The sequence below is a fragment of the Ranitomeya imitator genome, chromosome 1, assembly GCF_032444005.1.
Source record: "Ranitomeya imitator isolate aRanImi1 chromosome 1, aRanImi1.pri, whole genome shotgun sequence".
NCBI lineage: Eukaryota > Metazoa > Chordata > Amphibia > Anura > Dendrobatidae > Ranitomeya > Ranitomeya imitator.
Window position 1 is genome coordinate 1,227,264,042 of NC_091282.1, and position 72,089 is coordinate 1,227,336,130.

The following is a 72,089-nucleotide window of genomic DNA, read 5'->3' on the forward strand; positions in this document are numbered from 1 at the left end:
AGAGGGAGGTGCTGGTCCTGCAGAGTCAGTGTAATTGTGAATAGGTAGATGCTGGTCCTGCAGAGTCAGTGTAATTGTGAATAGGTAGATGCTGGTCCTGCAGAGTCAGTGTAACTGCGAATAAGAAGGTTCTGATCCTGCAGTCAGTGTAATTGTGAATAGGGAGGTGCTGGTCCTGGAGTCAGTGTGATTGTGAAGAGGTAGATGCTGGTCCTGCAGTCACTGTAACTGCGAATAGGAAGGTTCTGATCCTGCAGTCAGTGTTATTGTGAATAGGGAGGTGCTGGTCCTGCAGAGTCAGAGTAACTGCGAATAGGAAGGTTCTGATTCTGCAGTCAGTGTAATTGTGAAAAGGGAGGTGCTTGTCCTGGAGCCAGTGTGATTGTGAAGAGGTAGATGCTGGTCCTGCAGCGTCACTGTAACTGCGAAGAGGAAGGTTCTGATCCTGCAGAGTCAGTGTAATTGTGAATAGAAAGGTGCTGGTCCTGGAGTCAGTGTGATTGTGAAGAGGTAGATGCTGGTCCTGCAGAGTCAGTGTAACTGCGAATAGGAAGGTTCTGATCCTGCAGTCAGTGTTATTGTGAATAGGGAGGTGCTGGTCCTGGAGTCAGTGTGATTGTGAAGAGGTAGATGCTGGTCCTGCAGAGTAATTGTGAATAGGGAGGTGCTGGTCCTGCAGAGTCAGTGTAATTGTGAATAGGGAGGTGCTGGTCCTGCAGAGTCAGTGTAATTGTGAATAGGTAGATGCTAGTCCTGCAGAGTCAATCTAATTGTGAATAGGTAGATGTTGGTCCTGCAGAGTCAGTGTAATTGTGAATAGGGAGGTGCTGGTCCTGCAGAGTCAGTGTAATTGTGAATAGGTAGATGCTAGTCCTGCAGAGTCAATCTAATTGTGAATAGGTAGATGTTGGTCCTGCAGAGTCAGTGTAACTGCGAATAGGAAGGTTCTGATCCTGCAGAGTCAGTGTAATTGTGAATAGGGAGGTGCTGGTCCTGGAGTCAGTGTGATTGTGAAGAGGTAGATGCTGGTCCTGCAGAGTCAGTGTAACTGTGAATAGGAAGGTTCTGATCCTGCAGTCAGTGTAATTGTGAATAGGTAGATGCTGGTCCTGCAGAGTCAGTGTAACTGCAAATAGGGAGTCCTGGAGTCAGTGTGACCGATTTGATTCATCACACAGCTTAATTCCCCTCTATACTAATTTTGCACCTACAGAAATTTTGTGAAACCAAGGCTTGTGTGTCACAGAAAGTATGCTTCCTAGCTTGTTCGTTTTCTTTGTTCAGTTCCTTGTATTAGTCCAATATTACTCCCATCCAAGCTTAAAAAGTGTGACACTGCAGCGTGTCGTTACATACACTGTTACTTTTCGTTTGAAATCACTTAAACACATGTGAAAGGCTGTGTTCACGTTAAAGAGCTCAAAAAGGCTTAAACACAGTCCTAGGAAGCTCGAGTGTTACACATATCTTCAGAGCAACTAGAGGCGTTCCGTATTGAGGTTTGTTTTTTTTTAGAAAATTTATCTGAGGACAGATCCGGACTTCACCCCTCGCTGGAGGGAAAGTACTATAGACCTCAGAGGGGTAAAGTGGGTTGAGGGTGTTCCTCCATTGTACGTGAACATTCATCCCTTCAGCTGGTGGCCATTCCCAAACATATGATTTCACAAATATAGACACATATGGATATATGTTGAATAGCTGCTATGTGTCAGGAGTCATGACAGAGGGAGAAGGAAAAGCCGTTACGCACATCTTCAATGCCTTCCAGCGATGCAACTCACGTGGTCTCGTTTAGTCCTACAGTGATGTCACATCCATAATTTATAGACCTCTGCAACTAATCACTGTCCATAAGGTTCAATCCTGCCAAAATGTAACCCCTGAGGACAGAACATCATCGGTGTAGGACCAGCAAATACCACCAGAGGAAATTACTGGAGCACTGTGAGATAAAATGACTTATTTTAAATTCTATTTACTGTTTATACACGACTATAAGCCGAGGCACCTAATTTTACCAGAAAAAATTGGGAAAACGTATTAATTCGAGAATAAGCCTGGTATGCATTGTTCCCTTATCACCATCCTGGTATACATGGGCCCCCTCATCCCCATCTTGGTATACATAGGGATTAGGTGGCCATCTTGGTACGCACGGCTTCCTCATCCCCATCCTGGTACGCACGGCTTCCTCATCCCCATCCTGGTACGCACGACCCCCTCATCCCCATCCTGGTACGCACGGCTTCCTCATCCCCATCCTGGTACGCACGGCTTCCTCATCCCCATCCTGGTACGCACGGCCCCCTCATCCCCATCTTGGTACGCACGGCCCCCTCATCCCCATCCTGGTACGCACGGCCCCCTCATCCCCATCCTGGTACGCACGGCCCCCTCATCCCCATCCTGGTACGCACGACCCCCTCATCCCCATCCTGGTACGCACGACCCCCTCATCCCCATCCTGGTACGCACGGCCCCCTCATCCCCATCCTGGTATGCACACTCATCCCTATCCTGGTACGCACGGCCCCCTCATCCCCATCCTGGTACGCACGGCCCCCTCATCCCCATCCTGGTACGCACGGCCCCCTCATCCCCATCCTGGTACGCACGGCCCCCTCATCCCCATCCTGGTACGCACGGCCCCCTCACCCCCATCCTGGTATGCACAGACTCATCCCTATCCTGGTATGCACGGCCCCCTCATCCCCATCCTGGTACGCACGGCCCCCTATCAGAAAAGCATTAAAAAAAAACCAAACACATTCTACTTACCGTCCCTGCGCTCCCTCGCAGCATCTTGTTCCGATGCCAGGAGCTGCAGCAACCGGGCAATCATGTGTCTTCGCTACTTAAAGGGAACCAGTCACCAGGAATACGAGTTATGGCCACCACCTTTCAGGGCCTATATACATAATTCTATAATGCTGTATATTGGCCCCCTCCCGACCTGTAAGAGAAGAAAAATAACTTATTATACTCACCTGAGGAGCGGTGTGGTCCAATGGGTGTTGCTGGTCTTGGCCTCCCATCTTCTTGCGATCGCCGTCCTCCTGCTTGCTTCATGTGGATGACGCGCCCCTATGTCATCCAATCTCCTCGGCATCGTGCTCCTGCCAAGCTTTCTTCTCTGCTCTGCAGTGCACAGGCTCTGTGAAAGGTCAAAGAGCCCCGGCGCCTGCATACTGCAGTACTTTGCTCTTCCCTCAACAGGTCAAAGTACGCCTGCGCCGGAGCGCAGTGCCGAGGAGATTGTGTGGATGACGTAGGGACAAGTCATCCACACAAACCAAGGAGAGCATCACAAGAAGGGAGGCGCCGGACCAAGACTAGCGACGCCCATCGGACCACCCCGCAGGTAAGTATGTTATTTTTCTTCTCGTACAGGTCAGGCCGGGTGCAGATCTATAGCATTATAGAACGTGTTTATCAGCCCTGAAAGGTAGTGGCTTTACTTCATATTGCCAAAACTGGTGACAGGTTCCCTTTAAGGGAATGAATATTCACTTCCCTCCACACCCATGGGAGTGGAGAGAAGTGTAAATCCATTTCTGTTAAGCAGCAGGCACACATGACCGCCCGGCTGAGACTGTGCATGCTATTACAGAGAAATATTCACTGCCAGGGCAGTGAATAATCATTTCTCTTTAGCTGCGGGCACAGGCATTAGTCGCAGCAGCCGGCTCCTATCTCCAGTGACACGCTGTCGCTCCCCCACCATCTTCTGGGACAATGAGTATAAGCTGAGGGGGTATTTTCAGCACAAAATAATATGCTGAAAAACCCGGCTTATACTAGAGTATATATGGCAAATTCTGGACCGCCCCTTTAATAAAAGCTCATACCTGATGGACAGGGAATAGTGTCATTATTACTGGTTGTCTGGGGCAGTAATTATTAAGTTCTCAATTGCAACCATATATCATTCGCTTCATAATTGGGCAATTTTTCATTTCCTTTACTTCCCACCCCCCTTCTTCTAAGAACCATGTCTTTTTTTTAATCGCTGTATCACACCTTTTTTTTGCGGAACAAGGTTGCAGTGTTGAATAATTCCATTCATTTTACTATAGAATGTGCCAGAAAATAGGAAAAAAAAATCAAGTGTGATGAAATGATTGCAAAAAAAAAATGCAATTAAAAAAAGGTGAAAAAAAAAAAAAAAAAATTGGCATGTGTTTATTTTCTTAGCCACTTAGTTTTTGGTGAGGGCAGGCTTTTCACGTGGCGAGCAGTCACTTTCACCTCTGCCGTTTTTAGATACATACAGTGGGTGAAATAAGTATTTTAACACGTCACCAATTTTCTAATATATTCCTAAAGGTGCTACTAACATGAAACTAGATATCCATAGAACTTTATGAACACCAACTGTCATCTCAGTACTAGGGAAAATGTATTCGGCTAAGGCTACGTTCACATTTGCGTTGTGTGGGGCTGAGTCAGCGACGCAACGCACAACGCAAACAAGAACGCATGCAAAACGCATAGTTTTGCGACGCATGCGTCCTTTTTTTGCCGGATTTTGGACCCAAAAAAATGCATCTTGCTGCGTCCTCTGCGCCCTAATGCTTGCGGCAAAAAAGACGTATGCATCGCAAAACACGTGCAAACGCATGTCCATGCACCCCCATGTTAAATATAGGGGAGCATGCGTCACCGCGGCTGCCCCGACGCAGCCCGGCAGAACGCAAATATGAACGTAGCCCAAGACAGATTGGTGCAGACAAGATTCTATAAAGGGAGCAGCTCTGCCTCTAACTCCTCACTCCACTCTCCATAGAATCTTATCAGCACCAACTGTCCTCTGGAGGGAGGGGCTCTGCCTCTAGCTCCTCCCTCCACTCCATAGAATCTTATCAACACCAACTGTCACCTGTGGAGGGAGGGGCTCTGCCTCTAGCTCCTCCCTCAATAGAATCTTATCAGCACCGTCATCTGGAGTGGCTCTGCCTCTAGCTCCTCCCACCATAGAATTTTAGCACCAACTGTCACCTGTGGAGGGAGGGGCTCTGCCTCTAGCTCCTCCCTCCACTCTGTAGAATCTTATCAGCACCAATTGTCATCTGTGGAGGGAGGGGCTCTGCCTTTAGCTCCTCTCTCCACAGGATCTTCGCACCAACTGTCCTCTGTGGAGGGAGGGGCTCTGCCTACAGCTCTTCCCTCTAATCTTAGCGTCAACTGTGGAGGGAGGGGCTCTGCCTCTAGCTCCTCCCTCCACCAACTGTCACCTGTGGAGGGAGGGGCTCTGCCTCTAGCTCCTCCCTCCACTCTCCATAGAATCTTATCAGCACCAATTGTCATCTGTGGAGGGAGGGGCTCTGCCTTTAGCTCCTCTCTCCACAGGATCTTCGCACCAACTGTCCTCTGTGGAGGGAGGGGCTCTGCCTACAGCTCTTCCCTCTAATCTTAGCGTCAACTGTGGAGGGAGGGGCTCTGCCTCTAGCTCCTCCCTCCACCAACTGTCACCTGTGGAGGGAGGGGCTCTGCCTCTAGCTCCTCCCTCCACTCTCAATAGAATCTCAGCAGCACCAACTGTCCTCTCTGCTCTCAGGTAATGGGAAAATCCACCTTCACTGAATACAGAATTTATCCAAGACTTGAGAATGAAATATCAGTCCTGGAGAACAGAGAAGTGGATTTCTTTGATGAGATATCAGACATTTGCTTATTTTCCTGTGTATTAATGACTTATGAAATAAAAACAATGCATACACTTCTAGCCTCAGCATTCACCAGCAGCTGGCGGCTGAGCCCGCATCATACACCCTATGTGACCGGAGGACGAGCACTACTTGTTCAGGAAAGGGTGCCCGTTATGTACCGAATATCTGCGCTCCTTTATTCCTGGAGAGCGCGGAGATTCTGCTGGATAAACTCGTGGCTTATCTCAGTGTGCACAGAGCCCGAGAACCCAATCCAGATCTATAGGTCATGGAAAGCAAAATCTATTTATAAAAATTAGGAAAGAGGATGGGTCGGAAGGAACCAGCGAGGGGGCAGCTAGCGAGAGGGCCCGTTGCTGGCGAGATTGGTCGATGTTACAGGATTTAAAGAGGACATTGGTTATAAAGCAAGATAACTTTACGCAGTGCCACTCTTGGCGAGTCCTGGGATCGCATGTAGATTGCCGTGACTGCCAGAGGCGGGCGTCAGTGGTTTTCATTTTATAGGGAGCGCTGCACTGATTTAGCAGATCATTGTTGGCTTCTGAACATCATATCACCCAACATCTATTTTTGTCATTTTATTAGTTAATTTAAGAGGGAACCAGTCATCAGATTTTTCCCATTTTATCCAAACACACCACAATTCTCAAACTTTTCCATCACTTCCTTACAACTCCTCTCTCGCTCCACTGCAGTCACACACATGAAAAGACCCGTCCTGGTAATGACTGCCGGGTGGTCCAGAGGGCACTGCTCTTTGTGCCCACAAACACTGCCCCCTCCGCCTGCGGTTGACGTCATCGCTCTCAGCGTCGGGCACATCTTACGCGGGCACAGACTAATTCCTACCTTACGCTGGTCCCCCGACATCTGCCCGGCTCCGTGGAGGACATCTCAGTTAGCGTTTACCCTTAATAGTGTGCATCTCCTGCAGTTGCAAAACTAAAACTCCCACCATACACAGCCAGATACAGGTTGTCCGGGCATGATGGGAGCTGTGGTTTTGCATCGACTGGAGAGTTGACGAAGGGGTCAACCATGTCAGAGCAGAAAAGTGTTTGAATGCACAAAGTCGGTGGCCGAGAACGGTCTGAAGATGCGATCGTAGGGAACAGAGAAAAACGAGGAGCCGGGAAAGTGCAGGCAGACAGTTATAGGGTCTTTGCTTGGCCAAGATGCCAATATGGCAGGTCAAAAAGTAAAATACTATGAGTCTATGGCACAAAGGGCCAAGTGAAAAATGTAGGCATTGTACAAGATGCTAACGCCAGATGAAGCCTCTGCACTTGTGGTAAAGTTTTATCTCAGTCTTTTGCCATGAGGGAATGCTGGGGATTGTAGTTGCTCGAGGACAGAAGCGCTTGATAATTCATGGACCCTTTAGAACATTTCCGCATTATTTGGACCCAAGACTACAAGGATTTTCCTACAATTCATAAAAGTAGGGATAAAAAAAAACAAATCAATAAAAAAAAAAAACGGTCATCACTTATATGTGGACAATGATCTAATACCACACAAAGTGAACCATCTGGTGTCTTCAATCAATGGGATGACAATCAGGTGTGAGTGGGCGACCCGTTTAATTTAAGAACAGAGGAACTGTCAATGTGACATTAAGAAAACGAAGTGTATGATGGCACAAACGAGATTTCTGAGAACATTGGAAGAGTTGTTGATGCTCCTGAGGCTGTAAGAGGTTACGCCGTATCTCTGAAGGGTTTTGCCTCCACCAATCCACAGGCAGATTGTGTACAGATGGAGGAAATTCATGACTACTAACCTCCCCAGGAGGGATCGGCCAAGAAAGATCACCCCACCTTTAAAAGACCATGAGTTTATAAAGGAACCCAAGGTAAAAGCTCAGCAACTAAAGGCCTCTCACAAGAGCTAATGTTTTTGATTCCATCTCAGGAGGACAATGAACAATAATGAGTATCACAGGATTGCAAGGAGAAAGACACTGCTCAAAAAAAAACATAGCTGCCAGTCTGCAAATTACCAAACACCACCCGAACAAGCCAGAAGATACGGAGAGCTCCCTCTGTGTTTGGGACAGAAGGGACCAAAATAAAATATTGTTCAGGTAAACATGAAAGTCAATGAGATAAAGACAATCACAACATAAAACCTCCCTACATCGGTGACACACGATGGCGGCTGTATGGTTTTTCTGCATCTGGGCAAGTACAGCCACCATCAATGCTGGAACAATTCTGAATTATGCCAGTTGTTCCTTCAGAGAGGACGAGGACTAGAACTCTAGCGCCACCTACTGAAAGCAGCGATCCTAAAAAAAGTCATTATTGACTTGGGATAAAAGCCAAACCAGAGTCTCAATTTGCAGACATGGTGTTTCAGGGTGTTGCCCATCATCAGTGCTAAGTATGATTTGACTGGGTGAGAGGATCCGGACTGAGGTCTAAGAGATGACTTTTCTCCTTGTGGAGCGTGATAAGCCAAGGCTGGCATACGTCTGCTCACTCTGACATGCCAGGGTTGGCATTGTCCACAAGGAGAAAAAGCCCATCGACCCGAGTTACAGGGCTGTGGAGTCGGTAAGCCAAACCTTCAACTCCGACTCCTCAATTTCCATGACACCGGCTCAGACTCCAAGACTACCTCATACCAGGGCTGTGGAGTCGGTAAGCCAAACCTTCAACTCCGACTCCTCAATTTCCATGACACTGACTCCAAGACTACCTCATACCAGGGCTGTGGAGTCGGTAAGCCAAACCTTCAACTCCGACTCCTCAAGTTCCATGACACTGGCTGACTCCAACACTACCTCATACCAGGGCTATGGAGTCGGTAAGCCAAACCTTCAACTCCGACTCCTCAATTTCCATGACACTGGCTGACTGCAACACTACCTCATACCAGGGCTGTGGAGTCGGTAAGCCAAACCTTCAACTCCGACTCCTCAATTTCCATGTCACCGGCTGACTCCAACACTACCTCATACCAGGGCTGTGGAGTCGGTAAGCCAAACCTTCAACTCCGACTCCTCAATTTCCATGACACTGACTCCAACACTACCTCATACCAGGGCTGTGGAGTCGGTAAGCCAAACCTTCAACTCCGACTCCTCAATTTCCATGACACCGGCTGACTCCAACACTACTTCATACCAGGGCTGTGGAGTCGGTAAGCCAAACCTTCAACTACGACTCCTCAATTTCCATGACACCGGCTCTGACTCCAACTCCACCACAATGGACTCCGACTCCACAGTCCTGCCGAGTTATGCCAGAAAATTTTAACAAGAAAATGTCAAGACGTCTACTCGTGAGCTCAATCTTAGGAGGAACAAGACAACTACCTAAAACCACAAGATGTCCTACAAATAAATAGAGGTAACATTTTGGAATGGCCGAGTCACAGTAAGGACCTCAATCCTAAGAAATGTTGTCGAAGCAGCTGAAGAGAGCAGTCCGTGGGAAAAAAACACCGGTGAAGCTGTTTTGTAGAGAGGAGCGGGCTAAAATTCCACTAAGCCAATGTGCAGGACTGATCAGCACAATTGCTGCACAAAGGTTCACTTACTTTTAACACTCCCAGACAAGTGATATTTGAGCACTTTTCTGATATTTTCGTCGAATTTTGGCAGAAATGTGGAAAGTTCCGAAGAGTTCAGAAACTTTCAGACACCGCTGCGCGTGAAGGTGGACGCAGGCGACAGTCCTAATGCACACTAGGAAGCGCTGCAGCCCCCAACACCAAGCACACAGACACGTACAATGATCAGGCGGCTTTATTTTTGTTTTCTTCTGTCTGCGGCCTTTCCGTATCACGTGATAAGACAATGGGAGCCAGAGGCAGTGATCGAAGACGGTAGCTTATTGGTGTCTCTGAGCGGCTCTGTGCAGTACAATCATTGCGGATAGACGGCAGGGGGCAGAGACGGCCCCTGGATCGGAGGTTTTCGGACACCCCTGTCCATGGTCTAGATTACCAGTGATATCGCAGTCTGGATCATGGAAAGCTCAGACCTGCATCGTCTTGTAAGGAGGCGAGGCCAACCAGATGGCAGAGGGGTCTCCATCTCCGAGAGCATGGCACAGCCATGCCGGTGGGGGGGATGGCGGGCCCCTCGCACGAGAGCGGCCCTGTAACATCATTGAGAATCAGGCAAGACGCATAGCTTAGTGTTTTCTGAGAAATCACGGCTGGCGATGAGGAGGCAGAGCGGCGGTCGGTGGGGAGGGCGGACGACGGACAATGTCCACATTGCAAGCAGCTGAAGCAGAGAGAAATGTGGCCCCCGGGAAAGGGGCCGCCAAACACTGAACCCAAAAAAAAAAAAACACGTCAGGTACACCTGTTATCCTGAGAGACACTGGGAAAAAAAAACCTAAACAAAAAAAAAACCCTCTTGCACCTCGAGCTGATGTAAATGGCACTGAAATGAACGCCCCCCCACCCCGAATACAACCGGAGTAGCCACCGTCACACCGGCGCGGGGCCAATGTGCCTCCGATATTGGCGGGTCGGAGAGGCAGGGACAGACGGCAAGTAGACGCTGCAGAATCTTCTGTCGATCCGGTGTTTCCATGAAGGTTGCACCCACCTTTACAGAAGGGACGAAAAAATAACCAAGAACCTGAAGTCCGACAAGTAGCCCACCACAACCAGATGCTGTGTGGGGGGAGGGGATGGAGACGCCTGGAGGACGGCCCCCGAGGAGAAGGTGCTCGAGTCACAGTGTCGAGCCGCCCCGATAATCCACCTCCCCCACGGGGAATTTTTTTTTATATTTTTTTGTGCAGCTTTGTCCTGAAGATTAAGGAAAACAGTCTTTTTTGTCTTTTTTTTCTGTTTTGATTTTAAAAATTGAATGTAAATGTTCAATACTTCACTCCGGGGACAAACTCCTTCGCATCGGGGTTCAAGTTACTTTTGCTCTGATAGAAAGAAAGAAAATAAAAATATATAAAAATAAATATAAGACATAAATAAAGAAATAAATAAATATACACACACACAATACATGGAAGCTGTACAGCATTCACCACAGCCGAATAGTGAGCGCAGCTCTGGGGTATAATACAGGATGTAACTCAGGATCAGTAATGTAATGTATGTACACAGTGACTGCACCAGCAGAATAGTGAGTGCAGCTCTGGAGTATAATACAGGATGTAACTCAGGATCAGTAATGTAATGTATGTACACAGTGACTGCACCAGCAGAATAGTGAGTGCAGCTCTGGAGTATAATACAGGATGTAACTCAGGATCAGTAATGTAATGTATGTACACAGTTACTACACCAGCAGAATAGTGAGTGCAGCTCTGGGGTATAATACAGGATGTAACTCAGGATCAGTAATGTAATGTATGTACACAGTGACTACACCAGCAGAATAGTGAGTGCAGCTCTGGGGTATAATACAGGATGTAACTCAGTATCAGTAATGTAATGTATGTACACAGTGACTGCACCAGCAGAATAGTGAGTGCAGCTCTGGAGTATAATACAGGAGGTAACTCAGGATCAGTAATGTAATGTATGTACACAGTGACTGCACCAGCAGAATAGTGAGTGCAGCTCTGGAGTATAATACAGGAGGTAACTCAGGATCAGTAATGTAATGTATGTACACAGTGACTACACCAGCAGAATAGTGAGTGCAGCTCTGGAGTATAATACAGGATGTAACTCAGGATCAGTAATGTAATGTATGTACACAGTGACTACACCAGCAGAATAGTGAGTGCAGCTCTGGAGTATAATACAGGATGTAACTCAGGATCAGTAATGTAATGTATGTACACAGTGACTACACCAGCAGAATAGTGAGTGCAGCTCTGGGGTATAATACAGGATGTAACTCAGGATCAGTAATGTAATGTATGTACACAGTGACTGCACCAGCAGAATAGTGAGTGCAGCTCTGGAGTATAATACAGGATGTAACTCAGAATCAGTAATGTAATGTATGTACACAGTGACTGCACCAGCAGAATAGTGAGTGCAGCTCTGGAGTATAATACAGGATGTAACTCAGGATCAGTAATGTAATGTATGTACACAGTGACTGCACCAGCAGAATAGTGAGTGCAGCTCTGGGGTATAATACAGGATGTAACTCCGTATCAGTAATGTAATGTATGTACACAGTGACTATACCAGCAGAATAGTGAGTGCAGCTCTGGGGTATAATACAGGATGTAACTCAGGATCAGTAATGTAATGTATGCACACAGTGACTGCACCAGCAGAATAGTGAGTGCAGCTCTGGAGTATAATACAGGATGTAACTCAGGATCAGTAATGTAATGTATGTACACAGTGACTGCACCAGCAGAATAGTGAGTACAGGTCTGGAGTATAATACAGGATGTAACTCAGGATCAGTAATGTAATGTATGTACACAGTGACTGCACCAGCAGAATAGTGAGTGCAGCTCTGGAGTATAATACAGGAGATAGCTCAGGATCAGTAATGTAATGTATGTACACAGTGACTGCACCAGCAGAATAGTGAGTGCAGCTCTGGAGTATAATACAGGATGTAACTCAGGATCAGTAATGTAATGTATGTACACAGTGACTACACCAGCAGAATAGTGAGTGCAGCTCTGGAGTATAATACAGGATGTAACTCAGGATCAGTAATGTAATGTATGTACACAGTGACTGCACCAGCAGAATAGTGAGTGCAGCTCTGGGGTATAATACAGGATGTAACTCCGTATCAGTAATGTAATGTATGTACACAGTGACTATACCAGCAGAATAGTGAGTGCAGCTCTGGGGTATAATACAGGATGTAACTCAGGATCAGTAATGTAATGTATGCACACAGTGACTGCACCAGCAGAATAGTGAGTGCAGCTCTGGAGTATAATACAGGATGTAACTCAGGATCAGTAATGTAATGTATGTACACAGTGACTGCACCAGCAGAATAGTGAGTACAGGTCTGGAGTATAATACAGGATGTAACTCAGGATCAGTAATGTAATGTATGTACACAGTGACTGCACCAGCAGAATAGTGAGTGCAGCTCTGGAGTATAATACAGGAGATAGCTCAGGATCAGTAATGTAATGTATGTACACAGTGACTGCACCAGCAGAATAGTGAGTGCAGCTCTGGAGTATAATACAGGATGTAACTCAGGATCAGTAATGTAATGTATGTACACAGTGACTACACCAGCAGAATAGTGAGTGCAGCTCTGGAGTATAATACAGGATGTAACTCAGGATCAGTAATGTAATGTATGTACACAGTGACTGCACCAGCAGAATAGTGAGTGCAGCTCTGGAGTATAATACAGGAGATAGCTCAGGATCAGTAATGTAATGTATGTACACAGTGACTGCACCAGCAGAATAGTGAGTGCAGCTCTGGGGTATAATACAGGAGATAGCTCAGGATCAGTAATATAATGTATGTACACAGTGACTGCACCAGCAGAATAGTGAGTGCAGCTCTGGGGTAATGTTGATGCCATTGATATTACACAGTTGTGATGCCTCCTGGTGCTTTTTATGAGACTGTACAGATGGGTAGAAGGGCAGCATATGAAAATGTGATAACATGCCAATGTAAATAGTAAAATGTCTTTTTGTTGCGGAGTCTTTGAGAAAAGGATGTGTGCCCCGCGATGTGCCCCTCAGACTAGGGTCAGTTTGCGTCGTACCCCTTGTGCCAGGTTACCCTGACGGCATGGAGTGCAGCACTCACCAGAATGTCCTCCGAACTGTGAATGTCGTTGACTGTGAGACCATTTAACTGCTGCTGCAACTGCCCCACTCCCTGCGGCAAATCGCGCGACGGGATGAACCAGTCCTGATCCTCCTCGTCCAACATCTCCTGGAAGCAGCGGTCCAGAAACTCCTGCTCCTGTAATTCTTCCTCCACCTAAAGGGTAAGACAGGGTGATGGAGCATGTGCCGAATCCGGGGGGATCCTGTGCAGCGCGGCCCACCTCCCCCAGTGCTGCTGTGGAGGGGGATCCTGACAACTTGTGCTGCTGATGTGACCGCCAGCTATAATACTGCAGATGGCTCAGCAGCTAGTCAGCGCCTGCCGGACTGTCCAGCCACCAACCGAGGCGCCGACCAATGTAAAGGGAAGCCGTCATCAGGGTGGGGCTGCCCAAACCTCCAGTCCGGCTACTCAGTCATTCACACAGAGTCTGGGGACAGGGACTGCAGCTGTGGGCAGCCTGGTCTGAGCTGGGGCATACACACACACATGGCTCTGCTACGTGGCCCCAGACACACACACCCGGCTCTGCTACGTGGCCCCAGACACACACACCCGGCTCTGCTACGTGCCTCCAGACACACACACACCCGGCTCTGCTACGTGCCCCCAGACACACACACACACCCGGCTCTGCTACGTGCCCCCAGACACACACACACGGCTCTGCTACGTGGCCCCAGACACACACACCCGGCTCTGCTACGTGCCCCCAGACACACACACATGGCTCTGCTACGTGGCCCCAGACACACACACCCGGCTCTGCTACGTGCCCCCAGACACACACACACCCGGCTCTGCTACGTGCCCCCAGACACACACACCCGGCTCTGCTACGTGCCCCCAGACACACACACCCGGCTCTGCTACGTGCCCCCAGACACACACACACCCGGCTCTGCTACGTGCCCCCAGACACACACACACCCGGCTCTGCTACGTGCCCCCAGACACACACACACCCGGCTCTGCTACGTGCCCCCAGACACACACACACCCGGCTCTGCTACGTGCCCCCAGACACACACACACCCGGCTCTGCTACGTGCCCCCAGACACACACACACCCGGCTCTGCTACGTGCCCCCAGACACACACACACCCGGCTCTGCTACGTGCCCCCAGACACACACACACCCGGCTCTGCTACGTGCCCCCAGACACACACACACCCGGCTCTGCTACGTGCCCCCAGACACACACACACCCGGCTCTGCTACGTGCCCCCAGACACACACACACCCGGCTCTGCTACGTGCCCCCAGACACACACACACCCGGCTCTGCTACGTGCCCCCAGACACACACACACCCGGCTCTGCTACGTGCCCCCAGACACACACACACACACACACGGCTCTGCTACGTGCCCCCAGACACACACACCCGGCTCTGCTACGTGCCCCCAGACAGACACACACACCCGGCTCTGCTACGTGCCCCCAGACAGACACACACACCCGGCTCTGCTACGTGCCCCCAGACACACACACACCCGGCTCTGCTACGTGCCCCCAGACACACACACACCCGGCTCTGCTACGTGCCCCCAGACACACACACACCCGGCTCTGCTACGTGCCCCCAGACACACACACACCCGGCTCTGCTACGTGCCCCCAGACACACACACACCCGGCTCTGCTACGTGCCCCCAGACACACACACACCCGGCTCTGCTACGTGCCCCCAGACACACACACACCCGGCTCTGCTACGTGCCCCCAGACACACACACACACGGCTCTGCTACGTGCCCCCAGACACACACACCCGGCTCTGCTACGTGCCCCCAGACACACACACACGGCTCTGCTACGTGCCCCCAGACACACACACCCGGCTCTGCTACGTGCCCCCAGACACACACACACCCGGCTCTGCTACGTGCCCCCAGACACACACACACCCGGCTCTGCTACGTGCCCCCAGACACACACACACCCGGCTCTGCTACGTGCCCCCAGACACACACACACGGCTCTGCTACGTGCCCCCAGACACACACACCCGGCTCTGCTACGTGCCCCCAGACAGACACACACACCCGGCTCTGCTACGTGCCCCCAGACACACACACACCCGGCTCTGCTACGTGCCCCCAGACACACACACACCCGGCTCTGCTACGTGCCCCCAGACACACACACCCGGCTCTGCTACGTGCCCCCAGACACACACACACCCGGCTCTGCTACATACCCCAGACACACACACACACACGGCTCTGCTCCGTGCCCCCAGACACACACGGCTCTGCTACGTGCCCCCAGACACACACACACACGGCTCTGCTACGTGCCCCCAGACACACGGCTCTGCTACGTGCCCCCAGACACACACACGGCTCTGCTACGTGCCCTCAGACACACACACACGGCTCTGCTCCGTGCCCCCAGACACACACACACACACACAGCTCTGCTCCGTGCCCCCAGACACACACACACACACACGGCTCTGCTACGTGCCCCCAGACACACACACACCCGGCTCTGCTCCGTGCCCCCAGACACACACACACACACGGCTCTGCTACGTGCCCCCAGACACACACACACGGCTCTGCTACGTGCCCCCAGACACACGGCTCTGCTACGTGCCCCCAGACACACACACACACGGCTCTGCTACGTGCCCCCAGACACACACACACGGCTCTGCTACGTGCCCCCAGACACACACACACACGGCCCTGCTACGTGCCCCCAGACACACGGCTCTGCTACGTGCCCCCAGACACACACACGCGGCTCTGCTACGTGCCCCCAGACACACGCGGCTCTGCTACGTGCCCCCAGACACACACGGCTCTGCTACGTGCCCCCAGACACACACGGCTCTGCTACGTGCCCCCAGACACACACACACGCGGCTCTGCTACGTGCCCCCAGACACACACACGGCTCTGCTACGTGCCCCCAGACACACGCGGCTCTGCTACGTGCCCCCACACACACGGCTCTGCTACGTGCCCCCAGACACACACACGGCTCTGCTACGTGCCCCCAGACACACACACGGCTCTGCTACGTGCCCCCAGACACACACACACACAGCTCTGCTCCGTGCCCCCAGCCACACACGGCTTTGCTACTTGCCCCCAGACACACACACACGCGGCTCTGCTACGTGCCCCCAGACACACACGCGGCTCTGCTACGTGCCCCCAGACACACACACCCGGCTCTGCTACGTGCCCCCAGACACACACGGCTCTGCTACGTGCCCCCAGACACACGCGGCTCTGCTACTTGCCCCCACACACACGGCTCTGCTACGTGCCCCCCCACACACACACACACGGCTCTGCTACGTGCCCCCAGACACACACACCCGGCTCTGCTACGTGCCCCCAGACACACGCGGCTCTGCTACGTGCCCCCAGACACACGCGGCTCTGCTACTTGCCCCCACACACACGGCTCTGCTACGTGCCCCCACACACGGCTCTGCTACGTGCCCCCACACACACACACACGGCTCTGCTACGTGCCCCCAGACACACACACGGCTCTGCTACGTGCCCCCAGACACACACGGCTCTGCTACGTGCCCCCAGACACACACACGGCTCTGCTCCAGGGCCCCAGACACACACGGCTCTGCTACATGGCCACACACACAGCTCTGCTCCATGGCCCCAGACACAAACACATACACGCGGCTCTGCTACGTGCCCCCAGACACACACACACGCGGCTCTGCTACGTGCCCCCAGACACACACACACACGCGGCTCTGCTACGTGCCCCCAGACACACACGCGCGCGCGGCTCTGCTACGTGCCCACAGACACACACGCGGCTCTGCAAAGTGCCCCCACACACACAGCTCTGCTCCATGGCCCCAGACACAAACACGGCTCTGCTCCATGGCCCCACACACACACACGGCTCTGCTCCATGGCCCCACACACACACACGGCTCTGCTCCATGGCCCCAGACACACACACGGCTCTGCTACGTGCCCCCAGACACACACACGCGGCTCTGCTACGTGCCCCCAGACACACACACGGCTCTGCTCCATGGCCCCAGACACACACACGCGGCTCTGCTACGTGCCCCCAGACACACACACACGCTGCTCTGCTACGTGCCCCCAGACACACACGCGCGCGCGGCTCTGCTACGTGCCCACAGACACACACGCGGCTCTGCAAAGTGCCCCCACACACACAGCTCTGCTCCATGGCCCCAGACACAAACACGGCTCTGCTCCATGGCCCCACACACACACACGGCTCTGCTCCATGGCCCCACACACACACACGGCTCTGCTCCATGGCCCCAGACACACACACGGCTCTGCTACGTGCCCCCAGACACACACACGCGGCTCTGCTACGTGCCCCCAGACACACACACACGCTGCTCTGCTACGTGCCCCCAGACACACACGCGCGCGCGGCTCTGCTACGTGCCCACAGACACACACGCGGCTCTGCAAAGTGCCCCCACACACACAGCTCTGCTCCATGGCCCCAGACACAAACACGGCTCTGCTCCATGGCCCCACACACACACACGGCTCTGCTCCATGGCCCCACACACACACGCGGCTCTGCTACGTGCCCCCAGACACACACACGGCTCTGCTACGTGCCCCCAGACACACACACACGCGGCTCTGCTACGTGCCCCCAGACACACACACACACGCGGCTCTGCTACGTGCCCCCAGACACACACGCGCGCGCGGCTCTGCTACGTGCCCACAGACACACACGCGGCTCTGCAAAGTGCCCCCACACACACAGCTCTGCTCCATGGCCCCAGACACAAACACGGCTCTGCTCCATGGCCCCACACACACACACGGCTCTGCTCCATGGCCCCACACACACACACGGCTCTGCTCCATGGCCCCAGACACACACACGGCTCTGCTACGTGCCCCCAGACACACACACGCGGCTCTGCTACGTGCCCCCAGACACACACACGGCTCTGCTCCATGGCCCCAGACACACACACGCGGCTCTGCTACGTGCCCCCAGACACACACACACGCTGCTCTGCTACGTGCCCCCAGACACACACGCGCGCGCGGCTCTGCTACGTGCCCACAGACACACACGCGGCTCTGCAAAGTGCCCCCACACACACAGCTCTGCTCCATGGCCCCAGACACAAACACGGCTCTGCTCCATGGCCCCACACACACACACGGCTCTGCTCCATGGCCCCACACACACACACGGCTCTGCTCCATGGCCCCACACACACACGGCTCTGCTCCATGGCCCCAGACACACACACGGCTCTGCTACGTGCCCCCAGACACACACACGCGGCTCTGCTACGTGCCCCCAGACACACACACGGCTCTGCTCCATGGCCCCAGACACACACACACACGGCTCTGCTACGTGCCCCCAGACACACACACACGCGGCTCTGCTACGTGCCCCCAGACACACACACACGCGGCTCTGCTACGTGCCCCCAGACACACACACACGCGGCTCTGCTACAGGAACATTTCCTTACACACATGACCACATCTTGTAGTTCCTGATTGTGACCTCCATGGAGACCGCAGGAGATAAGAAGCTGCAGGACCTTTCACTCGATGACCTGAAGCCCCTTGAGGTCCTGTGGTCACCAGACCCGAAAGGTCCTAGAATTACTGGTGCAGAAGGTCCTGTAGCCTCCGCTCCTGCTCTGCAGCGATCACATAGATCTGTGCCCAGTGTTGGACTGCGCTGCCAAGAACCCACCAATAATCTCCAGGACCCCTCTTCTCAGCTACATACAAGGTGACATTGTCATCATTCACAATATTCTATAACAATGATCTGGGCAGATTGAGGAATACGATGCCGCCACTGTCTGTGCACAGTGATTCAGGTATATAGTGCCAAGTACTGCTCACACGATGGTGGCCCACCAGATTCCCATGCTCTCCTGTCCGCCCCCCATGCTTTACACTGTAGTTCTCTCTGAATGGCGGTCACATACCTGTCTGTTGAAATCCTCCTCATTTTCCATCCACATGTATTCTGCAAACGGGTTGTTCTCGTTCTCGTCGTGCCCGTTCACCACCTGCTCATCCTTGGATTTGTTGTTAGACGAGGAATTCCCGATGTTTGAGCCGTTCATCATGGCGGTATCTGTGCGGGAGGAACAGCCTGATTACACCATTACCGGGTGCCAAAGCGCTATAGTGCATGGCGGCAAGAAGGACCCCCATACAAAGGTTACTGGGGAGAATACGAGAATAAAGACCCCCGTACACATTAGATGAGAGGTATGAACTCTCTGACCAACAGGGACCACACATTGATGAAGTAGCAAGTGCCGACGATATAGCAGCGAGCGAGGGAACAGACGTCGGTAGCTAGCGCTGGGAGATGGGAGTCACGGCGAGGGGCGAGACACGGCAACGGCGAGGGGCAAGACACAGCAACGGCGAGGGGCGAGACACAGCAACGACGAGGGGCGAGAGACAGCAACGGCGACGACGAGACACAGCAACGGCGACGAGTGGCGAGACACAGCAACGGCGACGACGAGGGGCGAGACACGGCGACGACGAGGGGCGAGACACGGCGACGACGAGGGGCGAGACACGGCGACGACGAGGGGCGAGACATGGCGACGACGAGGGGCGAGACACAGCAAAGGCGACGACGAGGGGCGAGACACAGCAACGGCGACGACGAGGGGCGAGACACCGCAACGGCGATGACGAGGGGCGAGACACGGCGACGACGAGGGGCGAGACAAACGGCGACGACGAGGGGCGAGACAGCAACGGCGACGACGAGGGGCGAGACAGCAACGGCGACGACGAGGGGCGAGACACAGCAACGACGAGGGGCGAGACACAGCAACGGCGAGGGGCGAGACACAGCAACGGCGAGGGGCGAGACACAGCAACGGCGACGACAAGGGGCGAGACACAGCAACGGCGACGACGAGGGGCGAGACACAGCAACGACGAGGGGCGAGACACAGCAACGACGAAGGGCGAGGGGTGACAGCAGCACCAATTCCCCAGGAAGCTCCTGATATCTGTCTCCAACCACGTCCTGTACACCGCCAGAACAGGAAGCCACAGGTGGCAGAGCACCAACCAAGCACCTCAGAGCCGCCGTGAGACGAGTACTCCAGGCAGGGCTGCAGCGGGTATCAGAGAACCCCCATGAAAATATGCAGCCGAACTTCAGTGATGCAGAAGCTGCGTCCGTCAGCTGCGAGCCTCCTGGACAGCACTGAACAGCCCACCCATTATCAGGGCTCTGGAGTCAGTCTGGGAAATTGAGTAGTAGAGATTTGGCTTACCAACTCCACAGCCCTGCCTGTTACAACAGCCGTGATCGCGCTTTCTGCTAGCTGTTGTAACTGAATATAGACAGGTCAGTAATCACTACACAAACAATATGAGGCCGGTTCTCTGGGAATGTCATAAAGAAGGAAGACGACAAGACCCGAATAACTGAGAACCACTTGGGAGACTGTTACATTTACTGCCGCGTACAGAGAGGACTCCCGGTGACGCGCTGTGGAAGTATTGGGCCCTTCTTTCGCTCTGGCATCAATGCGTTAGAGAACAGTACCGGCCATGGCGAGGCAAGGGGCCGCACAACTGCCGTGATGTTTGCAGGGGACCAGTGATGTGTAACGTTAAGACGAGGGTCTATCAACCAAGAGACTGATCACAAAGTGCCCCCCGCCATGGCTGCAGCGCCACCACAGGGGAAACGCAGCATTACACAGCGCTCACTCATATCAATGACGGGGAGGATGCATGTCCCCTTCTGATCAGGAGCCTCATCTCTTGGCCAGAAGACCCTCTTTTACATATAACCATGAAGACCTAACGGCCATATATCTAAAATAGGTTTATATACCAGACCCCTCCTGATGAAGCCCAGTAACCGGTGAAACACACAAGTGTCGTGTGCTCCTAACCACCAGTCCAGTCACACCAGGGTCTATGCTCAAGTAAAGGGAACACTTACACAACACAATGTAACTCCAAGTCAATCAATCACTTCTGTGAAGTCAGTATGTCCTGATATGAAGCAACATCGATTGTGAGTCAATGTCTCCTGCCGTTGTACAAATGGAACAGGCAACAGGTAGAAGTGATCGGCAATTAGCAAGACAACCCTATAAAGGAGCGGTTCTGAAGGGGGTGACCACAGACCATGTCTCTGTTCTCATCCTTTTTGGGCACTTTTGCATTTTGTCATTGCTCTCACCCCTAGATGTACAGTAGCATGAGGCGGTGTCTTCAACCCACAGAACTTGTTCAGATAGTGCAGCTCATCCAGGATGGCACATCAATGTGAGCTGTGGCAAGAAGGGTGGCTGTGTGTCAGCACAGTGTCTGGAGCATGGAGCGGATACCAGGGGAAAGGCCACAACAGCTGATGTAGAGGGGGCGTAGGAGGGCAGCAACCTAGCAGCAGGACCGCTACCTCCTCCTTTGTGCAAGGAACAGGAGCAGCAGTGTCAGAGCCCTGCAAAATGACCTACAGCAGGCCACTAACATCCATTTCTGCTCACACTGGCAGGGTATGTTCTCTCAGTCAGTAAACGCTGCGGGTTGGATGCTGTGTACATCCGCAGCGTCCAAATCTTACAGCATACTGAATGGGATTTCAAGAAGTTCCATCCACTATGCGTGCCAAGACGCCCACGGCTTTCCTGCGGAGACGGGCATGCGGTGCATCTTTACAGATTGCAGCATGTCTATGTATCTTGCGGGATACGAGCCTCCACAAAATAAATATCACCGTCCAATATTGGACGCGGTGATTCTGCACGGTTCAATGAACACATGCGGAATCACCTGCGTTCAAAAGCCGGCAGCGCTTTGGACGCAGCTGACATGTGCTGTGTTCAAATAGCTGCCGACTCCTGACCGTGGGCACATACCCTACAACACAGACTCCATGAGGATGGTCTGAGTGCCCGACGTCCACAGATGGGGGTTGTGCTCACAGCCCAACACCGTGCAGGACGCTTGGCATTTGCCACAGAACACCAGGATTGGCAAATTCACCACTGGCGCCCTGTGCTCTTCACAGATGAAAGCAGGTTCACACTGAGCACATGTGACGGACGTGACAGAGTCTGGAGACTCCGTGGAGAGCGATCTGCTGCCTGCAACATCCTTCAGCATGACCGGTTTGGCAGTGGGTCAGTAATGGTGTGGGGTGGCATTTCTTTGGAGGGCCGCACAGCCCTCCATGTGCTCGCCAGAGGTAGCCTGACTGCCATTAGGTACCGAGATGAGATCCTCAGACCCCTTGTGAGACCATATTCTGGTGCGGTTGGCCCTGGGTTCCTCCTAATGCAGGACAGTGCCAGACCTCATGTGGCTGGAGTGTGGCTGGAGTGTGCCAGCAGTTCCTGCAAGATGAAGGCATTGAAGCTATGGACTAGCCGCCCGATCCCCAGACCTGAATCTGATGGAACACATCTGGGACATCATGTCTCGCACCATCCACCAACGTCACGTTGCACCACAGACTGTCCAGGAGTTGGCGGATGCTTTAGTCCAGGTCTGGGAGGAGATCCCTCAGGAGACCATCCGCCGCCTCACCAGGAGCATGCCCAGGCATTGTAGGGAGGTCATACAAGCACGTGGAGGCCACACACACTACTGAGCATCGTTTCCTTGTCTTGAGGCATTTCCACTGAAGTTGGATCAGCCTGTAACTTCATTTTCCACTTTGATTTTGAGCATCATTCCAATTCCAGACCTCCGTGGGATATTAGTTGTGATTTACGATGATCATTTTTAAGTTTTACTGTTCTCATCGTATTCCACTATGTAATGAGTAACAATTTACAAGTGGAACATTTCAGTGATATCTAGGATGTGGGATTTTAGTGTTCTCTATTTTTTGAGCATTTTTTCTGCACAACCACTTGGACGTGCTCCCTGGACCATTACCTGTCAGGACACCATTGTGTGACACACGGCAGGACAATGTCGCCCTCTGGACCTTCAGTCTACATTGATCTATGTACCATACGTGGGGTTTTCTCCGGTCCTTTCCTTTAGTGAGGTGGCCCTTGTTGCTATGCTATGGTGACCTGGGACTTTGGGAGCCTTTCCTGGCAGCTCACCCTCTTGGCACGGTGTCATGGTGGTCCGGGACCTTCAGATGTCAGCAGTGACGAGGTTCATATGTTCTGAACGTTCACTAAGAAGCTCGTGTTTAGCTGTGATCCACGCTAGAGATCCGGACTTCTACTTATGTGTGATGATTACTGGGGGCTGTAGCCTCTATAATGGGGGCTTCCGTCTCTCTGTCCATTATTTTCCCACCTCCGCCCCTCCCCCGCTTATGTCTTATCTGACTTTCCCAACTTTTTTCTGTATATTTTTTAAATTCTATTTCCTTTTTTAACACGTTTAAGAAAGATGAATCCCCATAGATGATGTTCGTCTCATCCCACGCACTATCAGTCTCGTCTTAGATGGAGCGTACGGTTACAGATTGGGGCCCTCGGAATAATCGAAAGTTACTATTGTGTGCGGAGCCGCAGTCGCTGCTCCCCCAGAGCCACAGTCACCGCTACCCCACAGCCCGAGAGGCCGTACCCCACAGCCCGAGAGGCCGTACCCCACAGCCCGAGAGGCCGTACCCCACAGCCCGAGAGGCCGTACCCCACAGCCCGAGAGGCCGTACCCCACAGCCCGAGAGGCCGTACCCCACAGCCCGAGAGGCCGTACCCCACAGCCCGTACCCCACAGCCCGAGAGGCCGTACCCCACAGCCCGAGAGGCCGTACCCCACAGCCCGAGAGGCCGTACCCCACAGCCCGAGAGGCCGTACCCCACAGCCCGAGAGGTCAAACCCCACAGCCCGAGAGGCCGTACCCCACAGCCCGAGAGGCCGTACCCCACAGCCCGAGAGGCCGTACCCCACAGCCCGAGAGGCCGTACCCCACAGCCCGAGAGGTCAAACCCCACAGCCCGAGAGGCCGTACCCCACAGCCCGAGAGGCCGTACCCCACAGCCCGAGAGGCCGTACCCCACAGCCCGAGAGGCCGTACCCCACAGCCCGAGAGGCCGTACCCCACAGCCCGAGAGGCCGTACCCCACAGCCCGAGAGGCCGTACCCCACAGCCCGAGAGGTCAATTATTTACAAATAGATGCATTTTGTGCAAGTTGTTAGGTGTCCTGGGGGTGGTCCCAGCACTGGCCGGTGCTCCTGCCTCCTGTCCGTCACCATTCTCTCCACTCCTCTAAAAAGTGGGGTATCTGTGGCCTGACAGATCTACAGTTTGGGGGGCAGCTCAATAAGAGCCAAGGATCATGGGGTTGTCACAGTGTTGGGGTCCGGCGCCCCCCACCGATCAGCTGGATGTGGCCAGTGAGAGCAGCGCAGCTCCCTGCAGTGGCCGTTGTCAGTGCTGCATTTCCTATAGAAGTGAACGATCTGAGGTAAATTCTCAGCGCAGATAAATGGGGGGTGCGGGACCCTCAGCGATGTCACCAGGGTGACCGAGCAGTCCAGGACGCCCCTGTAATGGGGTCACCAGGCTTGGACTCGCGGACCCTCATCCTCCGCACTGGAGCCTCCATCACCCGACATCATGGGCCGCGCACGGCAGGCTATGCTGGGGGTTGTAGTTCTTCCCAAACTGGGGGCTCTTGTAACTACAACTCCCAGCAGGCACTAGCAGCAGAAGACAGCACGCTGGGAGTTGTAGTCCTGTCAGTGTGTACTATTGCTGCAGCAGCCTTCTGGCTGTCACAGAACTACAACTCCCAGCATCCTTTGATAGATGCCGTGGCATGCTGGGAGCTGTAGTCCTGCTACGAGGTACATGTATTATTACTGATACAGAACTACAACTCCCAGCATCCTTTGATAGATGCCGTGGCATGCTGGGAGCTGTAGTCCTGCTACGAGGTACATGTATTATTACTGATACAGGACTACAAGTCCCAGCATCCTTTGATAGATGCCGTGGCATGCTGGAAGCTGTAGTCCTGCTACGAGGTACATGTATTATTACTGATACAGAACTACAACTCCCAGCATCCTTTGATAGATGCCGTGGCATGCTGGGAGCTGTAGTCCTGCTACGAGGTACATGTATTATTACTGATACAGAACTACAACTCCCAGCATCCTTTGATAGATGCCGTGGCATGCTGGGAGCTGTAGTCCTGCTACGAGGTACATGTATTATTACTGATACAGAACTACAACTCCCAGCATCCTTTGATAGATGCCGTGGCATGCTGGGAGCTGTAGTCCTGCTACGAGGTACATGTATTATTACTGATACAGAACTACAACTCCCAGCATCCTTTGATAGATGCCGTGGCATGCTGGGAGCTGTAGTCCTGCTACGAGGTACATGTATTATTACCGATACAGAACTATAACTCCCAGCATCCTTTGATAGATGCCGTGGCATGCTGGGAGCTGTAGTCCTGCTACGAGGTACATGTATTATTACTGATACAGAACTACAACTCCCAGCATCCTTTGATAGATGCCGTGGCATGCTGGGAGCTGTAGTCCTGCTACGAGGTACATGTATTATTACTGATACAGGACTACAACTCCCAGCATCCTTTGATAGATGCCGTGGCATGCTGGGAGCTGTAGTCCTGCTACGAGGTACATGTATTATTACTGATACAGGACTACAACTTCCAGCATCCTTTGATAGATGCCGTGGCATGCTGGGAGCTGTAGTCCTGCTACGAGGTACATGTATTATTACTGATACAGAACTACAACTCCCAGCATCCTTTCATAGATGCCGTGGCATGCTGGGAGCTGTAGTCCTGCTACGAGGTACATGTATTATTACTGATACAGAACTATAACTCCCAGCATCCTTTGATAGATGCCGTGGCATGCTGGGAGCTGTAGTCCTGCTACGAGGTTACATGTATTATTACTGATACAGGACTACAAGTCCCAGCATCCTGACAGAGTGTGCTTGCTGCATGCTGGGAGTTGTAGTCCTGCTACGAGGTTACATGTATTATTACTGATACAGAACTACAACTCCCAGCATCCTTTGATAGATGCCGTGGCATGCTGGGAGCTGTAGTCCTGCTACGAGGTACATGTATTATTACTGATACAGCACTACAAGTCCCAGCATCCTTTGATAGATGCCGTGGCATGCTGGGAGCTGTAGTCCTGCTACGAGGTTACATGTATTATTACTGATACAGGACTACAAGTCCCAGCATCCTTTGATAGATGCCGTGGCATGCTGGGAGCTGTAGTCCTGCTACGAGGTTACATGTATTATTACTGATACAGGACTACAACTCCCAGCATCCTTTGATAGATGCCGTGGCATGCTGGGAGCTGTAGTCCTGCTACGAGGTACATGTATTATTACTGATACAGGACTACAACTCCCAGCATCCTTTGATAGATGCCGTGGCATGCTGGGAGCTGTAGTCCTGCTACGAGGTACATGTATTATTACTGATACAGAACTACAACTCCCAGCATCCTTTCATAGATGCCGTGGCATGCTGGGAGCTGTAGTCCTGCTACGAGGTACATGTATTATTACTGATACAGAACTATAACTCCCAGCATCCTTTGATAGATGCCGTGGCATGCTGGGAGCTGTAGTCCTGCTACGAGGTTACATGTATTATTACTGATACAGGACTACAAGTCCCAGCATCCTGACAGAGTGTGCTTGCTGCATGCTGGGAGTTGTAGTCCTGCTACGAGGTTACATGTATTATTACTGATACAGAACTACAACTCCCAGCATCCTTTGATAGATGCCGTGGCATGCTGGGAGCTGTAGTCCTGCTACGAGGTACATGTATTATTACTGATACAGAACTACAACTCCCAGCATCCTTTGATAGATGCCGTGGCATGCTGGGAGCTGTAGTCCTGCTACGAGGTACATGTATTATTACTGATACAGCACTACAAGTCCCAGCATCCTTTGATAGATGCCGTGGCATGCTGGGAGTTGTAGTCCTGCTACGAGGTACATGTATTATTACTGATACAGGACTACAAGTCCCAGCATCCTTTGATAGATGCCGTGGCATGCTGGGAGCTGTAGTCCTGCTACGAGGTACATGTATTATTACTGATACAGGACTACAACTCCCAGCATCCTTTGATAGATGCCGTGGCATGCTGGGAGCTGTAGTCCTGCTACGAGGTACATGTATTATTACTGATACAGGACTACAAGTCCCAGCATCCTTTGATAGATGCCGTGGCATGCTGGGAGCTGTAGTCCTGCTACGAGGTACATGTATTATTACTGATACAGGACTACAAGTCCCAGCATCCTGACAGAGTGTGCTTGCTGCATGCTGGGAGTTGTAGTCCTGCCGCAGGGGACACGTGTATTACCGGTATAGGACTACAAGTCCCAGCAGCCCGCGGCGGAGGGCGCCTGCAGTGCTCCGCGGGGGCCGCATGTCTGTGCGGAGCCGATAACCGCCATGTTGGTGCTCGCACAACTTTCCCGGCGGATGTCCGCAGAGCCGCACACGGCCGCATTGAGGGGCCCGGGCCTACCTCCGCTCTCCGCACCTACAGCCTGCGCCGCTGCTCTCGTCCCCCACGGTGATCGCTGCTCGTCCGGTACGCGCGGCCTCCTGCCTGACTGACGCCTCCGCCGCGCTGCTGCTCACCGCCGCCTGCACCGATCACCCTCGTTCACTATGGCGAGTACACAGGCCACGCCTCCCGTCCCGCCTCCCTCCGCACCGGACTGGCTGGCGCCTCACGTCCGTCACGGGCAGCTCCGTCCTGTGATTGGCGGCTGACAAGACGTAACTGGGGAGGGGCCCTTGACGTCCCTTGCGTCAGATTAGACGTGAGGACGGCATGACGTTGACACACCTCTTTACGCGATTACGTCACGCCCCTTTACTACTAGGACGCCGTAAAGGAGTGAAGAGGGCGGAGTAAGGAGACAGCCGACAAGCGGGAAAGAGTTTGTTGGCCGGTGGGCGTGTCCGTGACTGGGCTTCTCCTATCAGGACTGTGATGGGCGTGGTTAGGATCCGCGGACTGATGACGTGTTGTTTACAGCCTCTGGGGATCACGTGTTACGCTGGTGGTCACGTGGTGGCGGTGGTCGCGCGCTGACGGCCGCCATATTGTGTGGAGACTCGGGAAGGTGACGGTGGTGGCGGCGGCGGCGGCGGCTCCTGGAGGCGGGCGGCTCTCGTCAGAGGTGCCGGGGGAATTGTTCTGTGGGAAAGCCCTGAAACCGTCCCGTGGAGCTTTGCTTCGGCTGTGCCGTGTGAGCGCCCCCTGGTGACGGCTCGCTGCGGTGGACGCCGGCGCTGACTGAAGAGGGGACGCCGCCTTTTTGTATCCTGCAGCTTTCGCTGAAAGTCCTCACAGTGAGGCGATAGCTGAACCTGGCGTCCATAGACTGCTCCCCGGGGCGACATTTGTGACAAACTGAACAACTCTCCGATGAATTGGATGGAACGTGTGAAAAGAAACGCGGAAGATCGATACAAAAGGCGCAAATGGAAAAATGGAGGGCAGAAAACACCAAAAAGTCTAAGAACAGATACAAAAGCAACAATGAGCCGGGGCCCGGCCATCGCCCAGACTCTGGGGCCCGGGGATCGTCAGCAGCGGTCAGGAGCTCGGTGATTGGAGATTGCTGGCTCCCGGGGCCCCATACAGTCAGCCGGGTAGGCCCAGAAAGGGGGCAGAAAATCCCAGTCCCTGGGCACAAGTTGTATCTATAATATAAGGCTGGGAGCGTCACTCTGTCCGAAGCCTTTATAGACTGCGCAAGCGCCGGCGCAGTCTGGCCCCCACAGAGTGACGCCCCCAGGACATCGCAGTATGCGTAAGCACTGAACGCACACCGCAATCTCCAACATAGAAGCAGGGTCGCGCCAGGAGGGTAAGTATGAGCTATATTCACCTGGCCCCGTTCCACCGCTGCGCCGCCATCTTCCGGGTCCTCTGCCTGTGACGTTCAGTTCAGAGGGCGCGATGACGCGCTTAATGCGCGCCGCCCTCTGACTGACGAGTCACAGCCAGAGGAGCCGGAAGATAGCGGGGCGCAGCGCTAGAACGGGACAGACAGGTGAATATAGCAAGTGTAGGGGGCCTAAGCTAGCGGCGATACCGGCACCTGACCCCCACAGCGCGACAGTGTCCCCGCCTGCTCAGGCCCCCAGCACTCGGCGCCCAGCGACGACAGGGGAGTATGGTATTTTCTTTTTATATATATATCGCAGCAGCATACGGGGCATATAATACCATGGAGCATCTTATGGGACCATAAACCATAATGGAGCAGTGTACGGGGGCATATAGAATGGAGCATCTTATGGGGGCCATAAACCATAATGGAGCAGTGTATGGGGCATAGAATACCATGGAGCATCTTATGGGGCCATAAACCTTTATGGAACAGCATATGGATGGGAGCAGCAAATTACAGAATGGGGGCGGAGGATGGGAGCAGCACATGTCAGAACGGGGGCGCAGGATGGGAGCAGCACATGTCAGGATGGGGGCGCAGGATGGGAGCAGCACATGACAGGATGGGGACGCAGGATGGGAGCAGAACATGACAGGATGGGGCGCAGGATGGGTGCAGCACATGTCAGAATGGAGGCGCAGGATGGGAGCAGCACATGACAGGATGGGGGTGCAGGATGGAAGTAGCACATGTCAGAATGGGGGCGCAGGATGGAAGTAGCACATGTCAGAACGGGGGTGCAGGATGGAAGCAGCACATGACAGGATGGAAGCAGCAAATGACAGAATGGAGGCACAGGATGGGTGCAGCACATGTCAGGATGGAAGCAGCACATGACAGAACGGGGGAGCAGGATGGGAGCAGCACATGACAGGATGGGGGTGCAGGATGGGAGCAGCACATGTCAGAATGGAGGCGCAGGATGGGAGCAGAACATGACAGAACGGGGGTGCAGGATGGGAGCAGCACATGTCAGAATGGGGGAGCAGGATGGGAGCAGCACATGACAGGATGGGGGCGCAGGATGGGAGCAGCACATGTCAGAATGGAGGCGCAGGATGGGAGCAGCACATGACAGGATGGGGGTGCAGGATGGGAGCAGCACATGTCAGAATGGGGGCGCAGGATGGAAGCAGCACATGACAGAACGGGGGCGCAGGATGGGAGCAGCACATGTCAGAATGGGGGCGCAGGATGGGAGCAGCACATGACAGAACGGGGGTGCAGGATGGGAGCAGCACATGTCAGAATGGGGGCGCAGGATGGGAGCAGCACATGACAGAACGGGGGTGCAGGATGGGAGCAGCACATGTCAGAATGGGGGCGCAGGATGGAAGCAGCACATGACAGAACGGGGGCGCAGGATGGGAGCAGCACATGTCAGAATGGGGGCGCAGGATGGAAGCAGCACATGTCAGAATGGGGGCGCAGGATGGAAGCAGCACATGACAGAACGGGGGCGCAGGATGGGAGCAGCACATGACAGAACGGGGGTGCAGGATGGGAGCAGCACATGTCAGAATGGAGGCGCAGGATGGGAGCAGCACATGTCAGAATGGGGGCGCAGGATGGAAGCAGCACATGACAGAATGGGGGCGCAGGATGGAAGCAGCACATGACAGAACGGGGGCGCAGGATGGGAGCAGCACATGTCAGAATGGGGGCGCAGGATGGAAGCAGCACATGACAGAATGGGGGCGCAGGATGGGAGCAGCACATGACAGAACGGGGGTGCAGGATGGGAGCAGCACATGTCAGAATGGAGGCGCAGGATGGGAGCAGCACATGACAGGATGGGGGTGCAGGATGGGAGCAGCACATGACAGAACGGGGGTGCAGGATGGGAGCAGCACATGACAGAATGGAGGCGCAGGATGGGAGCAGCACATGTCAGAATGGGGGCGCAGGATGGAAGCAGCACATGACAGAACGGGGGCGCAGGATGGGAGCAGCACATGACAGAACGGGGGTGCAGGATGGGAGCAGCACATGTCAGAATGGAGGCGCAGGATGGGAGCAGCACATGACAGGATGGGGGTGCAGGATGGGAGCAGCACATGACAGAACGGGGGTGCAGGATGGGAGCAGCACATGACAGAATGGAGGCGCAGGATGGGTGCAGCACATGTCAGAATGGAGGCGCAGGATGGGAGCAGCACATGACAACGGGGGCGCAGGATGGGAGCAGCACATGTCAGAATGGGGGCGCAGGATGGAAGCAGCACATGACAGAACGGGGGCGCAGGATGGGAGAAGCACATGACAGAACGGGGGTGCAGGATGGGAGAAGCACATGACAGAACGGGGGTGCAGGATGGGTGCAGCACATGTCAGAATGGGGACGCAGGATGGGAGCAACACATGTCAGAATGGGGGCGCAGGATGGGTTCAGCACATGACAGAATGGGGGCACCGGATGGGTTCAGCACATGTCAGAATGGGGGCGCAGGATGGGTGCAGTACATGACAGGATGGGGGCGCAGGATGGAGCAGCACATAGCAGGATGGAGCAGCACATGACAGGATGGAGACCATATACCAATATAAATGCTCGCCACCCGGGCGTAGAACGGGTTCAATAGCTAGTCTATATATATAATTGTCTAAGGGTTTAATTGTCTGTCCTGGAAATTCAGCGTCGCTGATTGGTCGAGGCCGCCAGGCCTCAACCAATCAGCGACGAGCACAGTCTGCCGCGAATTCTGGAATCATCATTGTCCTCCACTGCTGTCAAGTGCCGCCATTGTGTTGTCTAAGGGTCTAATTGTCTGTCTGTCTGGGATATCAATCAGCGATATTAGTGCGGGATTTAAACACCACTGACAGCGCAACATACATACATACATATTCTAGAATACCCGGTGCGTTTGAATTGGGCCAACATCTAGTATATATATATATATATATATATATGTGTGTGTGTGCTTTACTCACCATCCTCCGGTCCAGCACGCTGAGTCTCCATTGCTTCTCCCGGTCTTTGTTGATGTCATCTGCAGTATTGTCGTCACATCGACAGCGCTGCAGCCAATCTGTGAACATAGTGACTGGTTACAGCACTGACAGACACCGTGAGCATTGCTGAACCCAGGAGGGTAAATAGAGCATTCTATATTCTACTACAAGGACAGCCCTGTCTCAATCTAAATGTTGGGCCCCAATAAAACAAAGCCTATACTCCCGGCGCCGTACTTCCTGCAGTGACTGCACTCACGGTCCCGACGCCCATGACACGTAATGCCCATCGCCCAATCATCACTGGTTCCGCCTTCTTTCAAGCTTAACGTGAAGAGGACGCCACGGCTGCAGCTCATCCCCGACCTCCTCTTCGTGGTCAGTTTGTCCGAAAGCGGGGACAGTAACGCAGGCATCGATTGGGTGTTGGGCATCACGTGTCATGCAACCGCTCGAGAGCGCCAGGACCGCGAGTGCCGACACCGCAGGAACGGCATCAGCACTGGAGGGGAGTATAGGCCGTACCTTTATATCTGGGCCAAACATTTAGATCGATAAGGGGTTGTCCTAATAGTGGACAACCCCTTTAATAACAGGTGCGGATTTTATAAAAGGACACAACCCCTTTAAGGCCCTTCCCTGAATCTCTGACAGCAGCATCTATATGGAGCACAAGCTGGTGCCCATGTGCATCTGTTCCCAGCGGCCTCCTGCCACACCGACCGATGTGACCGGCTTCTGCTGAAGACCCCCGCTGCTGCATATCGCTCTTTGTGCCGCTCGGCTTAAGGCTGCGCTCCTCAGGAGACTGAGGTTTCACCAGGCAAGAGGGGAGAGAAAAAGACACTGCTACAATATGCACACCACCCAGTAATCTATATAACAAAACACTTTATTGGCATACATAATAAAAACATAATAAAATCACTATGCCACTATGAACGACCTGGGTACATGATGTAAATCCATATAAGTACAAATATACAGCCTGTCAATATACCAGTAGAATGAAAAGATATAAAGTCATACCAACCTACCTAGCGGCTCATGGGGTATCTAGAAGCATATATAGGGCATAATAACTATCTAATCCCAGAAAGGGGGTAAATAACCACAAGGCTACCCATATAATGGTAGCAAAGGCATGAGCCACTAGGTAGGTTGGTATGACTTTATATCTTTTCATTCTACTGGTATATTGACAGGCTGAATATTTGTACTTACGGTATATGGATTTACATCATGTACCCAGGTCGTTCATAGTGGCATATTGATTTTATTATGTATGCCAATAAAGTGTTTTGTTATATATATTACTGGGTGGTGTCCATATTGTAGTAGTGTCTTTTTCTCTCCCCTCTTGCCTTGTCTATTATTCTGCTGCTTGCACCCCCTGTCTAGATATATGGTTCATGGTTGTGCGTTTTTTGAATTTCACATTTTGAGGTTTCACCATACGCTGCAATACTCGGGTGTTATACTAAAGTACAAACTAAACGATGTCATAAGCTTAAAAACAATTAAGAAAAAATATTTAAAAAAAAACAATTTCTACCCCCGCCCACTTTTTTTTCCTTTAACGATGGAAAAAAAGTAAGCGTATTTGGTAATGCGGCTTTCGTAAAAGTTCGATCTGTTAAAATAGTTATATGAAAAAGTTTGGGCACCCCTATTAATCTTAAGCTTAATGTTTTATAAAAATTGGGTTTTTTTGCGACCGCTATTTCAGTTTCATATATCTAATAACTGTTGGACACAGTAATGTTTCTGCCTTGAAATGAGGTTTATTGTACTAACAGAAAATGTGCAATCTGCATTCAAACAAAATTTGACAGGTGCATAAGTATGGGCACCCTTATCATTTTCTTGTTTTAAATACTCCTACCTACTTTTTACTGACTTACTAAAGCACTTTTTTTTTGGTTTTCTAACCTCATTGAGCTTTGAACTTCATAGCCAAGTGTATGCAATCATGAGAAAAGCTACTTAAAGTGGCCACTTGCAAGTTGTTCTCCTGTTTGAATCTCCTCTGAAGAGTGGCATCATAGGCTCCTCAAAACAACTGTCTAATGATCTGAAAACAAAGATTATTCAACATAGTTGTTCAGGGGAAGGATGCAAAAAGCTGTCTCAGAGATTTAACCTGTCAATTTTCACTGTGAGGAACATAGTAAGGAAATGGAAGAACACAGGTACAGTTCTTGATAAGGCCAGAAGTGGCAGGCCAAGAAAAACATCAGAAAGGCAGAGAAGAAGAATGGTGAGATCAGTCAAGGACAATCCTCAGACCACCTCCAGAGAGCTGCAGCATCAACTTGCTGCAGATGGTGTCACTGTGCATCGGTCAACTATACAACGCACTTTGCACAAGGAGAAGCTTTATGGGAGAGTGATGCGAAAGAAGCCATTTTTGCAAGCACGCCACAAACAGTCGGCTGAGGGATGCAAAAGCACATTTGGAGGAGCCAATTTCTTTTTGGAAGATGGTCCTGTGGACTGATGAAACCAAGATTGAGTTGTTTGGTCATACAAAATGGCGTTATGCATGGCGGCCAAAAAACACAGCATTCCAAGAAAAACACTTGCTACCCACAGTAAAATTTGGTGGAGGTTCCATCATGCTTTGGGGCTGTGTGGCCAATGCCGGCACCGGGAATCTTGTTAAAGTTGAGGGACGCATGGATTCATAGTAACATAGTAACATAGTAACATAGTTAGTAAGGCCGAAAAAAGACATTTGTCCATCCAGTTCAGCCTATATTCCATCATAATAAATACCCAGATCTACGTCCTTCTACAGAACCTAATAATTGTATGATACAATATTGTTCTGCTCCAGGAAGACATCCAGGCCTCTCTTGAACCCCTCGACTGAGTTCGCCATCACCACCTCCTCAGGCAAGCAATTCCAGATTCTCACTGCCCTAACAGTAAAGAATCCTCTTCTATGTTGGTGGAAAAACCTTCTCTCCTCCAGACGCAAAGAATGCCCCCTTGTGCCCGTCACCTTCCTTGGTATAAACAGATCCTCAGCGAGATATTTGTATTGTCCCCTTATATACTTATACATGGTTATTAGATCGCCCCTCAGTCGTCTTTTTTCTAGACTAAATAATCCTAATTTCGCTAATCTATCTGGGTATTGTAGTTCTCCCATCCCCTTTATTAATTTTGTTGCCCTCCTTTGTACTCTCTCTAGTTCCATTATATCCTTCCTGAGCACCGGTGCCCAAAACTGGACACAGTACTCCATGTGCGGTCTAACTAGGGATTTGTACAGAGGCAGTATAATGCTCTCATCATGTGTATCCAGACCTCTTTTAATGCACCCCATGATCCTGTTTGCCTTGGCAGCTGCTGCCTGGCACTGGCTGCTCCAGGTAAGTTTATCATTAACTAGGATCCCCAAGTCCTTCTCCCTGTCAGATTTACCCAGTGGTTTCCCGTTCAGTGTGTAATGGTGATATTGATTCCCTCTTCCCATGTGTATAACCTTACATTTATCATTGTTAAACCTCATCTGCCACCTTTCAGCCCAAGTTTCCAACTTATCCAGATCCATCTGTAGCAGAATACTATCTTCTCTTGTATTAACTGCTTTACATAGTTTTGTATCATCTGCAAATATCGATATTTTACTGTGTAAACCTTCTACCAGATCATTAATGAATATGTTGAAGAGAACAGGTCCCAATACTGACCCCTGCGGTACCCCACTGGTCACAGCGACCCAGTTAGAGACTATACCATTTATAACCACCCTCTGCTTTCTATCACTAAGCCAGTTACTAACCCATTTACACACATTTTCCCCCAGACCAAGCATTCTCATTTTGTGTACCAACCTCTTGTGCGGCACGGTATCAAACGCTTTGGAAAAATCGAGATATACCACGTCCAATGACTCACCGTGGTCCAGTCTATAGCTTACCTCTTCATAAAAACTGATTAGATTGGTTTGACAGGAGCGATTTCTCATAAACCCATGCTGATATGGAGTTAAACAGTTATTCTCATTGAGATAATCCAGAATAACATCCCTCAGAAACCCTTCAAATATTTTACCAACAATAGAGGTTAGACTTACTGGCCTATAATTTCCAGGTTCACTTTTAGAGCCCTTTTTGAATATTGGCACCACATTTGCTATGCGCCAGTCCTGCGGAACAGACCCTGTCGCTATAGAGTCCCTAAAAATAAGAAATAATGGTTTATCTATTACATTACTTAGTTCTCTTAGTACTCGTGGGTGTATGCCATCCGGACCCGGAGATTTATCTATTTTAATCTTATTTAGCCGGTTTCGCACCTCTTCTTGGGTTAGATTGGTGACCCTTAATATAGGGTTTTCATTGTTTCTTGGGATTTCACCTAGCATTTCATTTTCCACCGTGAATACCGTGGAGAAGAAGGTGTTTAATATGTTAGCTTTTTCCTCGTCATCTACAACCATTCTTTCCTCACTATTTTTTAAGGGGCCTACATTTTCAGTTTTTATTCTTTTACTATTGATATAGTTGAAGAACAGTTTGGGATTAGTTTTACTCTCCTTAGCAATGTGCTTCTCTGTTTCCTTTTTGGCAGCTTTAATTAGTTTTTTAGATAAAGTATTTTTCTCCCTATAGTTTTTTAGAGCTTCAATGGTGCCATCCTGCTTTAGTAGTGCAAATGCTTTCTTTTTACTGTTAATTGCCTGTCTTACTTCTTTGTTTAGCCACATTGGGTTTTTCCTATTTCTAGTCCTTTTATTCCCACAAGGTATAAACCGCTTACACTGCCTATTTAGGATGTTCTTAAACATTTCCCATTTATTATCTGTATTCTCATTTCTGAGGATATTGTCCCAGTCTACCAGATTAAGGGCATCTCTAAGCTGTTCAAACTTTGCCTTCCTAAAGTTCAATGTTTTTGTGACTCCCTGACAAGTCCCCCTAGTGAAAGACAGGTGAAACTGCACAATATTGTGGTCGCTATTTCCTAAATGCCCAACCACCTGCAGATTTGTTATTCTGTCAGGTCTATTAGATAGTATTAGGTCTAAAAGTGCTGCTCCTCTGGTTGGATTCTGCACCAATTGTGAAAGATAATTTTTCTTGGTTATTAGCAGAAACCTGTTGCCTTTATGGGTTTCACAGGTTTCTGTTTCCCAGTTAATATCCGGGTAGTTAAAGTCCCCCATAACCAGGACCTCATTATGGGTTGCAGCTTCATCTATCTGCTTTAGAAGTAGACTTTCCATGCTTTCTGTTATATTTGGGGGTTTGTAACAGACCCCAATGAGAATTTTGTTACCATTTTTCCCTCCATGAATTTCAACCCATATGGACTCGACATCCTCATTCCCTTCGCTAATATCCTCCCTTAAAGTGGACTTTAGACAAGACTTTACATAGAGACAAACCCCTCCTCCTCTCCGATTTTTACGATCCTTTCTAAACAGACTGTAACCCTGTAAGTTAACTGCCCAGTCATAGCTTTCATCTAACCATGTCTCGGTTATTCCCACCATGTCAAAGTTACCTGTAGATATTTCTGCTTCTAGTTCTTCCATCTTGTTTGTCAGGCTTCTGGCGTTTGCGAGCATGCAGTTTAGAGGATTTTGTTTTGTTCCAATCTCCTCACTGTGGATTGTTTTAGAAATGTTCTTACCTCCCTTCTGAGTATGTTTTCCTGGGTCGTCTTTGTTCGAGTCTAATGTTTTTCTTCCCGTCCCCTCTTCTTCTAGTTTAACGCCCTCCTGATGAGTGTAGCGAGTCTTCTGGCGAATGTGTGTTTCCCAGGTTTGTTGAGGTGTAGTCCGTCTCTGGCGAGGAGTCCATCATACCAGTAATTCACACCGTGGTCCAGGAATCCAAATCCTTGTTGTCTGCACCATCGTCTTAGCCAGTTGTTTGCATCAAGGATCCTGTTCCATCTCCTGGTGCCATGCCCGTCTACTGGAAGGATAGAAGAAAAAACTACCTGTGCATCCAGTTCCTTTACTTTCTTCCCCAACTCTTCAAAGTCCTTGCAGATTGTCGGTAGGTCCTTCCTTGCCGTGTCATTGGTGCCAACATGTATCAGAAGAAATGGGTGGACGTCCTTGGAGCTGAAGAGCTTTGGTATCCTATCGGTCACATCCTTGATCATCGCACCTGGAAGGCAGCATACTTCTCTTGCAGTTATGTCCGGTCTGCAGATGGCTGCTTCGGTGCCTCTCAGTAGTGAGTCTCCCACCACCACCACTCTTCGTTGCTTCTTGGCTGTACTTTTTGCTGTCACTTGTTGCTGTGTGCCCTTTTCTTTTTTGCTTGCTGGTATTGCTTCATTCTTAGGTGTGCCATCTTCATCCTCTACATAGATTTGATATCGGTTCTTCAGTTGTGTGGTTGGTGATTTCTCCATGGTCTTCTTGCTTCTTTTGGTCACATGCTTCCACTCATCTGCTTTTGGAGGTTCTCTGACACTTTTTGCACCTTCTGTGACCAGTAGAGATGCTTCTGTTCTGTCTAGAAAGTCTTCATTCTCTTTGATGAGTTTCAAAGTTGCTATTCTTTCTTCCAGACCCCGCACCTTTTCTTCTAAAAGGGCCACTAGTCTACACTTCTGACAGGTGAAATTGGATTCTTCTTCTGGTCGATCTGTGAACATGTAGCACATGCTGCAGCTCACCATGTAGGTTGTCACATCTGCCATGTTGCTCCTAGATCCTGCTGACTTGCTGTGTGTTTTCCTTCTTGTGTAATCTACTCAGCCAAGCTCTCTTACAATAATGTCCTACAGGCAAAAATTACGGCGCGCGGTTTGGTGATGCTTTCGAAGCAGCTGGTCCCGGCTGTAACCAACGATCTTCTAGCTTAGGGAGACTTCGCTTCTCCCAGAAGGCACCTGGAATATGCAAATTAGCCTCCTGAAGCTTGAATCCCTGGTTTGGTGATGCTTTCGAAGCAGCTGGTCCCGGCTGTACCCAACGATCTTCTAGCTTAGGGAGACTTCGCTTCTCCCAGAAGGCACCTGGAATATGCAAATTAGCCTCCTGAAGCTTGAATCCCTGGTTTGGTGATGCTTTCGAAGCAGCTGGTCCCGGCTGTACCCAACGATCTTCTAGCTTAGGGAGACTTCGCTTCTCCCAGAAGGCACCTGGAATATGCAAATTAGCCTCCTGAAGCTTGAATCCCTGGTTTGGTGATGCTTTCGAAGCAGCTGGTCCCGGCTGTACCCAACGATCTTCTAGCTTAGGGAGACTTCGCTTCTCCCAGAAGGCACCTGGAATATGCAAATTAGCCTCCTGAAGCTTGAATCCCTGGTTTGGTGATGCTTTCGAAGCAGCTGGTCCCGGCTGTACCCAACGATCTTCTAGCTTAGGGAGACTTCGCTTCTCCCAGAAGGCACCTGGAATATGCAAATTAGCCTCCTGAAGCTTGAATCCCTGGATTCCTCTCAGTATCAGCAGATTCTTGACAATAATGTTCATGAATCAGTGACAAAGTTTAAGTTACGCAGGGGATGGATCTTTCAGCAAGACAATGATCCAAAACACCGCTCCAAATCTACTCAGGCATTCATGCAGAGGAACAATTACACTGTTCTGGAATGGCCATCCCAGTCCCCAGACCTGAATATCATTGAACATCTGTGGGATCATTTGAAGAGGGCTGTCCATGCTCGGCGACCAACAATCTTAACTGAACTGGAATTGTTTTGTAAAGAGGAATGGTCAAAAATACCTTCATCCAGGAACGCATTAAAAGCTACAGGAAGCGACTAGAGGCTGTTATTTTTGCAAAAGAAGGATCTACTAAATATTAATGTCACTTTTCTGGTGGGGTGCCCATACTTATGCACCTGTCAAATTTTGTTTGAATGCAGATTACACATTTTCTGTTAGTACAATAAACCTCATTTCAAGGCAGAAACATTACTGTGTCCAACAGTTATTAGATATATAAAACTGAAATAGCTGTCGCAAAAAAAACAATTTTTATAAAATGTTAAGATTAATAGGGGTGCCCAAACTTTTTCATACAACTGTATGTCGTTAATCAAACGCTGTAAAGAGAAAAAAAATCAGAACTCGAAAATTGCTTTTTGGCGATGATCAACTTTCCTCCCATAAAAAAAAAAATGTAAAAAATCCAAAAAGTCGGCGTCAATGAGACCATCAGCTCACTGCACACAAAAACGATACTCAGCCCCTTCAAGGGAGAAATAAAAATGTATATATATATATATATATATACAGGGGTTGGACAAAATAATGGAACATCAACAAAAGTTAGTTTAATATGGTGTGGGTCCACCTTTTGCGGCGATTACTCCGAGGTATGGATTTATACAAGGTGTGAATTGTTTCCAAAGGAATTTTAGCCCATTCTGCAGTTTAAACACCCTCCAGTTCTTTGAGCTACGATGGCGGTGGAAATCGATGTCTAACTTGAATCTCTAAAATCAACTATAAATGCTCAATAATGTTGAGGTCTGGGGATTGTGGGGGCCAGATGAGATGCTCAACTTCATTAGAATGTTCCTCGTGCTATGCTTTAACGATTCTAGCTGTATGAATTGGTGCATTATCCTGCTGAAAGATGGCGCTCCCCTTCGGGAACAGAGCTTGAACCATTGGATGCACTTGGTCGCCCAAAATGCCTAAATAATATCGGCTGTTAATTCTTCCATGAAGGGATATCATTGGCCTGGCGGATCTCCATGAAATAGCTCCCCAGATCATCACAGAACCTCCACCATGTTTTATGGTTGGGAGAGAGCAGTCTGGATGGAATGCTTCTTTCTGCTGTCTCCAAACGTACACTCGGCCGGAGGTCGGAAATAGGGTAAACGATGATTCGTCTGAGAATATCACGTTTCCACTGCTCGAGGGACCGATTCTGGAGGTTTCTACACCACTCTAAACGCTTGGAAACATTTGTCATTGAGAGCAGCGGTTTTCTAATTGCAGCTCTTCCGTGGAATCCAGATTTGTGCAGCTCGCGACGGAACAGTTTTCGTGGAAACTGGGTTCTGTAGGTGTTCATTGTGCTCAGCAGTGATTTTCGGAGCCCTGGTCTTGCGATCCTCTCTCACAATTCGCTTTAGAGTCCAACGGTCTCTCTCAGTCAACTTTAACTTTCGGCCGGATCTGTGCTTTGCTGCGGACGTTTTTCCTTCTCTTTCAAACGCAGTCATTACTGTGGAGACAGTACCTCTTGACACGCCAAGCATTCGGGCACTTTCTGTTACACTAGCGCCTGCCATACGAGCACCAACAATTTGGCCTCTTTGAAAATCCGAGAGGTCTGCCATTGGTATCAGGTTCTCATCAATGTTCTTACAATTCTGCAAAACAAACAGTTAATTTATATACACATATTACATAACACAAATAACTACAAAACATTACCATATGTCACGGTTTACATGTTTATAACATGTTCGAAGATTATGATGCCAAAACTTTAGGTGTTTCCATTATTTTGTCCAACGTGTGTGTGTGTATATATATATATATATACCGCGCATATCCCAGTTCTGCCAAGTTTGAAAACTGTCGAAAGAAGAGAGAAGTAAAACAAAAGAAAAGATTCACCGTACAGTAATCACCTTTGACTTTATTGAAGCTTCATTGACTATTAAAAATAAAAAACAAAACATTTGAAACATAAAGATCAACAACAAAAATCGGGGACCTCTGACGGCCGCTCTGCTTTACCGTTCTTCAGTATTTTTGCTTTTTCTCTGCATTAATGATTATTTGTTCGGCCAGCAGAAGGAGTCTTGATTTTTCTCGATGTACGCAACCTTAAAGGTGCAAGGCGAGCGCTCGCCGTCTTTGATGAAATCCCTTTGTAGGGGTAAGTGCTTTAGTGTTTTGTTTGGCACTAGTCCCTTTCTTCCTGCTTGTAGGCAAGGACTCAGGAGATCTTTTCACTTCCAAAGTTCCATCACGTTCCTATATTTTTGTGCATCGGACCACAAGAGATTTTAGTTTATCCTCTATCCAGGTGAGAAATTCATGTATAACAACACCAACCTCGTCGTAGCTCATCCTTGAGACAGTACGAGAACATTTCCTCCTCATCTCTTCATTGTCGGGTTGTTGTTCTGCCCACACAGCATTTGTGGAACAGTTGGTGGCCAAGCTCGCTTTCATCAAAGCCATGTGGAGCTTTACATCATCTAGAGGATGTAATTTGCAGACATTATGGATCGTACTGGCCACCACCACAAATGTGAAAATGTAAAGGTGAATTGTCAACGACATGTCTTAAACAGTGTCTATTGCAGTGTGAAAACTCTTTGGACCTTTTTTTTTTAGTGCAAAAACTGCAAGGTCAAGGTCGCACGCAGTACAGAAGAGTCACAGGGCTTGAACCAGTGATGGCATCAGCAATACGTTGCTCCTTTCCTGAGGTCTCATTTGGCTATAGATGCGACTCTTAATTCTTTTTAAGATTTACAGTGCGACTTCTTGAAGCGCAAATGTCGGACGCACAGTCTCGCACTCGAGAGCCATGTTAATATTCCTTAATTTGTGAATGTGGCCACAAAGAGACAAGAGATACCCATCCACCTTGCCTTAGTGGAGGCCTCTAGCATATCCAAAAATGGCCGTAACTCGTCAGAAATGCTCTTTTTAAATGTACTCATATCTGTTTTTTGCACCCTTTAATAGAGATAAAAACTTATGACAATGTTGCGCGCAGCACAGAAATAAAATCACTGAGTTGTGACGGTGTCTGCCATCCTTTATTCCTTTCACCTGTTGTTCAGGTAAAAGCTGTAACTCATAATACGGTTTAAAAATTTATAGCATGATTTCGGGAAGCGCGGATGTCGAATGCACAGCCTCACATGCTTTAAAACAGTCCACGACCGACCCATGTTAATATTCCTAATTTGTGAATCTTGCCAGGAAACGAGATAATTATCCAAGTAACCTTAACTCGATTGTCACCTTTCCCTCCTAACGACACCTTTCCATACACTCTTACGTGGAGCTGGGTGATAATGACCGGCATAGATTTTGAACGCAAGGGCAATGCGACAGTCCTAATACAAAATAAATTTTTAAAAAATATTCCTAACAAGACTGTTACTGAACTGACACAAGATAACCTTGCACTTGATTACTCGGGGAGTATGGTAGACCACAAACCAACCTGAGCGTTATCTCTGATGTCCGTAGAATAGAATATATGACAGCCTCATTAAATGCTAGAATAGGGCTCCTTGGGACTACTTTTAGGCCCAATAAAATGGTCGATTTGTCCATAATACTCACAATCCAAATTTCAGATGTCCCTATGTGTTTCTAGCCTTTGTCTTTGGTTAGCGCTTGTCTTTGGACTAGACCTCCCATTTTTTCACAGAAAACAGACATACAAACATACCAGGTAAATGTAGCCCTGAAAGGACCAATAGTCATTGTGCTCAACAGAAAAGATCCAATGATAAAATGAGTAGGAAGTCGATAGAGGATATGGTGGTAACTTCCTACTCATTTTATCATTGGATCTTTTCTGTTGAACACAATGACTATTGGTCCTTTCAGGGCTACATTTACCTGGTATCTTTGTATGTCTGTTTTCTGTGAAAAAATGGGAGGTGGAAGGACTTGTATGTCTACTGTTAAGTGCCTTCTATTATTGTAAAGAGGTAATCTGCCATATCATTTATGTAAGTATGTTTTGTAAGTTTAGTGTCTGTTATTTACCTGTAAACATTTTCAATTAAAATTACAGTTAAAAAAAAAATCCAGCAGCAGTAACATGCCACATAAACATCGGTCTGTACAGTAGCTTGTGACATGCAGATTTTCTTACCCAGACACCGAGTTATGATTATTTCCCTAACTAATGTGTTTGGCTTGCTGCTCACTAATACATAAAGAATGAAGAGAATGATCTGCCAGCTACTATGTATCACTGTATGGTCGGTCACTGCTCATGGCTCTCCGCTCTCCTTCCTTTGTAAAATGATTCTCTGTATTATTCTTAGACAACTGCACTAATCTTCATCACTACCATTGTTTTTCTTGTCAAGTTTGATCTGTTACATGACCCTCTTCCCAGTGGAAAAAATAAAGTTGGATCAAAAATGGCCGACTTCAAAATGGCCGCTATGGTCACCACCCATCTTGAAAAGCTTTCCCCCTCCCATATACTAATGTGCCACAAACAGGAAGATGATATCACCAACCATTCACATTTTATTTAGGTGTTTCCATATAAATGGCCCAGCCTGTGGTATTTATCCAATGTTTATGTATTTTTCTCCTTATTTCTTTTGGTGGGAGCAGTAACATCTAGCTTAAAAAAAAGGAAGTGTGGTCAATGGTGACAAAAACACCAAAGTATTTCCCTTTGTCACGATTCCCCTGACCGCTGTCACCAAGTGGTCAGGATTCTCACCGTGACCGTCACCCCTACGTCACGGATTGAGGTGACTTTAGGCCAACAGACGGCTATCACATGTGCAGGGGGGCTTATCTTAGTTATCCCTCCACTCCACGATGTGATGAAAAAACCACACACAAGGCTATTGACCTCTTAGCTTACAGCAGGGGCTTATTCTAGGTATCCCACTGCTTTCTATATACCACGAACTGCAGGGATTTATGTATATCCCGCTTACAGTTCCACTTAACACTTGCAGCTCTCTGGCGCCCCCCTTACTCTCAGGTCAGATTAGGTACTGCACCTGGGTAATTAGTCGCCAGACAGACTGCCTGCTATGTACTGGCTATTGGGCACGCTGCAGCGACGCGATAACTACTCCCACTCAGGCAGGAACAATAATTATTAACGCCACAGTCACTACAGCATCCCTCAACAGTCGGCACACATATCGCTGCCACCAGCTTCGATTAAACGGGTCCGAAGCTAACCCAACACAACAGTAACAGTAGCGTATTTTCCCTTCAAGAGACTTAGGGTACGGTTTAGAACAGGAGAACGAACTAATATATAATAGTATATCCCATTGAAATTAATTAGGCAGTGCTTTATCAAAAATATTTTATAAAGAAGTTACAAATGAGACAATTGCAAATATGTACATGGGTAATTATAACATAAAGGGAATAAAAGAGAAAAGATAACACTCACATGTTAAAAGCATTGCAGGCAACCAGGCTTGGGCAGTTTCCATATATCCCAGTCCATGGGATGCTGCTGGCTTCAGGAGAAGACAAGAAGTCAGGAAGAAATCTAGCAGAGAGACAGCTGGGGATGTGTGCAGCCAGTTATACTTTCAAGGCTGTGACATCACAGAAAGGCTGGCTTATCCAGACCCTCCTCTCTCTACATTCTGAGTACTTCAATCTTAAATTTATCTACTTGCCATAACTTTGCTACAAAACATGACAGAGTCAGACTCAACCTATCATTCATCTCGGATTAACGTGAGCATTCTAATGAGATCAAATATGTCCTATCTGGGATACATATTTACAGAGAAATCCCTACTTCTTTACCAGATGGAGTTAGAAGCTCGAGTGTCATGGGATGTGTAGATACACCGAGTGAGACTAAGAATATATATTTTCGTATTTCTAGCTTAAATCGTTTGCCTAATATCTAACAAAAACTAAACAAAGAATCTTTCATGGATCCTTGAAGTTTCTACTTATAGCTGAACAAGAGCTTACACAGGAAATGCCAGTCGTAAATTCCATTTGGCAATAAAACCTCTCTTCCCCCATACTCTCTGAGAAGGAAAGCCAGGAATTGGCAGCTACAAACTGTTACTTCAAGAAGGGGGGGCTTAGCCCACGCAGGCTAGCAAGAGAACTACTTATGATATTTCATACCATATCGTGACACCCTTGTTTTTTTTTGTGCTTTGTTTTTATTGTGTTCATTGTACAGAGTAGAGTGACCCGGCAACATGATTTTCCAGGTAAGATCAAGTCAAACTTGTATAGATTTTATCATATTCAAGTGTTGAAAAGAATTTGTAAGTTTGTAAAGAAAAAAATGTTGGTTTTCCAATACTAATTTTTTTACAATTTTCATCAATGGTGCGGCGTGAGGGTTTTCTTTTTGTGTGGCGTGTACGGATGATGAGCAGTAAAATGCTCGGGTTCTCACTGCACGAACCGAGCAATTCCTAATACTTGCATGCTCATTACGAATAATGAGTGTAATGGGAGTCAGTGGGAAAGCCGTTTTTTTTTTTTTTTCCTGCAGACCCTACAAAGAGGTGTGGGGGGCAGTGAAAATGAATGGGAAAAGTAATGAATGGATGGAGAAGAGCATAGGGAAGACCCCAGGATGCATCTCTGATTCCGCATGTTTTTATTGAACCGTGCGGAATTGCCGCATCCAATACATTCTACGATTGATATTTATCTTGTGGAAACTGAACGTCTCCGCAACATAGACATACTGCTGTCTGGAAAGACGCACCGCATGTCCGTCTCCGCAGGGAAGCCACGGGTGACGATGCACGCGTGGCGGAGATGGGATTTCTTGAAATCCTATCCACTTTGCTGTAACATTTGGACGCGGCAGATGTACGCAGCATCCAACCCGCAGCCTGACTGTGGGAACATACCCAAAGGAGTGAAAATCAAACAATCCAAACCCACAAGAAATTGCATTTTGCAGGAAAAAAAAATGTTAAGAATCATTTTTTTTCTGTATAATGACTTGTATATAAGGCAACATTTCAATAGGATTTATAAAAAATATAATTCAAGTAACCGAAAATAGTGATTTTTTTTTTTATTAAAGAATCGGAAAGTTCAGTGTGATTTATGCAGGAAGCAAGAACTGCTAAAAATGAGGGCCTTGGATACACCCTTTATTAGACATATAGGAGGACCTCACACACACTCTGGTCACATTGTCATGTATTTGTCTGAGAAAGACTATGCACTAATGAGGGTTATACACCAAGGAAATGTCCTCCAGACCACAGAATAATCTATAGGTCAGCAATATACAGTTGGGTTAGAAAGTGTTCACCCCCTTCCTGATTTCCTGTTCTTTTGCATGTTTCTCACACTTAAATGTTGTCTATCACCCCACAAATGTAAGTATTGGACAAAGATAACACAAAATGCAGTTTTTAAATGAAGGTCTTTATTATTAAGGGAAAAAGAAATCCAGACCTACAGGGCCTTTTGTGAGAAAGTGACTGTCCTTCCCCCCTTAAACCATAGATGAGCTGTGGCCACCAGAGCTTCGTTTTTCTAGGGGAGTTCAGATAAGAGAGTGCGGAAACGTACAGCGTACTGGCCCACTGTTAGGTTTCCCTGACGCAGACGGAGGAGAGAAGAGGCCACTGAGGACGCAGGTCCGAGCTAATCAAAAATCATCCTGAAGACCTCTAGGAAGGACTGGAGATTCGACACAAAGGGATCTCCTCTCTCCCATAGGGGATAAAGCTTCACCAGGGAGATGGGACATGATGAAAGCCACTTTGGCGCTGTCGGAGATGAACTGATGAGCCAGGAGTTCGAAGTGCAGCTTGCACTGATTAATAAAGCCCCAACATAGGGCAGGGTCACCCCATAGCGTGGGGGCGCAGACGGGTCACGGCCAAAGTGGTCGTAGCATAATTACGTGAGAGTGCCGCCGGAGCTGTCAATTCATGTAGATGGGTGGTTACAATCTATAGGTAGGAGAGCGTTTTATCCTGCTGGGAAACCTCGGGAATAGGCACGTGGAGCAACTACAGACCTGGAAGGAGAAGACCGAGGCCATGGTGGTGATTGAGCCGGGGTCTCTGCCAGAGGAGAGGGGCAAAGTGCAGAGACACCGGTGCTACACAGATATTCACACTTGATGGTTCACACCAAACATGAGTTTTGTGGAGTTTCCTTCGCTTCAGACATTTTCTTGCTCGTTTGTGGTTTTTCAGAAAAACTTGTAAACACAGCAGCTGAAAGGCGTCAAACTTATTAATAAGATACAGTCAGGAATTAACAGCGATGATTTGTTGTACATATGTAGACGTCGTTCATTCTCGCTGCTCCCAGCAATAAGTACAGATCAGGATTCGAACCCGTGTCGCCGGCATGTAGGGCAGGAGCGCTACCACGACGCTGTGCATGCTGCGCGCAGCACCCGGCTCATATCATGTATACACGGCATTCTCTGCCTTCAGGACATTAGTGACACATAATTATAGTGAAGAATGAACCAAAAGATGTTTTACAAAATGCATTATTCCGACAAAAGCAAAATGGTTGACAATTTTTCTTTATAGGTGTAAACATAAAAGATACAGAAATCTCCAGATATCAGAGAAGAAATGATCTCGGGAGAGGAGCAAACAGCACAACACAAACTGCAGAATTATACAATGTCAAGAGCAGAACTCGACTGTCACTTTGAGAAAAATTTGAAAAAAAAAAACGAGATTTCTTGCAAAAATGTTCAGTTTGGAATGTAATGACATAAAAGTAAAAATTTCCTTCTTTTCGTGAAAATTCTTATTTTGGACACTAGAAATGCAGATTTTCTTCTGGCTATAAACCATTGATCATCATGTAGAACAGGACAGCGGATCTCCAGACAGGAGTGCGGCACAGCGGATCTCCAGACTGGAGTGCGGCACAGCGGATCTCCAGACGGGTGTGCGGCACAGTGGATCTCCAGACAGGAGTGCGGCACAGCGAATCTCCAGACAGGTGTGCGGCACAGCGGATCTCCAGATGGGAGTGCGGCACAGCGGATTTCCAGACAGGAGTGCGGCACAGCGGATCTCCAGACAGGAGTGTGGCACAGCGGATTTCCAGACAGGAGTGCGGCACAGCGGATCTCCAGACAGGAGTGCAGCACAGCGGATCTCCAGACAGGAGTGTGGCACAGCGGATCTCCAGACAGGAGTGCAGCACAGCGGATTCATGGGTTGGATGTCGATCAGTTATGGTCGCGCTTCTTCAGCTCCGAGTTCAGTTTTTCAGCTCTTAATATGATTCTTCTGATCTGAGCAGAAATGTGACCGGTGTCACAGTCCGGAGACGACAGATTTTCACTTTTCATCCTTTCCCTTAAGCGGGAAAAGTCAGCGACTATTTTGTGCTGAAGACGAGTTTTGTTTTTGCTGTTTTGTAGACAAGGAGTTAGGGAGTCTATGTGCATCTGTAAGTCGTCTCTTAAGTTCTCATTTTCCTGGAGGTTGTGCTGGAACAAAGTGGGTTCATCATCGGAAAGCGAAGCGATCTGGGTCAGAACTTCATAGAGAGCGACATAGCCTTTCTTAGATCTCTTCTCTGATAGATTATACATAAACCTTTCCAATTTGTCAGGTTGCTCATTGTCACATACAGCGATTGCAGCAGATCGGTCACTGACGGCACCGTACAGACGTGTAAAGAATTCGGTCGGAGGTAATTTGCATTTGTCGTCCTGCCCCAGACCGGTCACACATACGACAATGCACAGTATTTTGGCAAATGTCATGTCAGACTTTATTTCCTTATGTCAATTTTTTGGGTTCACAATCTGCAAGAAGTCATAGATGATATTGATCCAAAGTTTTGTCTTCACCGATGTTCTGCGGTTTATCATTAATACTCTGCTTCTTTTTCTTTTCCTTTTCGGCGAGGCAATGCACCAATGCCAGGACTTAAATTGTTGATATTTTCGTTAATGACAGAAGATCTATTGGTCGGTTCTTCGAAGTTTCTGATCAATGTTAGAACATGCGGTACATACAGCTCAGGACTGTGTGGCTTCTGCTGATGACTGGGCTCCATATTGGCCCTTATATACTCTCCAGAAGGGCCACATCTCAATCTCCAGAGCAGGCAATCACACTTGATGATACACCGTAAACATGGTATCATGGTTGTCTCGTTCGCTTCATTTTTCTTGTTTGTGGTTTTTCAGACAAACTTGGAAACACAGTATATGAATGGCGTTAACCTTATTAATAAGGTACAGTCAGGAATTAACAGCGATGATTTCTTGTACATATGTAGACGTCATTCATTCTCGCAGCTCCCAGCAATAAGTACAGCTCAGGATTCGAACCCATGTCTCCGGCATGTAGGGCAGGAGCGTTACCACAACGCTGTGCATGCTGAGCGCAGCACCCGGCTCATATCATGTATACACTGCATTCTCTGCCTTCAGGACATTAGTGACACATAATTATAGGCAAGAATGAACCAAGAGAAACAATCAGTAGAGCCGTCAGTCTGTCCGCTTGTAGGATTTCTTTATTTCTGAGAAATGATAAAAGCTGCAAACTTCAGGCCGCTAATACCGATTTATAGATACAACAGCTCAGCTGTACAACTGATCTCAGGAGAGGAGAGAAGCCATGAAGAACTATGAAAACTGTAACATGGAAAATGTCTCTTCATTGATGGACGCCAGAAGTCGAGGTTCTCATCCGGCCTTTCCGTATTCAGCACCAGGACGTAGACTTGCAGTTTGATAATTGCGGTGGAGACCGAGGATTCAGAGAACAATAAACGGTAGATGATGTATATTATGACACTGACCAGCATTGGACCTGCCCTTTATTGATTACAGCTCCCAGATTCTCTTTTTGTCAGAAACTTTTTTTTTTAGTTTCATATGACCCTTCACATCGCATGTGACCCAAAGAAGCAGGAGGATGATGAGGCAATCATCACCCATACCGCTGGAGAACCGCTACCGGGCTCTCACACAGGACAATTCTGAAGATGCACATCAAAATAGTGCTTTTCTCACAAAAATCATTCCAGTAAGAAATCAGAAGCCTCTTGAAGGGAGAAAAAGAAGAAAAGGTGGTTGTGGAGGATTCCCTGCTCAGAGGAACAGAAGCCGTTATCTGCCGACTGGACATTACCTCGCGAGAAGTGTGCTGTCTTCCAGGTGCCCAAATCAAAGCTGTGTCTGATAGGGTATCAAGACTCTTCAGTGCTACGGATGACTACCAATGTGAACAAATGGCATCAAGAAAGGACAAGGAAACTATAGGCAGAGACTTCGAAGACCTAAGTCGGTAAGTAAAGGAATTGGTATAGCAGGTCGTCTTCTCATCCATCCTCCCAGTAGATGGACATGTAACAAGGAGATTGAACAGGACTCTACAGTTGAACAACTGGCTATGTTGATGGTGCCATGAGCAACATTTTGGAGATGAGTTGCAACTTACGAAACAGGAAAACACTTATTTGGTAGATGCCTTGCTACACTCCTCAAGAGAGCTTTAAATTAGAGCTATGTGGGATGGGAAATGGCCACAGGCACAACACCAAAAAAGGTTTTTTAAAACATGGTCTGTCCAGACACCTTCTGGTCAAACATCACCAAAAATTTGACATAAAGGTAACCCCTGTGGAACAAATACCACAGAATGACATCAACAGAATCCAGAAATTAAATAGAAAGGAGTCCTATTGGATTTTCCGATTGAAAACCTTATATCCCGATGGCCTCAATGAAACAGTGGAAAATGTATAGAGATTCGCAATGTAGAGGGGAGGAGGAGGGAGAAGGAGAAGAGGTAAATGAAAGATGAAGGGGAAAAGGGAGAGAAGAAGAGAGAAAAAGGAGGAAAGACAAAAAAAGTGTATATATGTATGTATGTATGTATATATGCATGTATGTATGTGCGTATAGGTATATGTATATTTTTTCCCTTCTGAATTCTGCTAAAATGCTATTTAGTTTTATAAATATTTGTGGAAAGGATTACAGGATCCACTGTGCAATTTTGCAGTTTATAATATGCTTCGCATGTTTATTAATTTATTTATTCATTTATTTTATTCTTATTTTTTGTTTTTGTTTTGTTTTTTTATCCTTACCTTACTTTTAAATTTTGCTAAGACGATATGTAATTTAATTGTTTTTTAAATACTTTTCGAAAGGATTTACTGTGTAACTTTACAATTTATAATATGTCTTGTATATTTATTTACATATATATAATTTTTTTTTTATTATACCATTATAACATTTGATACACCAGGATTGGTTTAAGATCACACTGACTCACTTGGGGTGGAATGTTAATCCCAATTAATTCAGGCACACCCCTGCTATGTGTTAGGAGTCACCAGTCTATAAAGATAACTTTCTTTTAAAACATTTTTAAAAGCACATATAATACCTGATGAAGGCCGTTGTGGGCTGAAACGCGTTGTTTTGTTCTTATTAAAGTGTCCTAATAAATTTGGTACTGAGCAAATTATCTCAACCTTCAAACTATCCTTGTCTTCCGAAAGCGCCAAGAAAGGATTTTTTTCTCTCTAACCATTGTATTCACATGCAATCCTTGGATCAAGGCTGGCATAGTTCCTGCAATAGTGCTGCATACCGGAATATTATAAGGCGTGGATCCATCATACGGATCAATTGAATGTACATACAAGACATCCAAAGGGTGAGTGCAACAATATATATTTTTTGCTGTGAATATACACCTACACTTAGACTCTGCGCCCCTTGTCTCCCCTTTTATATCTCCTTCCAAGATCCTTGTGAAATTTCAACTGAGGGAAGCCTTCGGCTCATCAGCTACAGAGGAGTCACTCCTGTTCTTAGGAGAAGGGAGCAGCGAGATCTAAAATGGAACATTTCACTAATCATACTATGAGAAGAAAAGAGGTACTATCTACAATTATTCCATCTGAACCCATACAGTTTGGAAACATACATCTTAACACGGACATAGACACTGAGACTAAAAGAAATATCTCAAGGGCTTTTGACAAGTTTTGAGAAAAACATAAAAAATTAGATTAGACACCAGTTGGTTGCTGATTTCTTAGACATTTGTGTCCAGCAAAATATTATACCAGCAGTGCTGCGGATTCATTTTAACAGCACTTTTCCTGATGATACAGCTTTTTCAGACAATTGGTATGATATTGTGGACAATTGTTCCTATGAATTAATGAGACTTTTGATCAAAAAAAGAACAAGATTGGCTCACAAATTTGTCCAAACTTGTGAGGCAGATTTGAATGAACTAACACAGTATAACGGGCGTGCTCTATATAATGCCTTAAATAGAGTCACTAAGAAACGTACAAATCTTTGAGAACAATCTCATTGAAATAAAAACCAAAAAAATTTAGAAGAGATTTTTTTTGAGTTGAAAAACTCAAAGAACTCAAAATCAAAAGGAGAAACAGTTTCAAATTCTAAACCCATTTCAGATTAAAAAAAAAAAAACGTATTCCCATTTTCCAGCCAATCGGGAATTATCCAAAAAACAACATGAAGTTTTAAGTGGGTCGCGTACCTTTTACAATTCAAAACTACCACTAAGGGAAATCACTGACTCAAATAAATCAAAAAGGTGTTTTTCAGCAACAGAAGCGGGAGCCATTCCGAAAAAAAAAAAAATCTAGTTAAAAATATGAAATAAAGCCATGTAGAAATTAACAATATCACCAAAAAAAATGAAGACACAATTCACACACTAGACAGAATCTTTCCACACCAAATACATCTATCAGAGCATCCAAGGTTATCAAGGACAACATAATTGTGGAGATTAACCCTTCTCCACTTTCTCTGCTAGACAAGGATATCTCACCCGTACTAAATAATTCAACACCCACTGCGATTCTGGTCAAAAATCCTGAAATATGTTCTTCAAATATTATCACAAATCTCCCCTCCATTCACGAAGCCTCCAATATATCTCTCAACATCAGTGATCTTACAGTACATGAAACTACTGAATCATCATCCATATTCACCACAGTGTTGCAAGCAACCACTCCATCCCCTTCACCTGGCAGTTCACACGTATCTTTTTTAGAGATATGCCCCACTCTCCCACCTCCATTATCGGAGGTGCTTTTACACAGACTAGAGAGTCGCTCTCTCAGCAACACCGCTACATACTCGGGCAAACAATCCCATAACAAATTATTTTTTACGGACCCCCTCCCAGTCAGCAAAAAGAAAAGGAGGTCCCGAGGCACTAGGGGAAAAGGAACCACCAAAAAAAACATTGACAGGTACAGAATCAATAATTCTATAAAAAACCAAAACCAAAATGATTCATTCAGATTGCTTCAAAAACATTCTTGAAAACGAAAACCCAGACAAAAAAATAACACAATAAAAATATTCAATCTGTCAGCGCACAATTTGACCACAACCGAACAAAAAATCTTATCAAAGGGTCTAAATTACTGCCCCACACAAAAAGCAAGCGAGTTTGACCTATTCTTGGATCTCAATGAATTTGTTGGAAAACTCACTTTAAAACGTCACTTTGCAATTCAGGAGCGAATAGTAGATACAAATAAACTGACAGATAAAGAACCTGTTGATTTGAACGACCATTGCATTCACAAAGAAGTCCAACAGAGGTCCAACTTTAACCCTGTATATCACAGGGGGGGTAGTTTGGACACTTTTTATACATTAGTAGCTGATGAATTTCGCAATTTAAATTCATCAAAAAGTGTAAAAAAAATCCGTTGACCCCAAATACAAAGCGGACCTTGTCAAACAGAGAAAAAAATATATATCAATAAAGAGAAAAACACTGCAAAGAGATTTTTTGATATGAAAAACAATGTTTCTAGATCAGAGCAGCAAGCTCTCAAGCAATTAAAAAATAACAAAAAAATAGTCATAAGACGAGCGGACAAAGGAGGTGGAGTGGTGATTCAAGACAGAGAAATATATTTGCAGGAAGCCTACAATATTCTATCAAATGAAAAATATAAAAAAGTAAATATGGATCCAGCCAAAACATACAATTCAGAATACCATCTATTTATAAATAAAGCCTATTCTCAAACATATTATCAATAAAAAAACAAAAACGTTTTCTGACAAAAATCCAAGCACAGCAATTTTTTACCACTTACCAAAGATCCACAAAAATCCCATAGCACCTCCAGGTAGACCAATTATCTCAGGTATCGGATCTTTGACCAGCCAGTTATCCCATTATATAGACTTACATCTTCTGGATCTTGTAAAAAAAAAACTACCATCTTTTCTACTGGATTCTAACCAACTTATAAAGGAATGTAGTTCCCTAAATTGGGAAAAAGATTATTTCTTTATTACACTAGATGTGAATGCTCTAAATTCCAACATAGAACACAATATGGGAATCGAAGCAGTAGCATACTATCTATCTGGGATTCCAGATATGCCACCAGTCCAGAGAGATTTTCTCATAATCGGTTTAAGATTTATATTGGAGCACAATATTTTTGAATTCCAGGGTGAGCTGTTCCTGCAGCAATTTGGCACCGCGATGGGGACTCGGGTCGCGCCCAGTTTCGCAAATCTCTTTATGGGGCGATTCGAGTCCTCATCGCCTCTCAGCCAAACACCTTATAAAGAAAACATATTGCTATACAGGCTTTATATAGATGATCTTATCATCTTATGGAAGGGCACTGAAGAATTAGCAATCTCACTTGTAGAAGAACTCAACAAGAATAATTGGGGCATTTCCTTCACATAGAATATAAATAAAGAGAAAATCCATTATTTAGATCTAGAAATCAGTCATTCAGGCAAAAAAATTATAACCAAAACTCACTTCAAAAAAACAGATTCTAATGGTTTTTTGGATTTTCGGAGCGCACACTATTCTAAATAGAAAAAGAATATACCGTTTAGTCAATATCGGTGCATCCGTAAAAATAATACGGTAGACACAGACTATGTAGAACAATCCAAAAATTTTGACAAAAAAGTTCTTGGATAAAAAATACCCAAAAAAACTCAAAGCAGAAGCTTATGAAACAAACTTGAAAAAAAACTCAAAAATGAGTGTCTGTACAAGAAACTCATAAACAACAAACAACCTTCTAGTTCAAACATCGAACAAACGAAGACGTGCAAAAACAAAAATGAAAAAAATACTAGATGGGAATATAATTTCATCACAGCTTTTAATCAGGGAAGCGTGCAAGTAAGACAGATTTTAAATAAGTATTGGTACGTCCTAAGAAAGGATTCTTTTTTAAAACAATGGTTACCTAAGTATCCCGGTATCACATTTCGGAGGGGAGTTACAATTAAAAACATCATTGCTCCTAGTAATTTGGGGAAACACCTTTCCTCTTTAAATACTAAAGAGACTCCTATACAACATCATTTTGGGGTTTTCAAATGTGGATCTAAAAAGTGTCACTGCTGCAACATCATCAGCCATAAACAAAACTGTATTATATCAAGCAGTACAGGAGAAACCATAAATATAAATCAACACCTCACTTGTGATAGTGACTATGTTATTTATGTGATCACTTGTGCTTGTGGCCTTCAATACGTGGGTCGTACCACACAGACAGTGCGATTGCGTATGAATGGCCACAGGCACAACACCAAAAAAGTTTTTTTAAAACATAGTCTGTCCAGACACCTTCTGGTCAAACATCACAAAAAATTTGACATAAAGGTAACCCCTGTGGAGCAAATACCACAGAATGACATCAACAGAATCCAGAAATTAAATAGAAAGGAGTCCTATTGGATTTTCCGATTGAAAACCTTATATCCCGATGGCCTCAATGAAACAGTGGAAAATGTATAGAGATTCGCAATGGAGAGGGGAGGAGGAGGGAGAAGGAGAAAAGGTAAATGAAAGATGAAGGGGAAAAGGGAGAGAAAAAGGAGGAAAGATAAAAAAAAAAAGTGTGTATAGATATATATGTATGTATGTATGTATGTGCATATAGGTATATGTATATTTTTTCCCTTCTGAATTCTGCTAAAATGCTATTTAATTGTTTTATAAATATTTGTGGAAAGGATTACAGGATCCACTGTGCAATTTTGTAGTTTATAATATGCTTCGCATATTTATTAATTTATTCATTCATTTATTTTATTCTTATTTTTTGTTTTTGGTTTTGTTTTGTTTTGTTTTCCTTACCTAACTTTTAAATTTTAAAATTTTGCTAAGACGATACGTAATTTAATTGTTTTTTAAATACGTTTCGAAAGGATTTACTGTGTAACTTTACAATTTATAATATGTCTTGTATATTTATTTACATATATAAATATGATTTTTTTTTAATTATACCATTATAACATTTGATACACCAGGATTGGTTTAAGATCACACTGACTCACTTGGGATGGAATGTTAATCCCAATTAATTCAGGCACACCCCTGCTATGTGTTAGGAGTCACCAGTCTATAAAGATAACTTTCTTTTAAAACATTTTTAAAAGCACATATAATACCTGATGAAGGCCGTTGTGGGCTGAAACGCGTTGTTTTGTTCTTATTAAAGTGTCTTAATAAATTTGGTACTGAGCAAATTATCTCAACCTTCAAACTATCCTTGTCTTCCGAAAGCGCCAAGAAAGGATTTTTTTTTCTCTAACCATGGGATGGGAAATATATGACCAGAAAAATATGCAGTTAAAGAGTCTTTTGAGAACCCTGCTATTAGAAGTGGAAATAAAGAACAAAAACAACAAACTTGGAATGAAAATAGAGGGACAAGAGAAATGGACTTCGAACTAAAATGTGGCTATATAATACACAAAACAAGGAGAATTGGAGTTGCTAACACAGGAAGAAAAATATTATGCCATAGGCATCACTGAAACTTGATGGAATGATACACATACTTGGAATACAAAGCTTGAAGGCTACGACTTAATTATTAGAAACAAGATTAACAATAGGGGAAGAGGTGTTGCATTGTATATTAGGAAAACTTATATCTCCACTGAGATCCAAGCTTCAGAGACTGGTAGCTCTACCGAAACTGTTAGGGAAAGAATACAAGGAGAGAAGAGCAGAAAGGACACTATTGTACGTTTACTATAGGCCACCTGGACAAACCAACGATATGGATGAACTCTTTATATCGGATGTCTCTGTTCTCAAAAAAGTACAACATAGTGTCATGGGAGATTTTAACTATCCAGATATTTGTTGGGAATCTTTCCCAGGCAAAAGTAATAGGTCCATAAAAGTCTTATCTTCTCTTACTGACAACTTTATCTTTGAAAAGGTAGAAGAGAGAACAAGAGGATCTGCAATTTTGGACCTAATTCTTACCAATTCTTACCTTTTCAAAAAAGGAAAGAAGATGGAGATAGGAATTTGCAGGCCAATTAGCCTTACTTCTTCACCAGGAAATATATTTGAACATATTATTAAACAGCATGTATGTAAGTACTTGGATAAAAATACAGTAATTAACCAGAGCCAGCATGGGTTTGTAGCAAACAAGTCATGTCAGACTTTTTTTAACCCCTTCCCGACCTTTGACGCCACGTAGGCGTCATGAAAGTCGGTGCCAATCCAACCTGTGATGCCTATGTGGCGTCATGGAGGGATCGCGTCCCTGCAGATCGGGTGAAAGGGTTAACTCCAATTTCACCCAATCTGCAGGGACAGGGGGAGTGGTACTTCAGCCCGGGGGGGTGGCTTCACCCCCCTGTGGCTACTATCGCTCTGATTGGCTGTTGAAAGTGAAACTGCCAATCAGAGCGATTTGTAATAGTTCACCTATAAAAACTGGTGAAATATTACGGTCCAGCCATGGCCGATGCTGCAATATCATCGACCATGGCTGGAAACACTGATCTACCCCCCACCACCGATCTCCCCGGTCCTCCCGGTGCTCCGCTCCCCTCAGTCATCCTGTCTGCTCCCCCGTCCTCCTGCCCACTCCCCCGTGCTCCGATGCCACCCCCCATCCTCTGATCCACCCCCCATGCTCCGATCTCCCCCCCTCATACTTACCGGACCTCCCAGTGTCCATCCGTCTTCTCCATGGGTGCCGCCATCTTCCAAAATGGCGGGCGCATGCGCAGTGCGCCCGCCGAATCTGCTGGCTGGCAGATTCGTTCCAGGTGTATTTTGATCACTGTGATATAACCTATCACAGTGATCAAAAAAAAAATAGTAAATGATCCCCCCCATTTATCACCCCCATAGGTAGGTAGGGACAATAATAAAATAAATAAAATATATATATATTTTTTTCCACTAGGGCTAGGGTTAGGGTATGTGCACACGGTGCAGATTTGGCTGCGGATCCGCAACGGATTGGCCGCGGATCCGCAGCTGCGAATTCGTAACAGTTTTCCATCAGGTTTACAGTACCACGTAAACCTATGAAAAACCAAATCCGCTGTGCCCATGGTGCGGAAAATACCGTGCGGAAACGCTACGTTGTATTTTCCGCAGCATGTCAATTTTGTGCGGATTCCGCAGCGTTTTACACCTGTTCCTCATTAGGAATCCGCAGGTGAAATCCGCACAAAAAAACACTGGAAATCTGCTGTAAATCCGCAGGTAAAACGCAGTGCCTTTTACCTGCGGATTTTTCAAAAATCGTGCGGAAAAATCTCACACGAATCCGCAACGTGGGCACATAGCCTTAGGGTTAGGGTTAGAATTAGGGCTAGGGTTGGAAATAGGGTTAAGATTAGGCTTGTGGTTAGGGTTATGGATAGGGTTAGGGGTGTGTTGGGGTTAAAATTGTGGTTAGGGTTGGGATTAGGATTAGGGTTGGGATTAGGGTTAGGGGTGTGTTGGGGTTAGGGTTGTGGTTAGGGGTGTGTTGGGGTTAGGGCTATGGCTACAGTTGGGATAAGGGTTAGGGGTGTGTTGGGGTTAGTGTTGAAGTTAGAATTGAGGGGTTTCCACTGTTTAGGCACATCAGGGGTCTCCAAACGCAACATGGCGCCACCATTGATTCCAGCCAATCTTGCGTTCAAAAAGTCAAATGGTGCTCCCTTCCGAGCCCCGACGTGCGCCCAAACAGTGGTTTACCCCCACATATGGGGTACCAGCGTACTCAGGACAAACTGTGCAACAACTATTGGTGTCTAATTTCTTTTGTTACCCTTGTGAAAATAAAAAATTGCTTGCTAAAACATAATTTTTGAGGAAAGAAAAATGTTTTTTTATTTTCACGACTCTGCGTTGTAAACTTTTATGAAGCACTTGGGGGTTCAAAGTGCTCACTATGCAACTAGATAAGCTCCTTTGGGGGTCTAGTTTCCAAAATGGGGTCACATGTGGGGGAGCTCCAATGTTTAGGCACCCAGGGGCTCTCCAAACGCGACATGGTGTCCGCTAACGATTGGAGCTAATTTTTCATTCAAAAAGTCAAATGGCGCTTCTTCCCTTCCGAGCCCTGCCGCGTGCCCAACCAATGGTTTACCCCCCACATGTGAGGTGTCAGTGTACTCAGAAGAAATTGCCCAATAAATTTTAGGATCCATTTTATCCTGTTGCCCATGTGGAAATGAACAAATTGAGGCTAAATGAAATTTTTTGTGAAAAAAAAGTACTTTTTCATTTTTTCGGATCAATTTGTGAAGCACCTGGGGGTTCAAAGTGTTCACTATGCATATAGATAAGTTCCTTGAGGGGTCTAGTTTCGAAAATGGGGTCACATGTGGGGGAGCTCCAATGTTTAGGCACACAGGGGCTCTCCAAATGCAACATGGTGTCCGCTAACGATTGGAGCTAATTTTTCATTCAAAAGTCAAATGGCGCTCCTTCCCTTCCGAGCCTTGCCGTGTGCACAAACAGTGGTTTACCCCCACATGTGAGGTATCGGTGTACTCAGGAGAAATTGCCCAAAACATTTTAGGATCCATTTTATCCTGTTGCCCATGTGAAATTGAAAACATTGAGGGTAAAATAAATTTTTTGTGAAAAAAAAGTACTTTTTCATTTTTACAGATCAATTTGTGAAGCACATGGGGATTCAAAGTGCTCACTATGCATCTAGATAAGCTCCTTGGGGGGTCTAATTTCCAAAATGGGGTCACTTGTGGGGAAGCTCCAATGTTTAGGCACACAGGGGCTCTCCAAACTCGACGTGGTGTCCGCTAAAGATTAGAGCCAATTTTTCATTGAAAAAGTCAAATGGCACTCCTTCCCTTCAGAGCCCTGTCATGCGCCCAGACAGTGGTTCCCCCCACATATGAGGTATCGGCGTACTCAAGACGAATTGTACAATAACGTTTGGGGTCCAGTTTCTCTTTTTACCCTTGGGAAAATAAAAAAATTGTTGCTAAAACATCATTTCTGTGACTAAAAAGTTAAATGTTCATTTTTACCTTCCATGTTGCTTCTGCTGCTGTGAAGTACCTGAAGGGTTAATGAACTTCTTGAATGTGGTTTTGAGCACCTTGAGGGGTGCAGTTTTTAGAATGGTGTCACTTTTTGGTATTTTTCGCCATATAGACCCCTCAAACTGACTTCAAATGTGAGGTGGTCCCTAAAAAAATGGTTTTGTAAACTTCGTTGTAAAAATGAGAAATCGCTGGTCAAATTTTAACCCTTATAACTTCCTAGCAAAAAAAAATTTGTTTCCAAAATTGTGCTGATGTAAAGTAGACATGTGGGAAATGTTATTTATTAACTATTTTGTGTCACATAACTCTCTGGTTTAACAGAATAAAAATTCAAAATTTGAAAATTGCAAAATTTTCAAAATTTTAGCCAAATTTCCATGTTTTTCACTAATAAACGCAAAAATTATTGACCCAAATTTACCACTAACATGAAGCCCAATATCTCACGAAAAAGCAGTCTCAGATCCGTTAGGATCCATTGAAGCGTTCCCGAGTTATTACCTCATAAAGGGACACTGGTCAGAATTGCAAAAAACGGCCAGGTCATTAAGGTCAAAATAGGCTGGGTCATGAAGGGGTTAAATCTAATTTTCATCTATGATGGAATCACTGACTGGGTGGATCCAGAGAAATGTGTTAGATATACACTGCTCAAAAAAATAAATGGAACACTTAAACAACAGAATATAACTCCAAGTAAATCAAACTTCTGTGAAATCAAACTGTCCACTTAGGAAGCAACACTGTTTGACAATCAATTTTGCATGCTGTTTTGCAAATGGAATAGACAACAGATGGACATTTTTGGCAATTATCAAGACACAATAAAGGAGTGGTTCTGCAGGTGCAGACCACATCTCAGCACCAATGCTTTCTGGCTGATGTTTTGGTCACTTTTGAATGTTGGTTGTGCTTTCACACTAGTGGTAGCATGAGATGAACTCTACAACCCACACAAGTGGCTTAGGTAGTGCAGCTCATCCAGGATGGCACATCAATTTGATCTGTGGCAAGAAGGCTTGCTGTGTCTGTCATTGTAGTGTCCAGGGGTGCTACCAGGAGACAGGCCAGTACACCAGGAGATGTGGAGGGGGCCGTAGGAGGGCAACAATTCAGCAGCAGGACCGCTACCTCAGCATTTGTGCAAGGAGGAACAGGAGGAGCACTGCTAGAGCCCTGCAAAATGAACTCTAGCAGGCCACAAATGTGCATGTGTCTGCATAAATGATTAGAAACCGACCCCATGAGGATGGTCTGAGTGCCCAACGTCCACAGATGGGGGTTGTGCTCACAGCCCAACACCGTGCAGGATGCCTGGCATTTGCCACAGAACACCAGGATTGGCAAATTCGCCACTGGCACCCTGTGCTCTTCACAGATGAAAGCAAGTTCACACTGAGCACATGTGACGGACGTGACAGAGTCTGAAGACGCCGTGGAGAACGATCTGGCAGTAGGTCAGTAATGGTGTGGGGTGGCATTTCTTTGGAGGTCCGCACAGCCCTTCATGTGCTCGCCAGAGGGGGCCTGACTGCCATTATGTACCGAGATGAGATCCTCAGACCCCTTGTGAGACCATATGCTGGTGCTGTTGGCCCTGGATTCCTCCTAATGCAGGACAATGCCAGACCTCATGTGGGTCGAGTGTGTCAGCAGTTCCTGCAAGATGAGGGCATTGAAGCTATGGACTGGCCCGCCCGTTCCCCGAACCTGAATCCGATTGAGCACATCTGGGACATCATGTCTCGCACCATCCACCAACGTCACGTTGCACCACAGACTGTTGAAGAGTTGGCGGATGCTTTAGTCTAGGTCTGGGAGAAGATCCCTCAGGAGACCATCCGCCACCTTATCAGGAGCATGCCCTGCATTGTAGGGAGGTCATACAAGCACGTGGAGGCCACATACACTACTGAGCATCATTTTCTTGTCTTGAGGCATTTCCACTGAAGTTGGATCAGCCTATAACTTCATTTTCCACTTTGAGTTTGAGCATCATTCCAACTCCAGACCTCCGCGGGATATTAGTTGTGATTTATGTTGATCATTTTAAAGTTTCATTGTTCTCAACACATTCCACTATGTAATGAATAAAGATTTACAACTGGAATATTTCATTCAGTGATATCTAGGATGTGGGATTTTAGTGTTCCCTTTATTTTTTTGAGCAGTGTAGTATAGCTTGACTTCAGGAAAGCATTTGTTAAAGTATCTCATACTATCCTTATTGAAACTGACCAAGTATGGGGATTGACAAGGCTACGGTTAGGTGGATTCACCTGGCTCAGTGATCATACTCGAGTGGTAATAAATGGCTGCACATCCAATTGGAAAAGTGTTTCAAGTGGGGTACCACAAGGCTCTGTCCTGGCCTCAGTGCTGTTCAACATTTTTTATATATAATATTTATATGGGGAAAAGAACTACTTGCCTGTCCTGAAGGATGAATGCTGGATTCTTCGCAGGGATGATCTATGGCTTTGTAATCTTCAGATGATCCTAGTCTTCGGCTTGATCTTTGGCTTGGTATTCACTCCATGCACGCACCTGCTATGAGGGGGCAAGGCTTGCATGATTTATTTAGCTACCAAGTGTTTCACTGCATAGAAGCAGAGGGAAATTTGTGAAAGAGAATAATATAACTGAACAAAAGTCAGTGTTACAGGTGGGCCCTTGGCCTGACACTGGGCTTATCAGCCTAATATAAATTCAGATGAATCATTTTATTGTGAAGATTTAGGCTATGTGCACACGTTGTGGATTTTGATGCATTTCCGCTGTGTTTTTGGATGCACGGAATTGCATCAAATCCGCAGTAGTGCATCAAATCCGCAATGGGAAATTGACAATTGGTGTGCACATTCTGCAGAAAAACAATGCGTGGATTTGCAGCGTTTTATTTTCTGCCGCATGTCAATTCTTTTTGTGAATCTGCAGCGTTTCTGCACCTATTGACTTCCATTGACTCAGTCAAATCCGCAGCAAAATCGCAGGTTTAAAAAGATCTGAGGTTTTGCTGCGGAGTTGTGTGCGAGAAACGCTGACGATCAGGAGGAGGAACAGTGTGTGGGCGGAGACTATGTGTGTGGGCGGAGACTATGTGTGTGGGCGGAGACTGTGTGTGTGCGGAGAAGATGTGCATGTCTGTGTGTGGGTGTCTGTATATCTGTGTGTGCGGGGGTCTGCGGGGCTGTGTGTGTGCTTGTCTGTGTGCGGGTGACTGTTTATGTGCGGGTGTGTGCGGGGCTGTGTGTGTGTTCAGTTCTGTATGTAGGCAGGCATCATCCGATGGGACTACTAGTCCCATCCGATATGCCTGCTACAGTGACAGCTAGCCGATTATGGGACAGTAGTAGTCCCATCATTTGGCTACTGTGTAAAAAAAAACAAATAAACATACACACATATACAGTACATACTCACCAATCACCTAGTCCCTGACGCCCCGACAGAAGGTATCCTTCCGCAGTGTATCACTCCGCTGTCAGAGGTCGCTGTCACCGGCAACGCTGCGTGAGAATTAACCCACGCAGCATTGCCGGTGTCAGCGACCTCTGACGGCGGAGTGATACACTGCGGAAGGATACTTGAACTCTCAGTGATAACACTGCAGAAGCCATTGGAAGCCTATAGAGCAGTGACATCTCCTGATGTGGCAGCTCTATATGGGAGATCGTCGTGGGACACTCGTTATTAAATGGACTGCGTCGGAACAGGGAGTATTTGTGTTGGTTTTTCATTTTTTTGCAGGAGATCGAGGGCATCGCATGGATTAGCAGAACAATAAATATGGGAAACTGGTGTTTTATTTCATTAAAAGACTTTATTCTGGCTGTGTGTTTATTTAACCCTTTACCAACTATAGGATTAGTAATGGAGAGGTGTCTTACTGATGCCTCTCCATTATTAAGCCGCCTTGATGTCACCCTACAATACAAAAGTGATGTAACAAATGGAAGCGGAGGCACAGGTGGTAAAGTTCACATTCGCTTTTTATTGATATTTTTGTGGAACCTTGGGACCACGGTCTGGGGGGCTCTGAAGGGGGCGTGACTACTTGAGCCCCTCGAACTGGGTCAGGATGGAATGCCTGGGGGACACGGGTGCTACCTCCAGTTAGACCCCGGATACGTGGCAGCTGTCCCAGTGGGACAGATGCAGAGGCGTAGCTAGAGCTTTTGCCGCCCGGGGCTGTTCCCGAGTTTGGCGCCCCCCCCCCCCCCCGGCTCAATACACACAAAGGTTACCAAAAACGGTTTTCCTGTTTTGTAGAACTTAAACTGGGCCTAATGGTGTCACCCCCACATGCCACACCTGTGACTTAATACCACCACACCATGACCAGGCCATATAGTGACCGAATAATACTACATACAAGGGACAGATACCACAACACCATTTCCAGACCACATATTACCACCACATAGTGACTGAATACTACAATACTGATCAGTAATAAAAAAAAACCCACAATACTATCACCATAAGTGCCAGTATTCACAGGAGATCTGTACTTAGTATGCAGTGTCTGTGTAGAGGTAATACAGAGATCACTGGTGACATTATACACAGGACCTCTATATAGTATACAGTGTATAGTGTCAGTGTATAGGTAACACTGACTCACCAGTGACGTCTCTAGGTGAAGTCATTCATCTTTCATCCAGCACAGACCGCCATCATTCCTTCCAGCCAGGACTCGTTTCTGCAGGAAATAACACAGTTATCTCGAGCTCCGCTTGCAGAACACATTACTTAATTTTTCACAACTTCTACATTACATCACATGAAGAAAAAAGGTGATATAGTGTCACTCTGCACAGTAACAGGACCGCCCCCCCATTTAAAACAGTATACTCAAAAAATAAAATAAATACATCACTGCAGTAATAATATCCCTTAATTAGCCCCTATGGTAATAATATTCCCCACCCTGGCCCCGTTTCTCATTCCTGGCTCCAGCCATATGTTCTCGCATCCTGCCCTCATGAGTATCCATTCTACCCCATATGATCTCCACATCCTGCCCCACCAGCCTCCATCGTATCCGTCCTGCCCCATGATCCAATCCTGCCCCGTGTCTCCAATCATGCCCCGTATCTACATTCTGCCCATGCCTCAAGTCCTGCCCCCAGTGTGTCCAGCATATTACCCCCATGTTGTCCAGCAATCTGCCCCAGTGTGTCCAGCATATTACCCCCATGTTGTCCAGCAATCTGCCCCAGTGTGTCCAGCATATTACCCCCAGTGTGTCCAGCAATCTGCCCCAGTATGTCCAGCACTGCCCCCAGTGTGTCCAGCAATCTGCCCCAGTGTCCAGCCTTTCCCCAGTGTGTCCAGCAGTCTGCCCCAGTGTGTCCAGCATATTACCCCCAGTGTCCAGCATTGCCCCAGTGTGTCCAGCATATTACCCCCAGTGTGTCCAGCAATCTGCCCCAGTGTCCAGCATTGCCCCAGTGTGTCCAGAAGTCTGCCCCAGGGTCTCCAGCATTGCCTCAATGTGTCCAGAAATCTGCCCCAGGGTCTCCAGTATTGCCCCAGTGTGTCCAGCAATCTGCCCCATGGTCTCCTGTATTGCCCCAGTGTGTCCAGCATTCTGCCCCATGGTCAAAAGTATTGCCCCGGTGTATCCAGCAATCTGCCCCATGGTCTCCTGTATTGCCCCAGTGTGTCCAGCATTCTGCCCCATGGTCTCCAGTATTGCCCCGGTGTGTCCAGCAATCTGCCCCATGGTCTCCAGTATTGCCCCAGTATGTCCAGAAGTCTGCCCAGGGTCTCCAGCATTGCCTCAATGTGTCCTGAAATCTGCCCCATGGTCTCCAGTATTCAGTGTGTCCAGCAATCTGCCCCATAGTCTCCTGTATTGCCCCAGTGTGTCAAGCATTCTGCCCCATGGTCTCCAGTATTTCCCCAGTGTGTCCAGCATTCTGCCCCATGGTCTCCAGTATTGCCCCAGTGTGTCCAGCAATATGCCCCATGGTCTCCTGTATTGCCCCAGTGTGTCCAGCATTCTGCCACATTGTCTCCTGTATTGCCCCAGTGTGTCCAGCAATCTGCCCCATGGTCTCCTGTATTGCCCCAGTGTGTCCAGCATTCTGCCACATGGTCTCCTGTATTGCCCCAGTGTGTCCAGCATTCTGCCCCATGGTCTCCAGTATTGCCCCAGTGTGTCCAGCAATCTGCCCCATGGTCTCCTGTATTGCCCCAGTGTGTCCAGCATTCTGCCACATGGTCTCCTGTATTGCCCCAGTGTGTCCAGCAATCTGCCCCATGGTCTCCTGTATTGCCCCAGTGTGTCCAGCATTCTGCCACATGGTCTCCTGTATTGCCCCAGTGTGTCCAGCAATCTGCCCCATGGTCTCCAGTATTGCCCCAGTGTGTCCAGCAATCTGCCCCATAGTCTCCTGTATTGCCCCAGTGTGTCCAGCAATCTGCCCCATGGTCTCATGTATTGCCCCAGTGTGTCCAGCAATCTGCCCCATGGTCTCATGTATTGCCCCAGTGTGTCCAGCAATCTGCCCCATGGTCTCCTGTATTGCCCCAGTGTGTCCAGCAATCTGCCCCATAGTCTCCTGTACTGCCCCAGTGTGTCCAGCATTCTGCCCCATGGTCTCCAGTACTGCCCCAGTGTGTCCAGCAATCTGCCCCATGGTCTCCAGTATTGCCCCAGTGTGTCCAGCATTGCCCCAGCCCCAGACAGTCAGACATAAAGAAAAAAAAAAAAAAGTAAAATCCTCACCTCTCCCGTTCCTAGCGTAGGTCCGGTGCAGTCAGCGTCTCTCCGCCTCTGCGACGCTCAGGACAGAGAGGCAGAGCGGCGCGCACAGTAGTGACGTCATCGCGCCCTCTGCTCTGAGACGTCGCAGAGTCAGAGGACGCTGTAGCTGCCGGCGCCGCAGGAACCAGGAGAGGTGAGTATAGAGCGGGGGGCGGGGTCCGGGGGTGGGGGGAGCTGGCCCTGGTCGTGGCGGCGGACGGCGCCACCCGAAGATTTAAAGGGGCGTCTTTTTTTTTTTTTTTTTCTTCTGCAGCGCCGGCCGCCCCCCGCATTGTGCCGCCCGGGGCGGACCGCCCCCCCCGCACCCCCCTTCCTACGCCACTGGACAGATGGGCAAGCAGGGTTAACAGATGTCATGGAGCTGACACAGGTTGTACTGGCTTTGTCAAGAGCTACAGATGACTGAATGGCGGGACGTGACAACTGGCGTAGAGAAAACGGTCATCGTCCAGGATAGCCGGGTAACAGGTAGCTGATAGTCTGCGGAGACAAACAGTGTAAGCGGAGCACTGGCAGAACACTTCAGAAGCTAAAGCACACACTAGCCAAAACCAGAAGCTAGGCACCCTCCCTATGGCGGAGGGGCTAGAAATAGTAATTACTAACACGTCATTGGTCAGAAGTACTTTTTGAAAAATGTGCGCTGTCTCTTTAAGAGACCGGGAGAGCACGCGCAACCTAAGCACTCTACCTGAGAACCTGCTGGCCTCGCGCCAAGAAGCAGGGGGAAGAGAGGAAGCAGAGGCTGCAGCAGGATGGCGTGGGGCCGCCACTGAGTGGGAGTCCCGACGGGATGGGGTGGCTGGGAGCTTATATTTGAAGCCGGGGGAGCAATATCCATGGTCCCTTCCTAGGCTATGAATATCAGCTGCGGGCTGATATTCATAGCCTGGGAAGATCCATGGGTATTAACCCCTTCCTAGGCTATAAACATCAACCCTCAGTCGCTGGCTTTCCCTCTCTAGCGCAGAAAATTGTGCGAGAGCCCACACCATTTTTTTTCAATTTTTTTTTATTAAACAGATATTGCGTTTAAGGCTGGGATCACACTTGCGAGTGGAGCGCCCCCACGTCAGGGCAATGGGGTACTCAGAGCCGGGCCCTTCTGTTCTCGTCAGGGAAGTCACGGTGGCTGGACCCGGTCCGTGGCCCTTTGAGGGGCGTCCAATAAAAGGGGCAAAAGTTTATATGATAGTGTTCATGACGCCACCTGTGGTATTCAGTCAGGGTGACCGACGCTGCTTTAAGAGGTCCGCTGGGGTGATGTTATGGCAGCTAGATGGTATACCTTCCCACAGGTGAAGTATGTCCCCAGGGCTTCCCACAGTGTAGGTGGTGGATGGTGCAAGGCGCAGTGAATTACGAGGACACAGGGTTGCAGTCTCTTTACCTTTACTGAAGGCTTCAGCATCCACAGTCCAGAGTAGGGACCACAGGGCTGGGACATCAGTCCGGCTGGTCTGAAGGCAAATCCAGAGTCCCCTTTATCCAGGTGGAATTCAATAAACTTCCTCTAGCGCCTGAGTGTTGTAGTTCCTCCCTGCTGAGCAACTCGGTGATGTCCTCACAACTGTTGTAGATGTTAAGTCTCTTTCTCTCTGTTCCCCTTAAGGATAGGACAAGCCCGTATGACTGGTGGCCTGAGGCTTTTTACAGGGACCCTAGAGACGCTCCGGCCTCCACAATTTGCCTCCCTGCCTCCTGGGTAGATGGTCGGGCAGCCGACGTGGAATCGACTGTCCTGCCAGTCTCTGAAGTAACGGCATAGAGTTCCTTACACCCTCGGTGTTCTGGCTACTGGTACTGCGCTTCAGAAGGAGGCAGCTTGCTTCTAGCTGGTCTCCCGCTGATATTCCACTCTTGTTGCTATGACTTCGTTTCTCACTCACTGCAACACAATTCCTTTCAATGTCTCCTTCTTAGGATACTGTCGCATGGGATGCAGGCGCAGCTCCGTGTACCTTCATCTTCCACAGGCCGCAGCCTGGAGCTGGCTGGAACTCACTCCAACCAGCCTCTGCCAAACTCGGTCGGGACTCACTGATTATCTCCTACTCCCTCCAGTCAGCTTCTGTCTGATGCTCACTGGATGGACTCCAGCTCGCTTCTCCCCCACTTCCTAACCAACCCACCAGTTTTACCTAATTGTGAGGAGTGCCCTAGTAGATAGAAGTATAGCTCCCCCTGGCAGACTGGAGTGTGAAATGTGTGTGTGGTTGTGATACCTGGACAGAAGATCTCCTTCATTGCCCTCAGACGTAACATCACTCTCCCTGGTGGAAGAATAACATTACTGCAATGACCAGGACTCTGGGGCGCTGCACGAGCAACTCGCACGAGTTTCTAACCTCAATACCCGGCACTCAGGAGCGGAGTGTGCGGCTGCATGTATTTCTATACAGCTGAATGCTCCGGTCCGAGTGCCGGTGGCAGTGCTGGGTACTGAGGTGCGAGACTCGTGCGAGTTTCTTGCAAGTGTGACCCCGGCCTAACGCAGATTTTGTGTGTGTGTGTCTTTATTTAACTGTTTATGTACCATTTTATTATGTTTATTACTAAACATCGAGCTTGGTATTATCTATTTATAGATCTATCTATCTATCAATTATCTATCTATCTATAGATCTATCAATATATTATCTATTATCTATCTATAGATCTATCAATATATTATCTATTATCTATCTATCTATAGATCTATCAATATATTATCTATCTATTATCTGTCTATCTATTATCTATCTATATATTATCTATCTATTATCTATCTATTATCTATCTATTATCTATCTATTATCTATCTATTATCTGTCTATTATCTATCTATAGATCTATCTATTATCTATTATCTATCTATAGATCTATCTATTATCTATCTATCTGTGTGTGTAAACATTTTTCTTCAATGGAGTATGTAAATGAAGAGGTTGGACAAGAAATGACATCACAATTTTTTATTAAATAATAGATCTTTATTTAGCCTACATAAACGCATACAAATCTGCATGTACAAAATGCATGAAAATCCGCATCAGAAACGCATCAAGTCTGCGTGGATTTTTCCCTGCGTTTTCTGCCAAGAGATGCAGAATCTGCACAGAAAGTTCCACGGGCAAATCTGCAACGAGTGCACATGGCCTTATAAAGCTGAAAAAAATGATCTGCCTTCCAGTATATTTCTCCCTCCTGATGTAAATATTCACAGGCTCTGTCATTTACCAGTAAAAAGTGCTGGTACAGAAAGGAAGGGGTTAATGTCTTCAGATCTGATGAGAAGGGCTCAGAACAGAGACTTGGGGGGCGCAGGGAGGGTCTGTGGCTTATTGTGCAGCTATGACGCACGCACCACATACAGGAACGCCTATATGCATGAAGCCTATAATCTACACGGACACTCCGACAAGGTGCGGAGATTGTTGGAAATCACAAGCTGGACATTTCTTATTCTCACCGACCGTGAACTGAATCCCAGGAACTATGAATTCGAAGTCAGGACTGATCTAACAACGATCTAACAAGTTCCAAGAGAGTTTTCTGAGTTTTATGTATCCCAGCAGGGTCCTAAATTGGCATTGGTGACTCTGCCCAAAGGATTACGGTAGTAACATTTTTGCCTAAAACTGGATGGAAATTCTGAGTGATCGACCAATGATAACACATGGGATCGCCCTCTGGTGGTTGGGAAATATTACTACATGTGCTCCCTCTGGTGGTCAGCATGTGGAACTACACTCAAGAGCTCATTGTATCAGTCATCACTAGGTAATGCTATGCTATGTACTTGTGCTCCCCCTTGTGGTAGGTGTACAGTACTGCGCTCTCATTACAATTCTTTCCTTTATTATCACCAGATTTATTAGGACTATGAAATCATTGAGTAGTACCTGACTCTGCCTCTCAAACTATTGTATCCAAAACTGAGATGTACCCAACCTTGATTTAGTTTTGAATTCTCTTTTGGATCCCGATTTGGCTTTCCGTCTGTAGAAGTGGGATCTGACGGACCCT

The 72,089-nt window shown here is 47.6% G+C and overlaps 1 protein-coding gene across 3 annotated transcripts; it reads right to left on the reverse strand.

Annotated features, from left to right (window-relative positions):
* Positions 1-9,414: 9,414 nt before the first annotated feature.
* PAIP2B (poly(A) binding protein interacting protein 2B) lies at positions 9,415-28,133 on the reverse strand. 3 transcript variants are annotated; one of them, XM_069745118.1, is made up of 4 exons: positions 28,033-28,133; positions 19,368-19,519; positions 13,374-13,550; positions 9,415-10,579 (listed from the first exon to the last, which is right to left on the reverse strand). In XM_069745118.1, the coding sequence occupies exons 2-4, from the start codon at positions 19,509-19,511 to the stop codon at positions 10,523-10,525; spliced, it is 378 nt and encodes a 125-aa protein (XP_069601219.1). In that variant the 5' UTR covers positions 19,512-19,519; positions 28,033-28,133; the 3' UTR covers positions 9,415-10,522. The 3 variants fall into 3 exon arrangements, with proteins under 3 accessions (XP_069601219.1, XP_069601218.1, XP_069601220.1); XM_069745117.1 differs by having other exon boundaries at positions 27,917-28,100; XM_069745119.1 differs by having other exon boundaries at positions 27,932-28,087.
* Between the last annotated feature and the right edge of the window lie 43,956 nt (positions 28,134-72,089).

Bases quoted from the DNA above. Each gene is read 5' to 3' on its own strand.
- PAIP2B (XM_069745118.1), bottom strand. From the start codon at position 19,511: ATGATGAACGGCTCAAACATCGGGAATTCCTCGTCTAACAACAAATCC. The intron at 13,551-19,367 runs GTATGTGACCGC...CTTACCCTTTAG, and splicing joins AGGAGGATTTCAACAGACAG to GTGGAGGAAGAATTACAGGA. The intron at 10,580-13,373 runs GTGAGTGCTGCA...TCTTTCTATCAG, and splicing joins ACAGTTCGGAGGACATTCTG to AGCAAAAGTAACTTGAACCC.